This window comes from Triticum urartu, chromosome 2A (assembly GCF_056163025.1).
Source record: "Triticum urartu cultivar PI428250 chromosome 2A, HENAU_Tu73, whole genome shotgun sequence".
In the NCBI taxonomy this organism is placed as follows: Eukaryota; Viridiplantae; Streptophyta; class Magnoliopsida; order Poales; family Poaceae; genus Triticum; species Triticum urartu.
The window spans coordinates 482,557,070-482,628,930 of NC_141874.1; the positions used below are offsets into that span (position 1 = coordinate 482,557,070).

The following is a 71,861-nucleotide window of genomic DNA, read 5'->3' on the forward strand; positions in this document are numbered from 1 at the left end:
ACGTCTGCAAAATGACCTAAGTGCGGAATTTATCATCGCACATGCGGAATTTATCATTGCATCATAGAATAGCAAATAAGTAGCAGACGACCATCAAGTTTAAGTGTTACAACTCAAAGAACCAAATGTATCGAAAAGTAAGCAAGAGTTGTAAGCACTTGGCAAAAGTAGCAAAAGGTAAAGCAACCACCCATATGGACCCGCTTGAAGACTATCAACTCATATGCTTCTCCCCCTTCTGTCAGTAAGGACCAAAAAGGTTTTAAGACATAGAGCGCCTACTCATTCCCATGAGGTGCAGGCGAGGCAGCAGGGTCGTCGTTGAGGTCCGGTGGTGCAGAAGAGCTTGGTGCAGTGTTGACACGCGCTGAAGTTGGAGGAGGTGAAGTTGCATCATCTTGGTCATCAATGACTCTGGCATTCACTGTCGCAGCTGAGGACAAATAGTCAGAGTCTTCAAGTGAGGGAGTCCGACGCAAGTGAGCATTCCTGGGAGGAGTTGAGTCAAACTTGAATCGTTCGGTGAAGCCATCGTCTTGCAGATCAGCTTCAGCACTAAGCAATGTCAAACTCTTCCACGACCTCCGACAGGTTTCATGAGTGACAAAGGCATTCTTGGTGGCAAGATTGCGAATGCGGTTGACATCCACCAAGAGGCTTTGCATCTGATGCCTAAGCCAGTCATGATGTTTGTCCTGTTTCTGGTGTAGCACGACGAGAAGCTCTCGGTCATTTAGAACACGAGATCGCCTTCGAGGCATTTGTGCAATGGTGCTACCAGTGGCGTCAGTTTGAGCGCGAGGGGCACGTGTGTTGCCAGCCAAGGGATAAACGCGCGAGACTGCCTGAACTCCTTCAATGGGCTGGGTGAAGCTTTGGTGATCAACATTGTGAAGATAAATGGGATCCTTAGCAGGCTTTGGGTAAATAGCTTCAACAGACAGATCAACCTCTGGCAAGAAGACAAGATGATTGCGCGCAGACGGCTGATAGTTAATGGCAGAGTAAAGCTTGATAAGTCACATTACCCATGGAGCATAGAACTTCAGACCAAAAATTTCAGAGCCAGATGCAGCCAACTGTCTGATGAAGAAGTCTTGAGCATTGAAGCTGATGCCATTGAAGATATAGAAAACCTAAGTCTTCATTGCTCCTTCAAGCTTCACTGCAGATGAATGTCCTTTGATAGGCCATAGAGTCTTTCTGATGATATGGTAAATGGTGCGAGGCAGATACTCTAGGTCTTCAACAAAGAATTTAGACGGGTATTCAGCGTCGTGAGGCAAAGGCTTCATCATGCTCAGCATTTGACTCATGTTGGGTTCTGGCTTCTGAAAAATGCTCTCCAAAGCATTCTGGTGTTGTTGACAACCTAGCTCATAGTATTCACCAGGAGTGGGCAGGCTTGTGAGCTCAATGATATCAGGAGCTTTGGCTTCGTGACGGACATTGCCTGTCATCCACTCAAGGACCCAAGTCTTTGGATCCCTGTTGTAGCCTCGAATGTGAAGAGTTGCATAGAACTGTAGCAGAAGCTCTTCATTCCAATATTCCTTATCTGTGACAAACTACAGAAGTCCAGCGTCTCTGAAACAATCCAACGCTTCTTCAAGGCAGGGCAGGCCAGCTATGGCTTCAGTGTCGAGACGCATATGTGGAAATATGCGCCCTTGATTGTATAAGACGCAGGAATAGTAGCTGCGCTGCTGATAGCTCCAGAACCGATCTGATGAAATGCGAGGTTTGGTATAAGGGTTCTTGGCGCTGTTGAAGAAGGTGTTATGTGCCACGAAGCCATTCACATTGAAGACCCCAGGTGAAGCTGCAGTGCCTGGGAATCGTGGAAGTCTTGGCTTGGGCTTTTGTACGGGAGGTCTGTGCTCAACATGATAGTCAAATTATGGACCCGCCGCAGGTGGAGGAGTTAGAATGGGCCATCGGACCATAACAGGCTGACCACGATCAAATGCCAGCTCAATGGTGTGAGGTCTTGGAGGGGGAATAGGAGCATTGGCATTGTCGTTGACATGGGCTTCAGGGGCTACATTGGCTTCAGGTGCTTGCATCTCAGGTGCTTCAGCAGTGGCTTCAGGCACCACATTAGCTTCAGCCATGACAACGTCATTGGCTTCAGTGTTGATGTTGGTGGCTGCCTCAAGATTGTTAACCTCCAGTTCAGGAGCTGGAGGGTCGGACACGTTCTCCTCGAGAACAACATCTTGGTAAGACGGGGGTGTAGCAACGCTATCTGCTTCAACTCTTGGTTCTTCTCTTTCATCGGCTGATGCAGCCGGAATGTCTTCAGAGATTTTGGCTTCAGACTCTAACACGTGCACAGTGGGAGTGACTTGGGGCCTTGGTCCTTTGCGAAGCCTGCGTAATGCTGGCGATGGTTGCGGAGATGGAGTTTGCTGGGCCTCAAAGTCATCGTCATCTTGCACGGGTGAGGTGACTTGTGGTTGGGGAGAACTTGGGGTATCTTGTCATTGTGGGTGATCAGCCCACGATGCATCCTGAGCAGTTGGCGTTAGAGGACGACCAATGCTGATGAGTTTGTTGTGCGTGAGCACAGGCGATGATACCAACTGGTGCTCGATCTGAGGAAGGACTTCATCATCTTCAACATTGTCGTGAGGACTAATGTCTTCAGCTGCGGTGGGGTCAACAGCTGGATTGTCTTCAGCTTCATGAGCCTCTGTGGAAGCTGGCTCATGAACTACCACTTGGCGTTCTTGATTTTCAGACGCAGGACGAGCCACTGAGATTGGCTCGACCACAAGGGGCTCTGTGGGAGCAGCCCGATCTCTCTTCTTGGTTTTGCGTTTCTTAGTTGGAGGAGCATCATCAGTGGTGGCCTTGGTTTTGCGCTTTCTGGCTTCAGCTTTAGCTGCCCTTGTTTTCTTCAGTTCTGAAGCCACTGTGGGGACCTTAGGCTTCGAGCCTGTCATACTGGCTGGGAAGACAATTGGATGTACTTCCTGCCTTGGTGCTTCGGGTTCTGCCACAGCTGGCTTCTTCTTCTTCTTGGCCGCCATTCTGGGGTCGATGCCTGGTCGCCCCAAAGCCTTGCGCTTTTCAGCTTCATTGTATCCCTGAACACATTTAGCAGCAGATCCTTCATGCGCTCACGGGAACCTTTGGCTTCTTCATGTTTGGTTCGGAATGCTTCCTTGAGCTCATGCATCATGACCTGGAAGTTCTGAATATCTTCAACATTGAGCTTGGCCATATGCTTCTTGAACTGAGCCTTTTCATAAACTATCTTATGCTTCAGCTCAACAATTTTCTGAGCTAGAGCCAGCTCAGCAGCAATGGCTCCGTGGAAGGCGACGCTGAGGCCAATGGGAAGTTGAAGATCATCAAAGCTAACATTTGGGCTGTCAAACCACTCATCAATGAACGTGTTGATGATTTCAACATCAAAGAGAGGAAGGTCATTGAAGATTTCTGCCTCTTGCTTGCTCTTGATCAACTGCTCAAGAGCGTCATCGCCAAGGTCGTCGTCGCTAGACAGATCAATGGCGTCATTCTCGTTGCGCAGAACAGCAGCAGGGGTCAGTGCTTGTCTGGTGGGTTGCATGGGCATCGTCACTTTAGAGGGTTTGGAGATGTGTGACAAATCTTCAGACTGCACACTGTGTTCGGGAGGTGCAGTGGCCAGAGGCTTCGCCCGTGAAATCTTTGGTGCTGAGGAATGCTTCGAAGCTTTAGGTTTCTTTAGCTTCTTTGGCTTCGGTGGTGCATGCGCTTCGTCGGAATCAGCATCGTCTGCAGGTTCATCCACGGCGGTTCCTTGAACCATAATATGAGTGATGGGACCTTCTAGGTTGTAGAAGGGCCCAACAAGATTGGGTTCAGCTTCGCGTGAGCCATCGGCACGAGGAGCAGAGGGACCTGGATTGAAGTCTAATCCCCGTGACTTCTTGTTTTCTTTGGCCGAGTTCCTAGCAAACTGAAGGTTGCGCTTGAACAGATTGTCGTCACGACACCATAGCAATGACGATGGGTCTGCATCTACAGGCTGTGGTCCACGGACCATGCAAGGATAGAAGCCTTGTTCAATGGCTTTAGCTCTGGATCTGGGTTGAAGATTTCTTTATAGGATGTCTCCCCACGGTCGCTTGATGGCATTCTTATTAGCATACTCCTGGGTCACGAACCTGTACTTGAACCATTGTTCTGCCCAATATCTTCGAATCCATTGGATTCGGGTTTTCCGCTGATTGTAGTCCTCCCCTGGATATGTCTTGTACAGCTCATAGAGGTCAGGAGGCAAATCTCTTGAGGTGTTGCCACGACGCTGTCTGCCGCCCTTCCTTGAAGATTTCTCTGTGGCCATGAAGTTTAGACTGAAAGGCTTCAAAACTATCAAAGTCTTCCGTCTACTGGTCAGACAAGAACTAGCTTCAGGAGAATTTATATGATGTTGTAAGAACTCTGCAAATGAATGCAGACTATGAGAACCAAGGGATTCTCCCACGGACATGTACATGTGACAGCATTAGAGTGCGAGGGAAGGGGAAGAGGTCATATGCATTCTCAGAAGATTTTTGAAGATAAATCAGTTTAGAAGACATTGACCTCATAGTGCGAAGACATTCACTCATAGGTAGAGAGTTGGTTCCAGATTTGTACGAATCCACGAATAAGTACAAGTGAGGAATCTAACTACTTTGTGAAGCATAAGTGAATATACTAGGCATGTTATGAGATGCAGTATGAGATAGATCCAACTTGTGTGAACAAAAACTACTTGTGGTTGAAAAGGATGAATCTATCTAATCAAAAGGACTGTAAAAAGGAGGTTTTATTTACCACACGAGGAACTACTAGACGGAGTGGGAGAGGAGGTCGAGCAGTTCGATCATCCGTGCCCTAACCTGGCGACGGAGGACACCTACGGCGACGGCGGAGAAGACGATGTCCGCGGCCGGCGTGAGGACGGCGTCGGTGAGGTTGCAGCAGCTAAGCGCTTTGTCGTCGGCATCGTCGAGGGCTAGCGGTGGCGCTAGGGTTTGTGCGAGAGTGGAAGAAGAGATAATGACTGTGGTGAGGCGTGTATTTATAGGGACAGGGACGGCATAGTGTTATTACACAGGTGCCCCTGGCGGTTCACATCTGAATGACACGTGGCTATTATGCAACACATCAGAGGTTGTTCCACGTTCCCACGCATGCCTGGATTGTCGGGTGGTCGATCCCACTTCTCCGGGTTTCAGGTGGAAGGATTTAGCATTGAAAATGGATTAATGTTTGTCTCTGTGTCTTCTACTAACAAGGACGCAGAGAAGACATTTTGACAATGTCAATAGAATGCATATGATTTGGATAGATAGACTTAGGAAAGAAGCATAGAGGGGTTAGGGTCTGATCACATTCACTTAGTTCAAAAGATTCAGCAAGAAGTCATAGCTATAAGTGAATGTTGTAGAGGATAGAAACCAAATCAGTGTGTTGAAGATAAACATGAAGCCATGTTAACATTGAAGACAAACAGAAAGCGAAGACTTTGCAAATGTAAAACACTTCTTAGGGAAGAATTTGGTGGTGGCGTTACCTGATGAAGACATGTACCTAGGGTAGGGACACGGACCTGACCAAAAAGTCCTACCCTAGGACATCCCTAGGAGAAGTCACCTTTCAATCGACTTAAAGGTATCCCACTCGACGGTCTCAAGACACTCGACCAGAAAGCTATCACTCGACCATGAAGCCAACCACTCGACCGCCAGGAGACCCACAGTCACTCCGCAGGCAAACGGTCAGCTGTTAAGTAGTCTTTATGGTCATCATAGCACTTTATTAGGGGCGTTACCAGTAACGCCCAACCTTAAATGTACCTTAAACCCTGCATTACTGAGGGCAGGAGGGGGCCGGTGAACTCTATATAAGCCACCCCCCTCCTCAGTATGAAGGGTTCGCACCCCAGTTATTCACACGCCAGTAATCCAATCGACCGCCTCCGGGCACCGAGACGTAGGGTTGTTACTTCCTCCGCAAAGGGCCTGAACTCGTACATCTTGGTGTGTTTACAACTTCCCAATAGCTGAGATCTAGCCTCTCCATACTTACCCCCCTACATCACTGTCAGAGTTAGAACCACGATAGTTGGCGCCCACCGTGGGGCAGGAATCTTAGCGCCTGATTGGAGAAGTTGCGGTTTTTTCGATCCCGTTGATCATGGTTTCGTGCGGAGTTTTGGTGGAGAGCCGCGAGATCCGTCTCGGCGTGCTCACGTTCATCGCCGACGACTCCGCCTGGCTTCAAGAGGCGCCACTCGACGTCGACGCGCTCCCCGTCCGCGGTGCAACGCATTTCCGTGCATTCGTTCGTGGCGTCCTCCTGCGGCAGCCGTCGACCCAGTATCGGTCGGCCCCCGTATCGTCTCCCCGCTCTGTCTCCCACCGGCGCAAGCGCTCCGGTCGGTCGAGACTTCAGAGGTGGGTGAGGCATGCCGTGGCTCGCCAGTCGGCCACCCCGCAAGTCGCGGCAATCGAGCCCGACGAATCCCTCTACGGCCTGTTCGACCTGTCGACTGGCTCCGCGGAGACCGCATCCGAGTGCGACAGCAGCGACCCGGCGGCTGAGATCCTGGCGGTCGATGGAACGCACAGTCCTCCCGGTTTCCCTCGCGCTGATGGAGGCGCGGGTGGGGGCGGCCCGTCGCATCCCCACGATGAGTATCTCCCCGAACCTCTCACGTCATCACAGCGAGAGGAGCTTCGCTGCCGGAACACGGACGCCCTCCGCACCCCTATCGTCGGAGAGTCCCCCGAGGCCCGGGCCTTGGAGGACGCGCGTTTGGCTAATTTGGCCGAGCGCACTCGACTGGAGAATCTCCAGCGAGCGCGTCAGCGGGCTCCCGAGTCTAGTCGACGCCAGCTCTTCCCGCCGACGTAGGTATATCGAACCCCAGTTCAGAATTTGGCCGCTGCGGCCCGTATAGCAGAATCAATTCAGCCCTCCCAGTCGGAGGCTGGCAGGGGCTTGTTACAAATCAGAGCGTTGCTCCGGGCGGCGGGAAACCAGAATTCCGCTGTTTCTCAGTCGCGGAATAGGATCCACAGTCGATCCATTGCAACCGATACAGTCCAGTCGGCTCACAGCCCGCGGTCGCCCCCGAGGCGTGAGGGACGTGGCGACTGACATGATCAGTACAGAAGAAACGAGCAGTATGATCACCGATCCGATCGTGATGATCGACGTCGAGTGCCAACCCCTCCCCCAAGGAGTGGGTCATATGCGCCTCGACACCGAGATGACAGGCGCCCTCATAGCGTTGGGCAGAGGGTTCCCGTCGACCCCAGGGACCCAGGCTTTGACGCGAGATCTGTCCTCGTTCAAGGCTTGGTTGACAGGAACAGGGCTCATCGGGAAGGCCAGAACAGAGATGCGCCCGCCATCAGCAGAGCACATGCTTCAGGGCCAGAATGTTTCAGTTGAGCCATCAGAGCCGCAGTGATTCCTCCCAATTTCAGGCTGGCGACTGGAATCAGCAAGTTCACCGGTGAATCTAAGCCTGACACTTGGCTCGAAGATTACCGAGTGGCTGTACAGATTGGCGGTGGCAATGATGAGGTGGCCATGAAGCATTTACCTCTCATGTTAGAGGGCTCAGCCAGAGCGTGGCTAAATCAGTTGGCACCCAGCAGCATTTACACTTGGGAGGATCTCTCCCGAGTGTTTATCACAACCTTTGAAGGAACATGCAAGCGACCTGCAGACCTTATAGAGTTGTGGTCTTGCGTGCAGAAGCCGAATGAAACCCTGAGGGAATACATCCAGAGGTGGATCACACTGCATCACTCGGTTGAGAATGTGCCAGACCATCAAGCAGTTTTTGCCTTCAAGGAAGGCGTTAAATACAGAGAGTTGAATCTGAAGTTCGGTCGAACTGGAGAGATGTCCCTGAATCGGATGATGGAGATTGCCACCAAGTACGCTAATGGTGAAGACGAGGACCGACTCCGGAGTGGCAAGCACAAGGCAGTCGCCCAAGAAACCGGAGGAAATTCCAGTCGGAAACAGAAGCGGAAGGCCGAGCCAGGCGCTCCTAGGGAGGCCCTGGCCGTAGCCCAGGGAAACTTCAAGGGAAAACCCAAAGGCTCCTGGAAGCCCAAGAAAGTCAAGGATCAGGATGGAAACGATGTTTTGGATCTGCCATGTCACATCCACACCAAGAAAGATGAAGAGGGTAATTTTATTTACCCAAAGCATACCACTCGACAGTGCCGGCTCCTAATTCAGCAGTTTCAAGGCAAACAGTCCAAAGATAAGGAAAAAGAGTCGGACAGAGTCGAGGACAAGGAAGACAGTGACGATGGATACCCCCAGATCAATTCCACCCTAATGATTTTTGCTGATGTCGAAAGCAAAAGTCGACTGAAAGTCATTAACCGTGAGGTGAATATGGTTGCTCCGGCGACACCCAGTTATCTGAAGTGGTCTCAGACTGCCATCATGTTCGACCAGTCTGATCACCCTACGCACATTGCCACCCCTGGGAGGCAAGCGTTGGTGGTCGATCAATTGTCGAAGGCACTCGACTGACCAAAGTCTTGATGGATGGTGGCAGTGGCCTGAACATACTGTACGCCGAAACTTTGAAAGGGATGGGCATTCCGATGTCCAGACTGAGTACCAGTAACATGAGCTTCCACGGAGTCATTCCTGGCAAGAAAGCCGAATCACTCGGCCAGATTGCTCTTGATGTGGTTTCCGGTGATTCAAAGAATTACCGCAAGGAAAAGTTGACATTCGAGGTTGTGGACTTCCAAAGTGCTTATCATGCCATTTTGGGCAGGCCAGCTTATGCACGCTTCATGGCTCGACCATGTTACGTGTACCTCAAACTGAAGATGCCTGGCCCTAAAGGGGTAATCACTGTTACAGGCAATCGGAAGAAGGCAGAAGAGTGCTTTCAGAAAGGCTCAAAGATTGCGGATGCTCAGATGGCAGTGGTCGAGCTGCAAGAGTACCAAAAGACTGCCGATCCGAGTGAATTGCTACGGGCCTAGAAGCCTGCTTCAGAGTCAGCTTTTCAGTCGTCCAGTGAAACAAAGACAGCTCACATTCACCCGACCGACCCCGACGCTGCTCCGACTCACATCTCGACGACGCTCGACTCCAAATAGGAAGAAGCACTCATCCAGTTCCTCCGTGAGAACTAGGACGTCTTCGCATGGAAGCCTTCTGACATGCCTGGAGTTCCCAGGGGGCTGGCTGAGCACCGTCTACGAGTCGACCCGAAGTTCAAGCCTGTGAAAGAACATCTTCAGCGGTCCGCCGTCCATAAGAGGAAAGCCATTGGCGAGGAGGTGGCTCGGCTCTTAGCAGCGGAGTTCATCCGAGAGATTTACCACTCCGAGTGGCTCGCCAATGTCGTCATGGTCCCCAAGAAGGACAAGTCACTTTGCATGTGCATTGATTTCAAACATATCAATCGGGCCTGCCCGAAAGATCATTTCCCTCTCCCCCGCATCGACCAGATAGTGGACTCGACCGCGGGATATGAGCATTTGTCTTTTCTAGATGCCTATTCCGGGTACCATCAGATCCGTCTGTATGGGCCCGACGAGATCAAAACAGCTTTCATCACTCCATTCGGATGCTTCTGTTACGTCACCATGCCGTTCGGCCTCAAAAACTCCGGAGCCACGTTCATGAGAATGATTCAGAAGTGTCTACTCACTCAAATCAGTAGGAATGTGGAGGCATACATGGACGATATTGTGGTCAAGTCACGGAAAGGTTCCGACCTGCGGGCTGACCTTGCTGAAACCTTTGCCAACCTCAGGAGGTATGATATTAAGCTCAATCCGTCAAAGTGCGCGTTCGGAGTTCCAGGTGGAAAGTTACTTGGTTTTCTCGTTTCCGAACGGGGGATCGATGCCAATCCTGAAAAAGTTGGCACCATACTCCGGATGAAGCGTCCTGTACGCGTGCACGATGTCCAAAAGCTTACAGGCTGCTTGGCTGCTCTAAGTCGATTCATTTCTCGTCTCGATGAAAAGGCGTTGCCCCTTTACCAGCTGATGAAGAAGTCTGACAAGTTCGAGTGGACTCCAGAAGCTGACGCAGCATTTGCAGAGCTCAAAGCTCTGCTCTCCACCCAGCCGGTGCTTGCTGCCCCAATCAGCAAAGAGCCTCTGCTGCTTTACATTGCAGCCACAGGACAAGTTGTCAGCACAGTACTTACGGTCGAGCGGGAAGAAGAAGGAAAGGCCTTCAGAGTTCAGCGCCCAGTCTATTATCTGTCCGAAGTTTTGACCCCTTCAAAACAAAGATACCCTCACTACCAGAAGCTTGTATATGGGATTTACATGACCACGAAGAAGGTTGCACATTACTTCTCTGACCACTCCATTACAGTCGTCAGTGACGCCCCACTGTCAGAGATTCTGCATAACAGAGATGCAACTGGTCGAGTGGCCAAGTGGGTGATTGAACTCCTTCCCTTAGATATCAAGTTTGAAGCAAAGAAGGCTATCAAGTCCCAAGCAATCGCAGATTTCATCGCCGAGTGGATTGAACATCAACTTCCAACTCAAGTTCACTCGGAGCACTGGACCATGTTCTTCGATGGATCTAAGATGCTGAATGGTTCCGGTGCTGGGGTAGTTCTAGTCTCCCCCCGAGGAGATAAGCTCAGATATGTTCTCCATATTCACTTCGATTCCTCCAATAATGAAGCAGAGTATGAAGCACTTTTGTATGGGTTGCGCATGGCCATTTCACTCGGCGTCCGTCGCCTCATGGTCTATGGCGACTCAGATTTGGTGGTTAATCAGGTGATGAAGGAGTGGGACATCAGAAGTCCAGCCATGACTAGTTATTGCAATGCAGTGAGAAAGCTAGAAAAGAAATTCGAGGGGTTAGAGCTTCATCACATTCCCCGACTGAAAAATCAAGCAGCTGATGATCTGGCAAAGATAGGCTCCAAGAGAGAAGCCATTCCCAGCAATGTGTTTTTGGAGCACATCCGCTTGACGTCAGTCTAGGAGGATCCTTTCACAGAAGAAGCCCCACAACCGAAAAGTGCCACAGATCCGACGGAAGTCGAAGTTCCTGCTGTGGTCGACCTAATCATGGAAGTCTTGGCAATCACTCCCGACTGGACGATACCGTACATTGTGTATATCCTAAGGAAAGAGATCCCAGAAGACGAGGAAGAGGCTCGACAGATCGTCCGCCGATCCAAGGCCTTCACAGTCATAAAGGGGCAGTTGTATAGAGAAAGCGCGACTGGAATCGGTCAGAAGTGCATAACAGCAAAAGAAGGTCGGATAATCCTTGATGATATCCACTCGGGGACCTGTGGCCACCATGCGTCCTCTCGGACCATTGTGGCTAAAGCATACCGAGCGGGATTTTACTGGCCTAGAGCAAATGAGATGGCAAAAGAGATAGTCGACAAGTGTGGAGGCTGCCAGTTCTACTCCAACATGTCACACAAGCCTGCATCAGCCCTGAAGACCATTCCACTCGTCTGGCCCTTTGCTGTCTGGGGACTGGACATGGTTGGTCCACTGAGCACAGGCAGGAGCGGATTCACGCATGTGCTTGTGGCAGTCGACAAGTTCACCAAATGGATTGAAGCCAAGCCTATCAAAAATCTTGACGCTAGCACTGCTATCGGTTTCATCAAAGAGTTGATATTCAGGTATGGGGTCCCGCATAGCATCATCACTGACAATGGGTCAAACTTTGATTCAGACAAGTTCAGAGCTTTTTGCGCCTCTCAAGGCACGCGAGTCGACTACGCGTCGGTCACGCATCCTCAGTAGAATGGACAAGCTGAAAGAGCAAATGGTCTGATTCTCAAAGGACTGAAGCCTCGGCTGATGCGTGATCTCAAGCACGCGGCAGGTGCTTGGGTCGATGAGCTTCCGTCAGTTCTGTGGGGATTGAGGACCACCCCTAACCAGTCGACTGGAAGAACTCCATTCTTTCTGGTTTATGCAGCCGAAGCGGTTCTGCCAAGTGATCTTCTTCACAACGCGCCCCGAGTCGAGCTTTACACCGAAGATGAAGCAGAACAGGCCAGGCAAGACGTAGTTGACCTCCTAGAAGAAGAGAGGGAGATGGCAATGATCAGATCGAGCATTTATCAGCAAGACTTGCGTCGATTCCACGCCCGGAATGTGAAGAGTCGAGCCTTCCAAGAAGGAGATTTGGTCCTCCGAGTGGATCAACAGAAACCACACAAGCTTGCTCCTACTTGGGAAGGCCCCTTCATCATCACCAGAGTCCTCCACAATGGAGCGTATCACCTCTACAATGTTGATCGCCAGATCGACGAGCCACGAGCTTGGAATGCGGAACTACTCCGCCCCTTTTACACTTGAGCTCTCCCTTGGACGAGATGTAATAAGAAAAATTCCTGCAGTTCGTTTTTATCAAAGGCAAGAGTGTTCCATTAATTGTTGTCACTTTTGTTTACATACGAAATCCCCTAGTGGGTGACTTAGCTGCGAATTCGTTTCGCCTAAGTTTGAAAAAATCCTACCGAGTGGAGAGAAAACCTCCCACTTGGGGGCTTAGCTGCAGCCCAGTGCTCGCCTAAGTATTGAAAAAAATCCTACCGAGTGGAGAGCAAACCTCCCACTCGGGGGCTTAGCTGCAGCCCAGTGCTCGCCTAAGTGTTTAAAAATCCTACCGAGTGGAGAGCGATCCTCCCACTCGGGGGCTTAGCTGCAGTCCAGCACTCACCTAAGTTCTCTCACTTAGAGACTTAGCTGCGGTCCGGCACTCGCCTAAGTTTGAAAAAATCCTACCGAGTGGAGAGCGATCCTCCCACTCGGGGGCTTAGCTGCAGTCCAGCACTCGCCTAAGTTCTCTCACCTAGAGATTTAGCTGCAGTCCGGCACTCGCCTAAGTTTGAAAAAATCCTACCGAGTGGAGAGCAAACCTCCCACTCGGGGGCTTAGCTGCAGCCCAGTGCTTGCCTAAGTGTTTAAAAATCCTACCGAGTGGAGAGCAAACCTCCCACTCGGGGGCTTAGCTACAGTCCAGCACTCGCCTGAGTTCTCACACTTAGAGACTTAGCTGCTGTCCGGCACTCGCCTAAGTTTGAAAAAATCCTACCGAGTGGAGAGCAAACCTCCCACTCGGGGGCTTAGCTGCAGCCCAGTGCTCGCCTAAGTGTTTAAAAATCCTACCGAGTGGTGAGCGATCCTCCCACTCGGGGGCTTAGCTGCAGTCCAGCACTCGCCTAAGTTCTCTCACTTAGAGACTTAGCTGCAGTCCGGCACTCACCTAAGTTTGAGAAAATCCTACCGAGTGGAGAGCGATCCTCCCACTCGGAGGCTTAGCTGCAGTCCAGCACTCACCTAAGTTCTCTCACTTAGAGACTTAGCTGCGGTCCGGCACTCGCCTAAGTTTGAAAAAATCCTACCAAGTGGAGAGCGATCCTCCCACTCGGGGCTTAGCTGCAGTCCAGCACTCGCCTAAGTTCTCTCACCTAGAGACTTAGCTGCAGTCCGGCACTCGCCTAAGTATGAAAAAATCCTACCGAGTGGAGAGCAAACCTCCCACTCGGGGGCTTAGCTGCAGCCCAGTGCTCGCCTAAGTGTTTAAAAATCCTACCGAGTGGAGAGCAAACCTCTCACTCGGAGGCTTAGCTACAGCCCAGTGCTCGCCTAAGTACAAGACTCGACCCAATCCGCGAGTCGACCTCTACCTTCTCCCACGGAGCTGCGTCGCAAATACAAGATTATTCCGAGTGAAGATCAAGTTCCACTCGACGAATCAAACCGTGAAGATATCCAACGAGAAATCAAGTTCAGAAAAAGCCCAAAAGGTCCCAGACCTCAAAGTACTCGAGCCCTCGGCTCGGCGGAGTTTAAACGGTTACAAATCCACTCGGCATCCCGAGGTAAATTCAAAGTTTTTCACTCCTCGGGAGGAGGACTGGAAGGGGCGACGAACTCATCAAGGTCGATCCCGTCGGCAATGCGGGTGGCAGCAGCGATGAAGGTCTCCATGAAGTCTTCAAAGCTGTGCTTCCTAGTATTGGAAACTTGGATGGCCGCCAGCTTTTCTTCTCGCGCCTCCTTGAAATGGACGCGGACCAGAGACAGAGCGACATCAGCACCACATCAGACGGAGCACGTTCATTGCAGCCTCGTCCTTCACAAGAGAGTTAACAGGGTCCAAGCTTGGCTCCACTCGAATGGTCTCCTCTTCAAAATTCTGGCAAAGCTCTGCATACACGATCCAAGGATAAGTCAATTTTCATAGACTGAGTCGACACAAAAACCAGTCGGAACTGAATGTCCACCTTCAAGCTTAAGGTACAACTTCTTGGCGAGGCTCCCCATGTAGCTCTCCAGGTCGTCCCTCCTGCGAGCGATGCCTTCCAGCTTCTCGCTCAGGGTGAGGTTCTCCTTCTTCCAACGTGAACACTCCCTGTTGGCTTCATTCAGAGCGGTCTTCAACTTGGTATTCTCTTCTTCTAAGTGGTCGACCGAAGCCAGCTTCTGTGCGGCCAGAGCGGTCTTGTCATCAGCCTCCTTACGGGCAACAGCCAAGTCCTGATCCTTCTTCGCCAGAGCTTCGTTCAGTTTTTCTGCGAAGAAATGATGATTGAATCGGAAATAACAAAAGGGTACTCAAGCCCAAAGACTAACCAATCGACAAAGTCGTCTTACCTGCGGCGCTGTCTCTGACCTTCTACAGCTCTGTTCTGGCCAGCTCCAGATCAAGGTTCAGTTGAATCTTCTGCTTCTCCAACTCAGTATAGCGAGCTACGAGTTCGCAGGATTTCTGTAAAAGCAAAATCAGTCGACAGACGTCCAAGATAAGTTGCTTTCGAGTAACTAAGGGACAATGACGACGTTTCTAAGACCACAGCCGAATCAAAAACATTCGACAGTAGTCTCGGGGACTACACCCAGTGGGTGCACTCAGTGTGCCCCCACTGGTTTGACCAAAAAAAAGTTCCACTCGACCTGGCCCGACCAAACCGAGTGAAGAAATACAGCTACAGCAACACAATGTAAAGACTACAGTCGACTGCCAGCAGTCCACCGTAGTCTCGGGGACTACACCCAGCGGGTGCACTTAGCGTGCCCCCACTTGTCCAAGGATTGGCAGACACACCCACTGGGTGTACAGATACAAAGATCTTCGGAAAAGAGACTCTCCAAACAGCATATCATAACAGATCAAGTGTTGAGTCGACTGACCTGGACGTTGCTCTGAAGAGCCGAACTCGCATCATAGGCTGCTTGGCTGGCCTCCCGAGCCATCTTCACTTGCTCCATCATGATCCCCGCCTGGCGTATAGCCTCCTTTGCAGCAGCCACTTGGTCCTCAGGGACGGGGTATGTGGCAAAAAGCGAAGACGGATCCGCAGTCGACGACGAGGGCCGCGCACTCGCCAGAGGAACGGCGAAGGTCACTGAAGCCCGAGTGGTGTCACCACCATCCCGAGCCTCGGCCTCGGACGCCGGAGCGGATTGGGGGGTCTTGTCAGCCGACGCCCTCTTGTGCCTCCTCACTCTCAACGGACCGTTGTCATCGTCATCCGGGAGGTCGATAACATGAGGAGGGGCTACAAAGGAAAGGTTCAATCGACCAGGGTTGCAATAAATGATCAGTCGACTCAAAGAAGAACGTCAGTAACCGTACCAGGGTTGGAGGTAACAGCATCCTCCATCTCTTGGTCACCGTCCTTGGCGGAGACCTCAGAAGTAGCAGCGCTGCAAATCTCGAAAGTCAGTCAGTTGGCTCAATGAATTGACCAAGGATCTGTCCATGGTCGACGAAGGAAAGCAAGTTTTATTATTACCCGGAAATGGTAGGGACAGCTATCTTCATCTTGGGCAGAGCCTTGGGCGGCTTGGACAGCGTCGTGCGTGGGTGCTTGGGAACCTTCCCAATCGGCGTAGGAGAAGAGGTCCAAGGGCGTTTCGACGACTGCCCAACAGAATCAGTCGCCTTACCACGTTCCCACGCTGGGTCGTGTGCGTGCTTGGACCGCCCCTCTGGGCGAGGGGGCTCGACCTCCTCCTCCTCCTCTTCGCTGGAGTCGACGTTGTCGTCTCCCTCTCCTTCCCCGTTGGACTCCCACTCGCCTTGGTCATCCCCACTCTCACCTCCGCTCGCCTCCCCTTCCTCAGTTGGCTCCTGAGCCCCGTTGGGCGTCGAGTACATCTCGGTGGTCGCCTGGAAGACAATAGACAAGACGAAAGTCAATCGACCAACTCAAAGAAGACCAATGCAGAAAACAAGATTTCAGTCGTAAACATAAAGACATACCTGGTCCACCTCATATGAATTGTCGAGTGGAACCACCCTCCTGGCTCCTCGGGGGTTGTCTTTGTTCCCCGTAATGCTCGACAGCCACCCCTCCAGCATCTCGTCCGTGACCTCCTCCGGGTGGAACCGAGTGGTGTCGTCAAGGCCCGCGTACAGCCACATCGGGTGGTCGCGGGCCTGGAGCGGTTGGATACGCCTCCAGAGGAAGACCTCCAGCAGGTCCATGCCAGTCACACCCTCACGGACGAGCTCAACCACTCGACCTGCCAACACTTTGACCTGGGCCCTTTCCTCCGGCGACACTTTCAGAGAAGCAGGCTTTTCAGCTCGGTCGAGAGAGAATGGAGGAAGTCCAGTCGACTGCCCTGGGGTCGCCTGGTCTTGACAGTAGAACCAGGTTGCCTGCCAACCGCGGACCAACTCCGGGAAAGTGATGGAAGGAAAACAACTCTTCCCCCTCGCCTGGATCGCCAGACCCCCGCACAGCTGGATCACCTGCGTCCTCTCGTCACTCGACTTGGCCTTCTTGACCGATTGAGAGCGACAGGTAAAGATGTGCTTGAAGAGTCCCCAGTGGGGGCGGCAACCCAAGAAGGCCTCGCACATAGAAATGTAAGCGGCGAGGTAGACGATGGAGTTGGGAGTGAAGTGATGGAGCTGCGCTCCAAAGAAGTTCAGAAAACTCCGGAAAAAGGGATGGGGCGGCAGAGAAAACCCTCGGTCGATGTGGGTCTCTAGGAGCACGCACTCACCGTCACGGGGTTGAGGTTCGATCTCTCCCCCCGGAAGACGCGCGGCTTGGTGGGGGATGACTCCCCCTCGACCATGTCGTCGAGATCCTCTTGATGGAGCACCGACGGCATCCAGTCGCCCTGAATCCAACCTTTGGGCAGAGCGGTCCTAGAGGAGGATCCTCCCCGAGCCGATCTTCTTCCCTTCCCCTGCGTCACTGCCTTCTTCGCGTGCTCCAGAGCGGAGGTCTTGCCCTTCATCATCGTCGCCGGCGAGGTCTCGCACGAGCCTGCTGCGTTAGGGCGAGAACGGAGGTGGCGGAAGGACTTGCGAAGGGAGCGAGGAAGAAGAAAGGAGGAGAAGAGAGCGCACTGCTGGGAAACCCCGAGCCGGCGATTTATAAGGGACCGCTTCCGAGTGGCTGACTCGTAGGCCCAGGCCATCCAGTTAAATCCCGCAGCAGATGCGCGCAGTACGTGGCGAAAAAGGCGGCGCGGGGATCGAGGAGCTTCCGCTTTATCGCTTCCGATTACTGCGGCCGCTCCCGTCCCGCGCGCTTCCCAAAATCCGAACCCCGCGACATCCGCGGGCCACAAAACAACTTGTCAAAACAGAAGACCCTGATCGCGCCGGCGCTCGGTATGTCACAAGCAAAGAAATTCACTCGACGAAAGGCCTAGAATGGATCAAGGCGACTGAAAAAGGTTGGCAACGTCATCCGTGACGATTGACCCAAAACGAGGCGCTCACGTAGCCCGAAGAACCAGTCGGAAAGATCTCCAACTCTTTCCCCACTCTAACCTCGATCCATTCGGGGGCTAATGATGAAAACATGTACCTAGGGTAGGGACACGGACCTGACCAAAGAGTCCTACCCTAGGACATCCCTAGGAGAAGTCACCTTTCAATCGACTTAAAGGTATCCCACTCGACGGGCTCAAGACACTCGACCAGAAAGCTATCACTCGACCATGAAGCCAACCACTCGACCGCCAGGAGACCCACAGTCACTCCGCAGGCAAACGGTCAGCTGTTAAGTAGTCTTTATGGTCATCATAGCACTTTATTAGGGGCGTTACCAGTAACGCCCAACCTTAAATGTACCTTAAACCCTGCATTACTGAGGGCAGGAGGGGGCCGGCGAACTCTATATAAGCCACCCCCCTCCTCAGTATGAAGGGTTCGCACCCTAGTTATTCACACGCCAGTAATCCAATCGACCGCCTCCGGGCACCGAGACGTAGGGCTGTTACTTCCTCCGCGAAGGGCCTGAACTCGTACATCTTGGTGTGTTTACAACTTCCCAATAGCTGAGATCTAGCCTCTCCATACTTACCCCCCTACATCACTGTCAGAGTTAGAACCACGACATTACCCACCGTATAGGAAGTATTAGACCCAGACACGGCGCACAATTATCGTGGCACTCCGAAGTCAAATTCCACGTTAATGTATTCACACTCAGAATGCAAGCCTTCATTGATTGAAGACATACGTTACTTCATGTGTTGCACATCTAAGTCATCAACATGCACAAGTGTTAGGAAGTGTGCCTAATCACATGACATTTGAGGATTCCAAGATATTTAGCTCACACCATAACTTGCAAAACCTTTTCTCATCCAAGGGCTTTGTGAAGATATCTGCCAGTTGCTCTTCAGTGTTGACGTGTATGATATCAATATCTTCCTTCATGACATGATCTCTGAGAAAGTGATGACGAATTTCAATGTCGGGGGTTTGGTGCGACATATGCCAATGGAAGGCTTATCATGGTGGGGGCGAGTAGAACGTCGTCGGTGCCTGGAAACGGGATGAGGCGAAGACATGCACGCCGGCGAATCTTACCCAGCTTCGGGGCTCTCCGGGGAGATAATAACCCTACTGCTGCTCTGCGGGGTCTCCGCATGATCACTATGGCCAAGTGTTTACACGGTTGCTCCTTGAGCTGTTTCTGGTGGTAGAAGAGGGCAAGGCTAGCTCTCTCCTTCTATCTGGTATGGTCTAGAACTACTGGGATCCAACCCCTTGCATGGGTGCCCTGGGGGTTTATATAGGCCTACCCCCCAGGGGTACAATGGTAATTCGATTGGGCGCGGGCCCCGCCGTCAGTGCCTCTGACCTCTGACTTCTCCGCCGACTGCTGGGGCCCGCCGACTGGTGGGCCCCGCCGACTAGTCTGGTACGGAGCCGACAGGCCGCGTCCGTTGCGGGCGGGTCTTGCCGGCCGCTGATTACTGTAGCCATGCTTCTGATGATGCAGGCTTGGTGGTCGTGGCAACAGCCCCGCCGCCTGGCGGGCGATCACTGTGGCCACTCCCCATCTCATCTTGATTAATGGCGCGTGGGCCCCGGGGGAGGGCTCGGCCGTCTCTTGAGGTCTCGCTGACTGGTGGGCCCCGCTGCCTCCAGGCCGTACAGACAAGCCGTCATGGGCGCAGGACTTGGTACTGTGGTGCTGATGTCAGGGCCGGCCAGGCAACAGTGCCATGCCGCACGGAGATCTTCCCGGGTACGGCGTGCTGTGGCCATGCCTGCCCTTGGTAAGGGGCGGGAGTGGGCTTCACTGTAGCCATGCCTCTGCCCCATCCCCTTTGATGAGGTCATGGGTTTGCTGGAGTCGCCGACCGACTCCCCAAAGCCGGCCTCTCTGGAAGTCGTCCCTGGAACTCGGCCGTGAGCGGGTAGTCGGCCGCCCTGCCGTCGACTCCTCAGGGGACGGCTCTTCGCCCTGGGGTCTTGAGGGGCGCAGCCTATTCCGATGTCTTGAAAGGTCCTGGGACTTAGGTTGGCCAACCCGTGGCCCATTACTCCGACAGTAGTCCCCGAAGCTGGTGAGGCACCACGGACGATCGGCCGAGAAGCCTCAGCAGTTTCTCTTTCCGGGTGCTCAACACATGGTCTTGATTGACTTCTGCCGGGCCGTCTAGAAGGAGTCGGACTTGCTCAACTCGGACTTCACTCAATTTCGACTTGCTCAGTATTTCGAACGTCGCGGCAGGATTTTAAGTGGCGTGCTAGCTAAGCCTCCAGGCCACCGCCCGTTCTTGGCCTGTCACGCGAGGGCACGTGGCTAGGCCGTCCTGCCAGCCCACGCGGGCGACGGGACAGGCCCACAGGCGGGGCCCGCCACTACCGCGCCTCGGCGCCCGAGCGGATCCGCTGCGGCCCCGGTGGACGGTTGGGATTCCCGTGGAGTTACTACACGCAGTAACTTTACGTGGATCGTGGGGGTCGTGGGGTTGTGGGCGCAGTAAATCCCCACGTCCGCCCCCTCGGCTTCGCAGCCCACAGGGCTATAAGTAGGGGGAAGAGGGGGGCACCCGCGCCCCTCCTTCCCACTACTCCTTGTCTCTTCCTCCTTGCCGCTCCTCGCACTCCTCCTTCCTCTTCTCTTCTTCGCTCCGCTGCACGCCCAAGCTCCGGCGAACGCTGCGGCGACAGCTCGCGATGAGTTCTTCCTCCGCTGCCGCGCCTCCCCTAGTGCGTTCCGGCACCTGGGACGGTTCCGAGGTTCATGAAGACCACATTGAGTTCCTTCGCCGGACCCGTCAGCTTCCCGGTGAGGATCGCGTGCAGGTGCGTCTTGCGCCGGAGGGGGAGATTTCCCCCGCCCCGCAGGAGGGCGAGCGGGTCATCTTCCGCTCGCACTGCCTGTGCGGGCTGGGGCTGCCGGCGAGCAGCTTTTTCCGGTCTTTCTTGGAGTTCTATGGCCTCCAGCCGCACCACCTCACCCCCAACACAGTGGTGCTGTTGTCCGCCTTCGTGGCCTTGTGCGAAGGCTTCCTCGGAGTCCTCCCCACCCTCGAGCTCTGGGGGGAGTTCTTCTTCTCCAAGCTCGACACCCAGGCCGCGGGCATGCCGGCTCAATGCGGCGCCTTCATCGCCGTGCGAAGGTCAGGAGCCGACAACCCCTTCCCCTCCATCTTGCTGATAAAGTCGATGAAGATGTGGCAGAGATCCTACTTCTACATCAGGAACGTCGCCACGAGGGGCGACTGGGTCAATCTGCCGGCTTTCGAAGCCAGCCTGCCGGCTGGGAGACTGCCCAACTGGTCGTACCGGGCCAGGTCGCTGACGCCTGCGGGAGCCGGCGCCATCACGCGACTCTGAGTGCTGACATAGTCGGAGGGTTTGACTGGTCTGGACCTGCTGGCCGCCTTCGTTTCGCGCCGAGTTCTCCCACTCCAAGGCCGCCCTCACATGATATGCCAGATGAGTGGGCGCCGCGACCCGAGTCGGATGTGCACCAAGGACATGCCTCACGAAGAGGTGGCCCTCATGGTGAACTACCTCTCGGACAGCAGGCTCCCAGAGGACTGGCGATTCGGCAAGGAGCCGTACTCCCGCGCCAACCCCCCGCCCGTGGTGAGTCGCCTTTCTTTTCTTTCTTTAGATTGTCTTCTTATTGCCGGGTTTTGTTTTGACTAGTCGGCTTTGGTTAGAATCCCCTTCTTCATCCACCAGCCGGCACCTCGGGGTCGGCCCGTGAGTTTGTCGCCGACCGAGCGGAGAGCGACATCGACGACCCCGATCTGGGGGCGGCGTCTCTGGAAGACGACACCGAGGGAGGAGGAGGGACAGCAGGTGACTTCAGGCCTTCGGCTACCTTCGCCGACTGGCCTGAAGACAGCGCCGAGGGAGAAGTCACCCCTCGCCATCGGCCAGGAGCCAGCCAGCCTGGCGCGGGCTCTTCTGCCGCGCCGGACGCTCCAGGCGGCGGGAAGAAGCGCAGGGCCGTGCCGACCTTGTTCGGCAGTCGGCCGAAGAAGCCCAAGGGCTCGGCTGCGGCGACCCGGCGGGACGAGGCAGCCGCGAAGGCCATCCGCTTCCGTAAGGAAGTGAAGAAGCCGCCGTTGGTCTCCGCCGCCTCCGTCATGGGGTCAGCGGAGACGTCCGCCACCACTCGGCGGATTGACCCCGCTGCTGACCTCCGGGAGGCGACGGAGCGGAATGCGCAGGAGAGGCGCAACTAAGAAGAGGCCCTCCGCCTGGAGAAGGCGGAGGCCGACAGGGCGGAGGCCTCCGCTAAGAAGAAACTATTGGAGGCCGAAGCCGCCGCCGCGGCGAAGCAGCAGGCTGAGGAAGCCGCACGCCGCCAGTCGGCCTTGCTTGTCACCCCGCTGAACTCTGCGCCGCCGCCTCCGGAGCTCACGGGGCCAACAGGAGAAGCCGACGGGGAGAACCTCGTCGAGGAGAGGGAAGGCGGCGACCCCTCTACTCCGGACGCGCACGTTCCGCCACCGCCTCCGCCGCCGTCTGAAGGCGCGCAAGGCGAGCAGCCAGCGGACCCTCCGGTGCCGCCGACCAAAGACGAGGCCGTGGCGAGGCTACTCCTCCAAGTCGGCTCGCCAACGCGCCGTCGTCTGGAGAAGGCGACTTCGGTACCCCGCCCCCTGGAAGCCGGCACCGCCAGCTCGGCGGCCCCAGACGCCGAAGCGACGAGCGTCGCACCTGTTGGGTGGGTGCGAGGAGGCGGCACAGGGCCGCTGAACCGGGCGCTCCTGGACGTCCAGGCGAAGCTCCGCGCTGAGGGCGACGCTCTCCAGAGTTGCACCAAGGCGTTCCTAGCGTCGCGGGAAGCCGTTCGGGTATGTTTTTTTCCTTTGGTCTTTGTTTTCTTGCTCCTCTTCGTGGGGACGCGCCAGCGCACCCACTGGGTGTAGTCCCCGAGTTTCGGGCCGGCTGCTGAGCAGGTGGCCCGGAACTCCAGTTGATGAACTTCTAGGTACTAACTTTGTCTGAAATGCTTGTCGCAGGATTACCACAACCTCCACGTCACTGCCTTCAACCGTAACGTTGAAGAGCTGGGCAAGCGGACCGCCGACTTGGCGGAGAGCCGGAGTAAGTCCTTTTTTCTTCTCTGCGGGGGCGCACTGGCGCACCCGCGGGCTGTAGTCCCCGAGATTCGGGCCGACTGCTGAGCAATCGGGCCGGATCTCCCCGGCGACCTACTTTATTGACGACTGTTATCTTTCTTCCTTTTCTTCAGGAGCCAACGCTGCTCTTCAACAGCAGCTGAGTGAAGCCAACTCCGCCCTGCGCGCCAAAGGGCAGGAGTGCAGCAGGCTCGCCATAGAGCGCGATCTGCTGGCCACTCAGTTGGCAGAGCAGAAGGAGCTGCTTGTGAAGTCGCAGAGGGAGGCAGAGGAGACAAAAACCGCCCTCTTGGCCGAGTTCGCGAGCGAGCGCTCCTCCTGGTCTGACAAGGAGGCGCTGCTGTCCTCCGGCTTCCACGAGATTGAAGACATCGTTGATGGTGAGTCTCTTTATTTTCTTTCTTCGAGTTGCCGACTTAGATCGTGCCGACTCCTGGTTTTTGACTAGCTTCTTCGTTTCTTCGTGTCTGTGCAGACTTCTTCCCTGGGCAGTCGCAGGCCGCCATCCAAGCCATCGAGGCTGACCGTGAAGGTCGGAGGGCGGAGGGCGCAGAGATCGCCGCCGATGCCCCCCAAACTCTTGACGAGCACATCCTGAGCATCGAGGCTCGCCTCCGGCCGGCTCACCGGATGCTGCGCCAGCTCCAGCGCTTTGGTGCCCAGGCGATTGCCGCCCTTTGGCCGGATATGCAGGCTCCGCGCACCCCCAGCCTGACGGTCAACTGGCTGGAGGTCGCGGCTGGTCGTCTTGAGGCCTGGAAGGGCTCTTCGGCCCGGGCTGGAGCGCGCCGGGCCTTGGAGTTCGTCAAGGCGTGGTACCCGGGGCTGGATCTAGACTGGTTGGCCACGCTTCGGTCGGAGGCCCAGCCAGCGCTGGTGGCTGCAGAAGACACCCTCGTCAAACGTGTTGCGGCGATCGCCGAGTACACCGACACCAGCATCTTCGTCCCCGAGCGGTCTGAAGACGGCGAGGAGGTACCGCCGTAGTGGTTTGGGATGAACCCAAACTACGGCAAAGACTCGGCGGAGGTGATTGGCTCCAGCGTCGAGGAGGAGGACGAGGCGGAGGATGGGGGTGAGGCGGAGGCACCAGAAGGCGGAGCAGACGGCCAGCCTCAGCCCGACCGCGCCTCCAGCAACAAGCCGCGTGCGACCGAGTCGACTGCCACCGGAGGTGATCAAGCCGAGACTAGCCAGCCGGCTGCCCCGATGCCTGACGCTGGCGCCTCCTCCGACCCTCCGAATCCGTCTGCTGCCTCCTGAGCTGCCGCTGTATCTTTTATTTTATCTGCTTCAGTAGTCTTTGAAGAACTTGTTAATTCGCACAATTCCACCCGCGGGGTGTATTTTGAACCTCTACTCGACAATTCGGCCAAGGGCCTATGTTATGTAAATATATATATATATATATATCTTTTCTTGCTCATTGTTCTTTTGCTTTTTCCTTTGCCGCTTTCTCTTAGTTGCCTGCCTTGCCAATCGGACAGCCGCTCTGCAGACTGTTGCTGGATCAAGTGCTAGGCTACTTTGGGAAAGCAAGTACTTAGCCGATTTCAAGATTGTTTGAGCAAGTTGGATAGAAGACGACAATCCGACTGTCCGAGAGTCGGTTTGCGAGAAAGGCTGGAAGCCGTCTTGAGCTATGTTTTACGCTTTGAGTCCTTAGCCATTTTTCATGCGAACACCCATTCTACCTTACCTCTGCCCATCGTACAGTCACTCTGCGAGCTGTGGCTTCTGACAGAAGATGGTTTAGGTGTTACACACTACTTGTCCGGCTACAGGAAGCATTTCATAGTGCAAGGCGGCAAGTCCCCGGGCCGACTTGTCGAGCCCGGTGCCAAGCGGCATGACAAAGAGTAACATACTTGTAGGCATAATTTTTATCATACAGACAAAAGAGGGCAGTCCCCGAGCTCGTCTCGGGGGGCCTGAAGTCTTGGTACTTTAATACAAAAGGTAGCGTGGTACATACTGCATCAACTGTAAAATCTTCGGAGGAGATTTGCATTCCATGGCCGCTCTGTCTCCTTGCCGGAGTCGTCCCTCTTGCCTGCTCGGGGCTTCTGAGCGTCGATCAGGTAGTAGGAATCGTTGCCCAATACTTTGCTGATGATGAAAGGGCCTTCCCAAGGCGCCGACAGCTTGTGCTGGCCGGCTGTTCGCTGGATCAGCCAGAGCACAAGGTCGCTGAGGGAGTCCTGGATTAGGGGGTGTTCGGGTAGCCGGACTATACCTTCAGCCGGACTCTTGGACTATGAAGATACAAGATTGAAGACTTCGTCCCGTGTCTAGATGGGACTTTCCTTGGCGTGGAAGGCAAGCTTGGCGATGTGGATATTCAAGATCTCCTACCATTGTAACCGACTTTATGTAACCCTAACCCTATCTGGTGTCTATATAAACTGGAGGGTTGTAGTCCGTAGGCAATCAACTCCATACACAACAATCATACCATAGGCTAGCTTCTAGGGTTTAGCCTCCTTAATCTCGTGGTAGATCTACTCTTGTACTACCCATATCATCAATATAAATCAAGCAGGAGTAGGGTATTACCTCCATCGAGAGGGCCCGAACCTGGGTAAAACAAAGTGTCCTCTGCCTCCTGTTACCATTCGGCCTAGACGCACAGTTCAGGACCCCCTACCCGAGATCCGCCGGTTTTGACACCGACATTGGTGCTTTCATTGAGAGTTCCCCTGTGTCGTCGCCTTTAGGCCCGATGGCTCCTTTGATCATCAACAATGATACGGTCCAGGGTGAGACCTTTCTCCCCGGACAGATCTTCGTCTTCGGCGGCTTCGCTCTGCGGGCCAATTCGCTCGGCCATCTGGAGCAGATTGAAAGCTACGCCCCTGGCCATCAAGTCAGGTTTGGAAGTTTAAACTACACGGCTGACATCCGCAGAGACTTGATCTTCAACGGATTCGAGCCACAGCCAAGCGCGCCGCACTGTCTCGATGGGCATGATATAGCTCTGCCGCCGAACAGCGCCTTGGAGGCCGCACACGCATCGGTTTCGACCATTGATTCGGAGCCTACTGCGCCGATCGAGGATCAGTGGTTGGACGCTGCCTCAGGGGCTGCGATCTCAGAGGCGATCGAGCCGAACGCTAGCCCCGCACTCTGCACCACCCGTGACTCCGAGGATCTGAACTCCTCCCCGGACTCCGAACCCCTCGCGCCCCTGCCAATCGAATCCGATTGGGCGCCGATAATGGAGTTCACCACCGCAGGCATCTTTCAGCATTCGCCTTTTGGCGACATCCTGAATTCTCTTAAGTCTCTCCCTTTATCAGGAGAGCCCTGGCCGGACCACGGTCAGCGAGGGTGGGATACGGACGATAAGGAAATTCAAAGCCCACCCACCACCCACTTTGTAGCCACTGTCGACGATCTAACCGACATGCTTGACTTCAGCTCCGAAGACATCGACGGCATGGACGACGATGTAGGAGACGAACAGGAACCAGCACCTGTAGGGTGCTGGAAGGCCATCTCATCATATGACATATATATGATGGATACTCCAAAAGATGGAGATGGCGATGGAACAGTGGGGGATGACGCCCCCAAGAAACAGCCAAAGCGCCGGCGTCAGCGGCGCCGCTCTAAATCCCGCCAAAGCAAAAATGGTGATTCCGGCACGGGAGATAATACTACCCCGGATAACGCCGAAGAACACCCACCTCAGCAAGATTCGGCACAGGAAGATGGAGAAGCCAGCCCTCATGAGAGAGCGGCAGACCAAGAGGTCGAGGATGATAACTATACGCCTCCCTCCGAAGACGAGGCAAGCCTCGATGACGACGAATTCGTCATACCATCAGACCCCGCCGAACAAGAGAGTTTTAAACGCAGGCTTTTAGCCACAGCAAGCAGCCTCAAGAAAAAGCAGCAACAGCTTAGAGCTGCCCAAGATTTGCAAGCTGTCAGATGGACTGAAGTCCTTGCGGCCGAAGAGTATGAACTCGAACGCCCCTCCAAGAGTTACCCGAAGCGCAGGCCGCTACCCCGATCAGAGGAGGAAGCACCTACATCACCAGCGCATGACATGGCAGACCGGCCACCTCGCGGTCGCGACAGAGAGGCCTCCCGGCCCTCCACCCAAGCCATGCCCCGACGCCGCTCAACTAAGGCACGGGAAAATGCGCCCGACCTGCGAGACATACTGGAGGATAAAGCAAGACAAACAAGATCGATCTACGGATCGTGCAGGCGCCCTACGGCATGTGACAATGATCTTCACTCCGGATACAACAAATCCGGTCGGGCCGAACACAACAGACATAGCTCTTCCGAGCTGCGTCGTGATATAGCCCAGTACAGAGGCGTCGCACACCCGCTATGCTTCACGAATGAAGCAATGGATCATAAAATCCCAGAGGGTTTCAAACCCGTAAACATCGAATCATACGATGGCACAACAGACCCGGCGGTATGGATCGAGGATTATCTCCTTCACATCCACATGGCACGCGGAGATGATCTACACGCCATCAAATACCTCCCGCTCAAACTTAAAGGACCGGCCCGACATTGGCTTAATAGCTTGCCAGCAGACTCAATCGGTTCTTGGGAGGACCTGGAAGACACATTCCTCGACAACTTCCAGGGCACTTACGTGCGACCGCCGGATGCCGACGACTTAAGCCACATAATTCAGCAGCCAAAAGAATCGGCCAGACAATTCTGGACATGGTTCCTAACAAAGAAAAACTAGATAGTCGACTGTCCGGACACAGAGGCCCTAGCAGCCTTCAAGCATAACATCCGCGACGAGTGGCTTGCCCGGCACCTGGGACAGGAAAAGCCGAAATCCATGGCAGCCCTCACGACACTCATGACCCGCTTTTGCGCGGGAGAAGACAGCTGGCTAGCTCGCAGTAACAACTTATCAAAAAACCCTGGTAATTCCGATACCAAGGACAAAGGTGGCAAGACACGTCGGAATAAGCAAAAACGCCGCATTAACAGCGACAGAAATGAAGACACAGCAGTCAATGCCAGATTCAAAGGCTATAAATCTGGTCAGCGGAAAAAGCCATTCAAAAAGAATACTCAGGGCCCGTCCAGTTTGGACCGAATACTCGATCGCTTGTGCCAGATACATGGCACCCTCGAAAGGCCAGCCAATCACACTAACAGGGATTGTTGGGTGTTCAAGCAGGCAGGCAAGTTAAGGGCCGAAAACAGAGACAAGGGGCTGCACAGCGACGACGAGGAGCCCAAGCTGCCGAACAGCAATGGACAGAAGGGCTTTCCCCCACAAGTGCGGACGGTGAACATGATATACGCAACCCACATTCCCAAGCGGGAGCGGAAGCGTGTGCTACGGGACGTATACGCAATAGAGCCAGTCGCCCCAAAGTTCAACCCATGGTCCTCCTGCCCCAAAGTTCAACCCATGGTCCTCCGCCCCAAAGAGCCAGTCATGACGGCTTCGCCGCATTGGTTCTCGACCCAATCATCGACGGATTTCACCTCACAAGAGTCCTCATGGACGGCGGCAGTAGCCTGGACCTGCTTTATCAGGATACAGTGCGGAAAATGGGCATAGATCCCTCAAGGATTAAGCCCACAAGAACGACCTTTAAAGGCGTTATACCAGGTGTAGAAGCCAACTGTACAGGCTCAGTAACACTTGACGTGGTCTTCGGATCCCCGGACAATTTCCGAAGCGAAGAGTTAATCTTCGATATAGTCCCGTTTCGCAGTGGCTATCACGCCCTGCTCGGACGAACCGCATTCGCAAAGTTCAATGCGGTGCCGCACTACGCATATCTCAAGCTCAAGATGCCGGGCCCTCGAGGAGTAATTACGGTCAACGAAAACACCGAACGCTCCCTCCGTACGGAGGAGCATACGGCGGCTCTCGTAGCGGAGGTACAAAGTAGCCTTCTCAGGCAATTCTCCAGTCCGGCCATTAAAAAGCCAGACACTGCCAAGCGCGCCCGGAGTAACCCACAGCAGGACCACCTGGCACACTCTGAGCAAGCGTAGCAATGCGGCCCCAACCCCAGCTTTCACGACATAGCAAAACCAGTACCTCGCGTACATAACTACACCCTTGAAATACCATGGGCACAGGGGAAGGGGCACAATAACGGCACGCCCAAAATACGGCTTAAAACGTACTAGGGGCTGCCGGATTCTTTTTTTAATTTAATTTTTTACTTTCAGGACTCCATACTTCGGACGACCTGTTCGGCAATTCGACTGCCGCACAAACGATGCAAAATCCGGGGAGGCAGACAAGCCATGCCGCATTATGGAACTCCCAGGTGGTCTCTGTTACGAGCGGTATACCTGTTTTAAATACAATTCCGCGGCCTGCCCCTGGTCAGGACATACTGAATAGTCCAATATCTTTTGCTTACCGCACTATTTGTATCGCTCGGCTTTGATAAATAGCCTCTATATAAACAATGCATAGCTTTTGTCTATTTTCTGCATTACTCTCTTTTATATATGTTCATTAATGACATGTTGCACCCGTACACTGTGGTACGGCAAGTACGCCAGGGGCTTCAGTACCCTTTAATATGGTGTGAGAAGTCCGTACACTTTCACAAGTGCGGCACCCCGAACTTATAGCACTATATGCATCGGCTCCGAATCATGATTTGGGTCAATAGTTGGGTTTGCCTGGCTCCTATGTTTTGGTGCCTTACGTTCCGCTATATCAGCTAAGGTAGCACTAGGAGAACCATTGCGATTGTGCCCCGGTTGAGCTGGGTTAAGCACCTCAGTGGAGAAAGCTAAAACTGACTGTCATGATGAGGCGAGAGACCAGTCGCTGTTCGAGAGGTTTTTCGAGTCCCTAAAGACTTACGCCGCTTCGAGCGAGGAGCCGGATTTGTCCGGCCAAGGTGTGGATAGCGCCCCGAACTCAGTCTTCCGAACTAGGGGCTTCGCCGAAATTTAAAATTATAAAGTTCTATGGCTAAGTGAGAGTGTTCAAGCATTATAGTCCGATTGCCTGGTTCATTGTGCTGAGCGCCTCCCTCGAAGGACCCAACTATGGGAAAAAGAGCGCTCAGGTTTATCCCGAACACCCCAGCACTAGTGGCATGGGGGCAGAAGCCGACGACTGGCCATCTCTCAATTTTTTGATAAACGGCCGCACAGAAAATAATATTTTAAATTCAACAAGCATTGCGTAAGCGCCTATGAACAAGTTTTTAGCGCACAGGATAAAAACGAGCGAGTTTATTCAAAAATTACATCCTTGGTACATTCATCCGCCACAAGGCGGGCACCCGCAAGAACATCCTTGTAATAGTTCTCGGGCTTGCGATGCTCCTTCCCCGACGGCGGCCCGTCCTTCACAAGCTTCTCACCGTCAAGCTTACCCCAGTGCACCTTTGCATGGGCAAGGGCCCGACGGGCACCTTCGATGCAGACGGAGCGCTTGATGACCTCGAGCCTTGGACAGGCCTCCACCAGCCGCCGCACCAGCCCGAAGTAGCTCCCAGGCAGGGCCTCTCCGGGCCACAGCCGAACTATGAAGCCCTTCAGGGCCTGTTCGGCCGCCTTGTGGAGCTCGACCAGCTGTTTCAGCTGGTCGCTCAAGGGCACAGGGTGTCCGGCCTCAGCATACTGAGACCAGAACACCTCCGTCGAGCTACCCTCTTCAGCTTGGTAGAATGCGGCAGCGTCGGATATGCTGCGGGGAAGATCTGTGAATGCCCCTGGAGAACTCTAGATTCGGGTAAGTAACAAGTAGTTTACTTTTATATTTCTGCTTTGCATAAAGAATGCCTTACCCGCCGCTATCTTCTTCACCTCCTCCAACTCTTCGAGGGCCTTTTGGGCTTCGGCCTTGGCAGACTTGGCAGTCTCAAGGGCCGCCGCGAGCTCGGACGCTTGGGTCTTTGACTCAAGCTCCAAACTCCCATGTTTTTTCATGAGAGCCTGAAGCTCTTGCTGCACCTCGCCGACCTGAGCCCCAAGTTTCTCTTGCTCGGTCCGCTCCGCGGCCGTTTTCTTTTCGGCCTCGGACAGTGCCTGCTTGAGGGTCGCCACCTCAGTCGTGGCCCCTATAATAAGCAGTGCAATCATGTTATTTTTTGCAATCACGCCTCTCTATAGGCACTTTTTCTGTAAGGTATTTCCTACCTTCTTTTTCCTCGAGCTGCCGCTTGGCAAGGCCGAGCTCTTGCTCGGTCCGCTTGAGGTCCTGTTTCAGGACACCCACCTCCGTAGTCAGTGCGGCGGTGGATAGCAGCGAAGCCTGCATACGCATATTGACTCTTTTTGTTAGACTCCTGCGAAATTTAATAGATCCTCTATTCGTCTTTTCTTTCTGAACGCCAAACAGAGCATCAGGGGCTACTGTCTATGCGGTTATATTTTTACATATTTTTACTTACCTCGAAGCCTGTTAGAAGGCTAGTGCAAGCTTCAGTCAGTCCGCTCTTGGCGGACTGAACCTTCTGGATCACCGTACTCATAATAGTACGGTGCTCCTCGTCGATGGAGGCGCCGTCAAGCACCTCAAGCAGATTGTCCGGCACCTCCGGTTGGACGGAGGCCGCCGGCTCAGAAGGCTTGCTCCTCTTGGAAGGAGTTCGCCTACCGCGGTCAGGAACTGTTGAAGATTCCGGTGCGGGGTCCGGCACAAAGCCGGACTTGGAGCCCTGGGGGGTCTTGTCCCCTTTACTCCTGGGGTCCGGGAGGTCGCCTTGCGGCTCCTCCAGGACCACCTCCTCCTGCCCCGGAGCTCGTCGCGACGCCACTTCGGCGTCGTCCGCAGTGCGGGGGGAGACAGCGGGCGGAACTGAGTTCACGTCCGACGAATCCAGGGAGCCGCTCGATGACTCGTTGAGTTTGGCCCGGGGCGGGCTGCATAATTACATTCGACATTAGGGAAAGCTATGCAACAAAGGAACATCATGAGTCATTCTGATATCCGAACTTACGATTTCGCCGGATGATTGGCCCTGTTTGGCCACTCCTCTTTGCCCTCTTCGGCGTTGGGGGCGTAGTCCGGCGGAGGGGTCTTCCTTTTCCTAGACCCCTCGGCCTCCCCCGTTGGGGCAGCCTTCCTCTTCTCTCCTCCCTCCGCTGGGGGGAGAGTTTTCTTCTTCCTCCTCCTCGTTTTCACGAGAAGAGGGCGTCTCGGACTCATCGGACGACGAGTCCGACACCACCATATGCCGGGAACTCTTTCGAGTCCCCGTGGCCTTCTTCTTCTTGGCCTTCTTCTCCGGCACCACATAAGGTGCCGGAACCAGCAGCTTCGCTAGTAGAGCGGGGGCTGGGTCTTCGGGCAAGGGAGCCGGACAGTTAATCGATCCGGACTTCGCCCGCCAAGCCTGTCAAAGGTAAGGGAGTTTAGATCCCGCCTAGAATCAAACTATGAAAAAACTTAACATCCTGTAAAAGGTGAAAATAGCTTACCTCGCTAGCGTGACGCTGCGAGCTGTATCCGCGGTCCTCGGAAGCGGATGTGGGAGCCTCGGCGCCTTTGGTTAGCACCTTCCAGACATCTTCATACGTCATGTCGAAGAGCCTGTTAAGGGTTTGGTGCTGCGCCGGGTTGAACTCCCACAGATTAAAGCCCCGTTGTTGACACGGGAGGATCCGGTGGACGAGCATAACCTGGACTACATTGACAAGCTTGATCGGCTTGTTCACCAGGGACTGGATGCATGTTTGCAATCCGGTCACCTCTTTTTCGTCACCCCATGACAGGCCCGTCTCTTTCCAGGACATAAGCCGCGTGGGGGGTCCGGATCGGAATTCAGGGGTTGCAATCCATTTCGGATCGCGCGGCTCGGTGATGTAAAACCACCACGATTGCCACCCCTTCAGGGTCTCCATGAAGGAGCCCTCGAGCCATAGGACGTTGGCCATCTTGCCCGCCATGGCGCCTCCGCACTCCGCCTGGCTGCCGCGCACCACCTTGGGCTTGACGTTAAAGGTCTTGAGCCAGAGGCCAAAATGGGGGCGGATGCGAAGGAAAGCCTCACACACGACGATAAACGCTGAGATGTTGAGGACGAAGTTCGGGGCCAGATCGTGGAAATCCAGGCCGTAGTAAAACATGAGCCCCCGGACAAATGGGTGGAGTGGAAAACCCAGTCCGTGGAGGAAGTGGGGAAGGAATACTACCCTCTCATGGGGCCTTGGGGTGGGGAGAAGCTTCCCCTCCTCGGGAAGCCGGTGTGCGATGTCTTTGGACAAGTATCCGGCCTTTCTTAGCTTTTTGACATGGCCCTCCTTGACGGAGGATACCATCCACTTGCCTCCCACTCCGGACATTGCTGGAGAAGGTTGAGGTGGGAAGTGCGGGCTTGGGCGCTGGAGCTCGAGTGCGCAGGAGATGGATAGGCAAAGGAGGAAGAAGGCGTAGGTAAAAAGGTGGATCCTTATCCCCTTATATGGGTGGATGCGGTTGTGCGTCTCCACCAGCCTAGTAAAACTCGCTTGCCTCCCAAGCGCCGTGATAAATGGCGCGGTTAGGGTTACCCACGTCCGTATTGATGAGAATCCCGTAAAGGGGGTACACGATCTCTGCTTTGACAAGACGTGCCAAGGAAACTGCCTCGCAAAACATGCTGAGGTGGAAAAGTAAAAGATGATTCAAGTGAAGGACTTGGCCGTAGTGTGATGACGCACTGCGGAATACGTCAGCAGATTTGATTTGTGTTAATATTATTCTCTCTATGGAAATATGTGGAAACTTATTTTGCAGAGCCGGACACTACTCTTGGTGTTTACAATCTTCTACGAAGGACTTGGAGGAGGAACCCGCCTTGCAATGCCGAAGACAATTTGCGCGCCGGACTCGTCATCATTGAAGCCTGGTTCAGGGGCTACTGAGGGAGTCCTGGATTTGGGGGTGTTCGGGTAGCCGGACTATACCTTCAGCCGGACTCCTGGACTATGAAGATACAAGATTGAAGACTTCGTCCCGTGTCCAGATGGGACTTTCCTTGGCGTGGAAGGCAAGCTTGGCGATGCGGATATTCAAGATCTCCTACCATTGTAACCGACTTTATGTAACCCTAACCCTATCCGGTGTCTATATAGACCGGAGGGTTGTCGTCCGTAGGCAATCAACTCCATACACAACAATCATACCATAGGCTAGCTTCTAGGGTTTAGCCTCCTTGATCTCGTGGTAGATCTACTCTTGTACTACCCATATCATCAATATTAATCAAGCAGGAGTAGGGTATTACCTCCATCGAGAGGGCCCGAACCTGGGTAAAACAAAGTGTCCCCTGCCTCATGTTACCATTCTGCCTAGACGCATAGTTCGGGACCCCCTACCCGAGATCCGCCGGTTTTGACACCGACAGTCGCCCTCTTGGAAAGATCTTGGCCTGACCTTCCTGTTGTGGTATCGGCGCAGGCTCTGCTAGTAGATGCTGGACCGGCTGAGTGCCAACAGCCGGCCCTCTTCCAGCAGATCGACGTCGTCTTGTCATGCTTCTTCTGCTTCCTCCTTGGTGTACATGGTGACTCGTGGGGAGTCAAACTCTATGTCCGTTGGGATGACGGCTTCGGCACCGTAGACCAGGAAGAAGGGCGTGAAGCCGGTTGACTTGTTTGGAGTCGTGCGCAGACTCCAGAGGACGGCTGGCAGCTCGCCGAGCCAGCAGCCAGCCGAGCGCACCAGAGGCTCGATCAACCAAGGCTTGATGCCGGACAGGATGAGGCCGTTTGCTCGCTCCACTTGGCCGTTTGACTGCGGATGGGCGACGGACGCTAGGTCCAGTCGGATGCCCTGTGTTGCGCAGAAACGGGCCAAGGCGCCTTTGGCAAAATTTGTGCCGTTGTCGATGATGATGCTGTGTGGTATGCCGTACCGAATTGTGATATCGGTGATGAAGGTCATGGCAGTCGGACCATTCAGTTTCTTAATTGGCTTCGCTTCCACCCACTTGGTGAACTTGTCCACTGCGACAAGTAGCTGAGTTAAACCACCTCGTGCTGTCTTGAATGGTCCCACCATGTCTAGACCCCAAACTGTGAAAGGCCAGGCAATGGGGATGGTCTTGAGCGCAGAAGTCGGCTGGTGCGGCTTGGAGCTGAACTTCTGGCACCCTTTGCATTTTTGGACCAACTCCTTGGCCTCTTCCAAGGCAGTCGGCCAGAAGAAACCGTGCCGAAAGGCTTTGGCGACGAGGGCTCTTGAAGCCTCATGGTGGCTGCATTCGCCTTGATGGATGTCTTTGAGAATCGCCTGGCCTTGCTCTGGCTCTACACTGCGCTGGTAGACACCAGTGACGCTGCGCCTGACCAGCTCTCTGTTGACTATGGTATAGGCTGCCGCCCGGCATTGTACTTGCCGAGCTGAGGTCTCATCAGTTGGTAGCTCTTTGTTCACCAGGAATTTGAGGATGGGATGGGCCCATGAGGGAGCTGCTATTTCTTCGACTACTAGAACTGCGACTTGGATGAGGGCGGCCGGGCTGGGAGGCGGCGGGTTGGAGTCAACAGCCGCTTGCTGGGTTGATGAAGTCCCCAAGCCGACTGGCATGGTCCTTGGGCCGAGTTCTGGAATCTTCGAGTCCGCCACCGTAGTCCCCGGGCCGGGCTCGACTGTGGCGGCTTTGGAGTCATCCGCCAAAGTCCCTGTTCCGTCTGCTGGAGCTCTGGAGTCGGATCCGCGGTCTTCGGTAGGGGCCGGCACAAAAATGGAGTCTGATTCTGGTGAAGGCTTGACAGACGGCTTGAGGAGGCGTTGAAGGGCGACGCCAGATGGTATCGCTTGGCGGGTAGAGCCGATTCGTGCCAAGGCGTCTGCTTGGTCGTTGTCGTTTCTTGGCACATGGAGGAACTCGCACCCTTCGAAATACCCGCTGAGTTGATGCACGAGGAAACGGTAGCTCGCCATGTTTGCGTCTTTCGCGTCCCAGTCGCCAGATGACTGCTGGACCACTAAATCCGAGTCGCCATAACACAAGATCCGGAGGATGCCAAGTTCTTTGGCAAGCCGGAGCCCGTGAATGAGCGCCTCGTACTCGGCAACGTTGTTGGAGGCGGCAAAATGGATTTGCAGTGCATATTTGAGCTTGTCGCCTTTAGGAGAGGTGAGGACGACGCCGGCTCCCAAGCTGGTGCGCATCTTGGAGCCGTCAAAGTGCATCCGCCAATGGGTGGAGTCAGGCGCTGGAGGCAGGTACTGGGTCTCGGCCCAGTCGATGAGGAAGTCGGCCAGTGATTGTGATTTGATAGCGGTGTGGGGCTGGTAGTAGATGGTGTAAGGAGCTAGCTCTATGGCCCACTTGGCCACTCGACCAGAAGCATCTCGGCTACCGATGATCTCAGCAAGTGGAGCCGTGCAGACCACCGTGATTGGATGCTCTTGAAAATAAGGCTTCAATTTCTTGGAAGCAAAGTGTACGCCATAGCACATCTTCTAGTAGTGGGGGTAGTTCTGCTTGGAGGTCGACAGTACCTCGCTCAGGTAATATACTGGTCTCTGGACAGGCAGCGCCTTGCCTTCCTCCTTGCGCTCCACTACCATGATTGTGCTGACTACCCGGCTGGTGGCAGCGATGTACAGGAGCATAGGTTCCTTAGGAGTCGGAGCCGCCAGGACGGGTGGAGTAGTCAGCATCTTCTTCAACTGGTGAAAACCTTCGTCGGACTTATGGTTCCACTCGAAAAACGTGGTCTTCTTCATGAGTTTGTATAAGGGGAGAGCTTTCTCGCCCAGCCGACTGATGAATCGGCTGATGGATGCTAAGCAGCCGGTGAACTTCTGCACATCCAGCAGTCGGCTGGGTACCTCCATTCTCTCGATGGCCTTGATTCTTACTGGGTTGCATTCTATGCCGCGTTCAGAGACCAGGAAACCTAGCAGCTGGCCGGTTGGTACTCCGAAGACACACTTCTCGGGGTTGAGCTTGATCTGGAACCGGCGTAGGTTCTCAAAGGTCTCCTTGAGGTCTTCCAACAGTGTTCCATGCTTTTTCGTCTTCACCACCACATCATCTACGTAGACGTGGGCGTTCCTACCGAGCTGCTTGAGGAGGCACTTCTGCATGCAACGCTGAAAGGTGGCGCCAGCATTCCTTAAGCCAAACGTCATGGTGAGGTAGCAGAATGCTCCAAACGGCGTGATGAAGGCGGTCTTCAATCTGTCAGCCGGGTTCAGCTTGATCTGGTGATATCCTGAGTATGCATCCAAGAAACTCAACAACTCACATCCGGCTGTGGAGTCTATCACCTGGTCAATTCTTGATAGAGCAAATGGGTCCTTGGGGCAGGCCTTGTTGAGGCTCGTGTAGTCAATACACATTCGCCATTTCTTGTTCTTCTTCAGCACCAGGACCGGATTTGCCAGCCACTTCGGGAAGAAAACTTCCATAATGAAGCCGGCTGCTAGGAGTCGGGCTATCTCTTCTCCGATAACTCTTCTCTTTTCTTCTGATAAGCGGCGCAAGGGCTGCCTGACCGGCTTTGCATCAGATCGGACATGTAACTTGTGCTCGGCGAAATCCGTTGGTACACCTGGCATGTCTTTGGGAGACCATGCGAAGATGTCCCGATTCTCACGGGGGAAATCGACGAGCTCGCCTTCCTATTTGTTGTCGAGGTTTGCACCTACGACGGCGTACCTCTCTGGGTGCTCCGGATCCAAGGGTATCTTCTTTGTCTCTTTGGCCGGCTTGAACGAACCTTCGGCTTCCGACTCCTTTGGGTCGGGCGATATCTCCGGCTGCTTGCCGGCCATCGCCACAACCCGTTCAAGGAGTCGCTTCTCGGCTGCGATCACCAGGGACTCAGCCAGCCGACTGCTCTCGGCCGCGCAAGCGGACGACTTCCGGTAGTCGCCGGCCACAGTCAGAATTCCCCTGGAACTGGGCATCTTCATCTTGAGGTAGGCGTAGTGGGGGACCGCCTTGAACTTGGCCAAGGCGGGTCGGCCAAGTAGCGCATGGTATGGGCTCTCAAGGTCCACCACCTCAAACCAAACAGACTCTCTTCGGAAGTGATCTTTGTCCCCAAAGAGGACGTCAATCAGGATCTTGCCGATTGGTGAGCAGGAAAGCCCAGGAACAATGTCGTGGAACACAGTCCAGCTATTCTGAAGCTGTCTTTGCTTGATTCCTAACTTCTCCATGGTGTCCTTGTACAGGATATTGATGTTGCTGCCCCCGTCTATCAGAACTCGCGAGAAACGCGCGGCCTGTTAGTCCGTGGCAAAGGTGGCGTCCAGGACCAAGGCGTAGGAGCCCGGACTCGGCATCACTTCTGGGTGGTCAGCCCTGCTCCAGCTGATGGGCTTCTCAGACCAGTGCATGAACTCTGGCGTCTCTGAGGCTACTGCGTTCACCTCTTGTCGCTGCAGCCGCCTGCTGCGTCGATCATCAGCCACACTGGTGAACACCACATAGGCTCCATGCTCTTCAGGGTATTCGTCTTGTACTGCGCCGACTGGCCTGACTGCCGGCTGCTGGGGCGGAGGCGGAGGCGGTTGCCCAGTAGGCGGGGGTGGCAGGAGGCCGTCTCCCTTGGCGATCCTGGTGAGCCAGTGGCACTTCCGGGTGGTGTGATTCGACGGCTTCGTGCTGCTGTGGAACTTGCAAGGTCCATCCAAGGTCTGCTCATAGGAGAAGGCCGGCAACCAGTTCTGCTTGCCGCCTTTCTGTCGCTTGGGCGGAGGCTGCTCTTCTGGCTGCTGGGCTTCAACGGTCGCGACCTGCCGGCTGCCGGAAGCCGGCTGCGGGGCCTTGCGCTTGTTGTCACCCTGATGTTGTCGCCGGCCGGCGTCTGCTGCCGGAGTTCTTGGAGCCTGAGGAGCTACTTTACCAGTCATGCTGATTTGAATTTCCGCCTTCATGGAGGAGTCGGCTGTGGCGTACTTGTCCGCTATGATCAGCAGCTCGTCAAGGGTTTCTGGCTCGTCGCAGAGGAGCTTGTGCTTGAGGAGGGTGCCTTCTCGGCACCCGGCTGTGAAGTACTCGATGGCCTGAACCTCGTGCACGCCCTCGCAGGAGTTCCGGAGCTTAGCCCAACGCGTGAGGTAGTCGCGAGTCGACTCGTCAGGACCTTGCATGAACAAGGAGAGCTGACGAGGCTTGGGAGGACGCTTGTACATGCTGGTGAAAGTTGCGGACGAATGCTTCAGTGAAGTCGACCCAGCTGTTGATGCTACGGGGCTTTAGGCTGTTCAGCCATGTCCGGGCCATGCCCTGGAGCATGAGCGGAACGTACTTTACGGCGACACGCTTGTTGTCGTTTGCTATGCTGACAGCCGTGGAGTAGTCGACTAGCCAGTCTTCCGGCTTCACGGAGCCGGTATACTTGGGCGTGTCTCTTGGGAGCGTGAACCCTCTGGGAAAGGGCTCATCCCGAATGCGGGGCCCGAAACAAGGCGGACCCAGCTCATCTTCTTCTTCCAGCGCCAGGGACCGGTGAAGTCGGTCGATCCGGTGGCGGGCGTCATTCTCTCCAACTCCCTCTCAGAGGCCAAGGCGGTCACCAAGAGTCAGATGGTCAACAGGCGGCGGGGAGACTCGCCTCTCCTTGCGGGGAGGGGGAGGCGGACAGTCGTCCCGTCGTTCCACTGCTCTCAGGCGGCCATCTCGGTCGCGCTCTATGGTAATGCGAGTCTGACTGTGGCTGACAGCCGTCTCCTTGTCCTTTCTTCCTCAGGCGCCGCCAGTTGGCGTCCGAGACATCGCGCCTTGATCTCGGTGCGGGTCGTCGTTTGGCCGCTGCGGCGCCTCCGTGCGGCAGCCGGCCTCGTTCTGCGCGGCGGCCGCGTCGAGGAGCCACTGGACTCGCTCCATCATGAGGCGGCGTTCTTCGCCCTCGAAATTGTTTAGCTCATCCGCCGCTGCCTGGGCGGATCGGATGTTCTCCGCCGGTGTAGCGTACACGGGGCGGCTAGCCCCAAATAGGCTGGCGATGGCTACGCCGCGCTGCTGGACCGCGCCAAGACGGCTGGGCCCTGCCGGGGCCGGCGAGCCGCCAACGATGCGATCCATCTCCCGCTGGTAAGCTTCTGACAAGCGTCTCATGCTGGCCAGCTTCTTCGCGCCTTCAACGAGCTGAAGGCGGCGCACTTCTAACGTCTCCGCGTCAGCATCTTCCGGAATGGGCGCAGTCAGGTCTTGCAGCGCTGCGCCGAGTGAGTCGGGCGCTCCTCCGCCAGGGAACTCGTCATGACTGATGACTAGCACCACAGTGACGGTGCTTCCATCGCTCTCTGCGTGGGGTAGAGGTTCGTCGTAGACCACCACGTTGGTGGGGAACGCGTCGATCAACGCGGTGTCGAAGTCGACCAGCATCGGGTCGGTGGAGCCTACGGACTCCAAGTCTACGGCAGGCTCGCCGGAAACGTGGAGTTGATCGAGGAGGCCCGCGAGGAGGTTTTCGGGGCCGCACACGCCTGCGTCGAACGCAGGTTCGTCGGAGAGGCGGACCTCGCCAACAAGTTCGGCCAAGGAGCTGGCTACGCAGGCGATCTCAACGTCGCGCAGCGCGTCGATGCAAACTTCACCTGGCGTGCCTGGCTGGCTGCGCTCGCCAGGGAGGAAAAGGGTTCCTGTCCAGAATAGATCTCCGGACGGCAGTGCACCAGGCCCCACGGTGGGCGCCAAATGTCGGGGGTTTGGTGCGACATATGCCAACGGATGGCTTATCATGGTGGGGGCGAGTAGAACATCGCCGGTGCCTGGAAACGGGATGAGGCGAAGACATGCACGCCGGCGAATCTTACCCAGCTTCGGGCTCTCCGGGGAGATAATACCCCTACTGCTGCTTTGCGGGGTCTCCGCATGATCACTATGGCCAAGTGTTTACACGGTTGCTCCTTGAGCTGTTTCTGGTGGTAGAAGAGGGCAAGGCTAGCTCTCTCCTTCTATCTGGTATGGTCTAGAACTACTGGGATCCAACCCCTTGCATGGGTGCCCTGGGGGGTTTATATAGGCCTACCCCCCAGGGGTACAATGGTAATTCGACTGGGCGCAGGCCCCGCCGTTAGTGCCTCCGACCTCCGACTTCTCCGCCAACTGCTGGGGCCGCCGACTGGTGGGCCCCGCCAACTGGTCTGGTATGGAGCCGACAGGCCGTGTCCGCCGCGGGCGGGTCTTGCCGGCCGCTGATTACTGTAGCCGTGCTTCTGATGACGCAGGCTTGGTCATGGGGTCGTGGCAACAGCCCTGTCGCCTGGCGGGCGATCACTGTGGCCACTCCCCATCTCATCATGATTAGTGGCGTGTGGGCCCCAGGGGAGGGCTCGGCCGACTCCCCCGGGCCGACTCCCAACGGGTCCGACTGGCGGTTCTCCCGCCATCTCCCGAGGTCTCGCTGACTGGTGGGCCCCGCTGCCTCCAGGCCGTACAGACAAGCCGTCGTGGGCGCAGGACTTGGTACTGTGGTGCTGATGTCAGGGCCGACTGGGCAACAGTGCCATGCCGCACAGAGATCTTCCCGGGTACGGCGTGCTGTGGCCATGCCTGCCCTTGGTAAGGGGCGGGAGTGGGCTTCACTGTAGCCACGCCTCTACCCCGTCCCCTTTGATGAGGCCATGGGTTTGCTGGAGTCGCCGGCCGACTCCCCAAAGCCGGCTTCTCTGGAAGTCGTCCCTGGAACTCGGCCGTGAGCGGGCAGTCGGCCGCCCTGCCGTCGACTCCTCAGGGGATGGCTCTTCACCCTGGGGTCTTGAGGGGCGCAGCCTGCCCTGATGTCTTGAAAGGTCATGGGACTCGGGTTGGCCTACCCGTGGCCCATTACTCCGACATTCAATGTGCTTTGTCTTCGAGTGCTGAACTGGCTTGTTAGCAATCTTGATGGCGCTCTCGTTGTCGCAGTAGAGTGGCACTTGCTTCAGATGAATGCCATAGTCCTTGAGTGTTTGCTTCATCCATAGAAGCTGAGCGTAGCAAGATCGAGTAGCAATGTATTCAGATTCAGCAGTGGAGAGAGATACACAGTTCTGCTTCTTTGAAGACCAACAAACAAGTGATCGTCCCAGAAAGTGACATGTGCCTGATGTAGACTTGTGATCCACCTTGTCACTAGCATAATCAGCATCTGAGAATCCAACTAGATCAAACTCTGAGCCCTTTGGATACCATAGTCCTAGTGTTGGGGTGTGAGCCAAATATCAAAGAATTCGCTTCACAGCTAAGTGATGTGATTCCTTTGGTGCCGCTTGGAATCGGGCACACATGCAAACACTAAGCATGATATCTGGCCTAGATGCACATAAATAAAGCAAGGAACCAATCATGGAGCGGTATACCTTTTGATCGAACTCTTTACCATTGTCGTCGGGACCCAGATGATGTTTAGCTGGCATTGGCGTCGTGTACCCTTTGCATTCTTGCATTCCAAACTTCTTCAGGCAATCTTTGAGGTATTTCTCTTGAGATATGAAGATGTCGTTGCGTTGCTGTCGTATTTGAAGACCAAAGAAGAACTTCAGCTCACCCATCATGGACATCTGATATTGCTCTTGCATCATATATCCAAACTCTTCACTGTATTTCTGGTTAGTGCAGCCGAAGATAATGTCATCCACATATATTTGGCACACAAACAGTTCACCATCATATGTCTTCGTGAAGAGAGTGGGATCCAGGGAACCAGGTTTGAAGCCTTTGCTCTTCAGGAAGTCTTTGAGTGTGTCATACCAAGCTCAAGGGGCTTGTTTAAGGCCATACAGTGCCTTGTTGAGCTTGTAAACCATGTCAGGATGTTTTGGATCTTCAAAGCCAGGCGGTTGTGCAACATACACTTCTTCTTCAATCTTGCCATTGAGAAAGGTGCTCTTCACATCCATTTGATACAGAAGAATGTTATGATGATCTACATAGGCCAGCAGTATGCATATAGCTTCAAGCCTAGCCACAGGAGCAAATGTTTCATCGAAGTCAATTCCTTCAACTTGAGTGTATCCTTGAGCAAAGAGACGAGCTTTGTTTCTGACAACTTGACCATGCTCATCTTGCTTGTTGCGATATATCCATTTAGTGCCTATGATATTGTGCTTACGAGGATCAGGACGCTTGACCAGTTCCCATACATTATTCAACTCAAACTGTTGAAGCTCTTCTTGCATAGCTTGAATCCATTCAGGTTCCATGAAGGCTTCATCAACTTTCTTGGGTTCAAATATTGAGACGAATGCAAAGTGCCCACAGAAATTTGCTAGCCGTGTTGCCCTTGAACGAGTGAGTGGACCTGGTGCATTGATGCTATCAATTATTCTCTCAATCTTTACTTCATTTGCAACACGAGGATGAACAGGACGAAGATTTTGTTCTTGCTGATCATTGTCATCGTTAGAAGGATTGTCTTCAGGCTAAGCATTGTCTTTAGGTTGATCAGGTGTAGAGATGATGAGTTCCTCTTCAGGCTGAGCTTCAGATGGTATGATTTCTCCAGTTCCCATGAGCTTGATGGTTTCACTGGATGGAACTTCATCTGGCACATTTGGCAGGTGCTCTCTTTGCGAGCCGTTAGTCTCATTGAACCGCACATCCACAGTTTCAACCACTTTATAGTGAAATAGGTTGAAGACTCTGTAGGAGTGCGAGTCCTTTCCGTATCCAAGCATAAAACCTTCATGTGCTTTCGATGCAAATTTTGAAGTGTGATGTGGATCCTTGATCCAGCACCTGGCACCAAATACTCTGAAGTAACTGACATTTGGCTTCTTACCAGTGAGGAGCTCATAGGATGTTTTGTTCAGAAGCTTGTGAAGATAAACACGGTTGATGATATGGCATGTAGTATCAATGCCTTCAGGCCAGAACTTTCTTGGAGTCTTGTATTCATCGAGCATCGTCCGAGCCATCTCAATAAGTGTTCTGTTCTTGCGTTCCATGATGCCATTCTGCTGCGGCGTGTACAGAGCTGAGAATTCATGAGTGATGCCCAAAGTATCAAGATAAGTGTCGAGGCCAGTGTTCTTGAATTCAGTGCCATTGTCACTTTTGATGTGCTCGATCTTGACGCCATAGTTGTTCATGGCTCGATTGGCGAAGCGTCTGAAGACATCCTGCACTTCAGTCTTGTAGAGGATTATATGCACCCCAAGTATATCTTGAATAATCATCAACAATGACAAAGCCATAGACACAAGCAATAGTAGTAAGAGTTGAGTAGTGAGTGGGACCGAAGAGGTCCATGTGGAGTAGTTCGAAGGGTTGAGTCGTTGTCATTAGGGGTGGGCATCTAAACCGAAAACCGAACGACCGAACCGATTTAACCTGAACCGAAGCCGAAGTGACCGAAACCGAATTGTTCGGTACTATGCTAGGTTAGCAATTCTGAGAAACCGAATTTTGTTCGGTGAAATCGGTCTACACAGTCTGTCAACCGAATTGACTGAAGCACCGAGGCCTACCACTAACTGTCTGGCGCGTCTCCATAAATTAGTTCCCATTTATACACTTTGTGCTACTAGCCAACGAACATCAATTATCCTTGCAAAAAAATCAAATGAATTGATGGCGCGTTAATGTGATTTAGTGGCGAACAGTGCCATAGGCTGGCCGGCTGGCCCGAGATTCCCTCCATGCTTCTCGTCACATGTACTGGACGCCCGCCTGCCTTTCTTTTTTTATTGAACCTAGCCTAGGTGTTGTTTGTTGTTGCGTGCTGTCTCGCTCACAGCCTGTTTTTTTTTCTTTGAGCATAACACGTGTTGTTATCTAGCCCACACAAACCATATCTCTTAGCCTAGCCGAGAAAATGAGTACAGCAGCCATCCCATCCGGCTAGCCCAACCCGCCAGCTGTCTGTTCGGTGCAAAACCGAGTACCGAACCGATCGATGAGGGAACCGAAGCCTCAGTTTCGTTTATTGGTAGAGACCGATCGGTCCACGTTTTCAAGGAACCGAGAAAATTGAAACACTGAAGTACCGAACCGTTCGGTTCGGGGGAACTGAACGCCCAGGCCTAGTTGTCATGATTGTCTTCGAGGGATGCTTGGCCCTCGTCATCTTTCCTGCTTCACATGCACCGCATAAGTGATCCTTCTTGAACTTGACGTCCTCGATGCCTATAACATGTTTCCTCTTTGCAAGAGTGTGTAAGTTCCTCATGCCAGCATGCCCTAGCCTCCGATGCCAGAGCCAGCATCCTGAAGCTTTTGCTAGAAGACATATGGCAAGCTGTGGTCCTACTGAGAAATCTACCACATACAAATCATCTTTCCGATACCCTTCAAAGACTAGAGACTTGTCAGATTCCATTAGAACAAGGCAAACATATTTTCCAAATATCACAATCATGTTTAAATCGCAAAGCATTGAGACAGACATTAAGTTGAAACCAAGAGATTCAATAAGCATCACTTTATCCATGTGTTGATCCCTTGAGATTGCAACTCTACCTAGACCCAATACCTTGCTTTTACCAGTATCAGCAAATGTGATGTGACTCTTGTCAGATGGATGTGAAGTTGAGTCCATGAGAAGACTTCGCTTGCCAGTCATGTGACTAGTACACCCACTATCAATAATCCATTCTGAAGCAGCTGGTGTCATACCCTACAGTGCAGTTAGGGGGATAGGCTTCACGGAGAGAATTGTGAAGCATAAACATTTGACGAGCAAGTGGATTATGAAAGCTTAGATCTAGGTTAGGACTGATAGGGCAAGTAGCAAGCAAGTCAGGAATAAAATACATAATAAGACCATTTGGGCATTTGATCTTGCGCCCTACAAGATGTTTAAGGTCCCCAGCAATAGCTTCAGACGAATTTGATTTTCGGCTGGAGACCCTACCCTGCAAAAGAGAGTTAAGCTTTCTTAGCCACCCACATCTTCAAGGGTGGCTTCGAAGTCTTAGTGCAGCATCTGAGAACTTTGGCTTTGGAGCCCTAGCAAATAGTCTTGCAGGTGGACAATAGTACTCATAAGAATAAGCAGAGTAGTTCTTGGTCTTATGAACATGGCGGTTTGATGAAACGCGCTCATATTCATAGGCCTGAGTATGGTTTCCCGGCAAAACATTTGCATTAGTGCGACTCAGGTGAGTCCTTTGTCTGTATGAAGCCTTTGGACCATATGAAGCCTGTGGTCTGGGGTTTGTCTTCTTCACTTGTGGTGTCATGATGACATTCACAGGAAGATTCTCCAACCACTTTTTCGACACACAGACTTTCTTCATAGATGGCCCATTCCTGCAGTTAGTACCAATATACCTGGCAAACACTTCACCATTCTGATTCTTAAACAGTTTATAGTTTGCATCAAAGGATTCATCAATAACAATGGGATTAGCACAAGTGAAGCCAGACAGGGTGGATGGATCCACTGAAGGTTCCTTTGCAGCAACCCATGTGGTTTGGGGGTACTGCTCATGTTTCCAGTAAGAGCCATCAGCATTCATTTTTCTTTCAAACCCAAGACCCTCTTTCCTAGGGTTTCGGTTCAGGATCTGCCTTTTGAGGACATCACATAGTGTCTGATGCCCTTTGAGACTTTTGTACATCCCTGTTTCAAGCAATGTCTTCAACCTAGCATTTTTCATCAGCAATAGCAGTGGTATCCTCAACAGAGGGGATAGTTACCACATCAACAGTTGAAGATATCGCAATAGTAGCAGCAGTAGAACATCCAGCAACAGAAGTAGCATTGTCACGCTTAGTGCATTTAAGACATGGTGGTTCAAATCCTTCCTGAGCGGAACTGATCTGTTTGGCGCAAAGTGACTCGTTATCCTTTTGAAGATCTTCATGAGCCGCTCTCAATTTCTCAAGATCTTGATTCCTTTGAAGATAATCATAGAAAAGCTTTTCATGAGTTGTTGAGAGCATTTCATGACGACTTTCAAGTTCCTCATACTTAACATGAAGATTTTTTATGTCTTCAATTAAGGATTGAGTTCGAGTCATTTCAGCGTCTAACAGGTCATCGCTTTTATCTAACAGTTTTGAATATGTTCCATAGCTTTCTGTTGTTCAGTTGCAATTTTAGCAAGTGTTTTGTAGCTGGGTTTGGAACCACAATCAGAGTCATCTTCACTGGATGTTTGATAGTGAGTAGTGTGTGTGTTTACCTTGGCACCGCGTGCCATGAAGCAGTAGGTGGGAGCGGAGTAGTCCTTGTCATTTGCATCGGCGTCGGTGATGAAGCCATTGTCTTCAGTGTTGAAGATGGACTTGGCAACGTATGCTGTAGCCAGACTTGCAACGCCAGAATCGGACTCCTCCTCAGACTCCACCTCCGCCTCCTCAGAAGCGGACTCCTCCTTTGAATCCATTTCCTTGCCAACGAACGCACGAGCCTTGCCAGATGAGCTCTTCTTGTGTGATGAAGACTTTGAGGAAGACTTGGAAGAAGACTTTGAGTATTTCTTCTTCTTCTTGTCGTCACAATCATACTCCTTGCTCTTCTTCTTCTTGTTGTTCTCATTGTCCCACTGCAGACACTCAGAGATGTAGTGGCCAGGTTTCTTGCACTTGTGGCATGTTCTCTTCTTGTAGTCATGAGCAGAAGCTTCATCATTCCTTGAGCTTGATCGTGAAGACTTTCTGAAGCCTTTCTTCTTGGTAAATTTTTGGAACTTCTTCACAAGCATAGCAAGCTCCTTTCCAATGTCTTCAGGATCATCAGAACTACTGTCAGATTCTTCTTCAGATGGGAGACAGCTTTTGCCTTCAGGGCACGAGTTCGCCCATAGTTGGGACCGTAGATGTCTCTTTTCTCAGAAAGCTGAAACTCATGTGTGTTGAGCCTTTCAAGTATGTCAGACGGATCGAGTGTCTTGAAGTCAGGACGTTCTTGAATCATCAGGGCTAGGGTGTCAAACGAGCTATCAAGTGATCTCAGGAGTGTCTTGACGACTTCATGCTTGGTGATCTCAGTAGCGCCAAGGGCTTGAAGTTCATTTGTGATGTCAGTGAGTCGATCAAAAGTGAGCTGAACATTCTCATTGTCGTTTCTCTTGAAGCGGGTGAAGAGGTTGCGAATGACACTGATTCTTTGATCTCTTTGAGTTGAGACGCCTTCGTTGACCTTGGAGAGCCAGTCCCAGACTACCTTAGATGTTTCCAGAGCACTCACATGGCCATACTGTCCTTTGGTCAGATGACCACAGATGATGTTCTTGGCAGTGGAGTCTAGTTGAATGAACTTCTTGACATCAGCAGCAGTGACACCTTCACTAGCCTTGGGAACGCCATTCTTGACGACATACCAGAGGTCGACATCAATGGATTCAAGATGCATGCGCATCTTATTCTTCCAGTAGGGATATTCAGTTCCATCGAAGACTGGGCACCCAGCAGAGACTTTGATTATCCCTGCAGTCGACATAGCTAAAACTCCAGGTGGTTAAACCGAACCACACAGACCAAGGGAGTACCTCGCTCTGATACCAATTGAAAGTGCTAGTGATCGACTAGAGGGGGGGTGAATAGGCGATTTTTAAGAAAGTCTTCAAAACATGGGAGTTTCGAAGACAAACGATAGAAATAAACCTATTACCGTGCAGTGGAAGGTAGACTACACTAAGCAAGCCATAGTCAAGTATTCAATGAAGTGAAAGCACAACGACTAATGGCAGCTAGGCAGTATAGATCAGATAGGAAGATAGTATGAAGCCAATCAGAACAAGCAGTCACTCAGTGAAGACAAAAGATAATGCAAACAGACAATGACTTCACAAGGACCAACTATAAATAAAGAGATGGGAAGGATAGAACCAGTGACTCGTTGAAGACAATGATTTGTTGGACCAGTTCCAGTTGCTGTGACAATTGTACGTCTGGTTAGGGAGGCTGAGATTCAACTCAGAAGACCGTGTCTTCACCATATTCCCCTTGAGCTAAGGACACCCAGTCCTCGCCCAATCACTCTGGTAAGTCTTCAAGGCAGACTTCCATACCTTCACAGACTTCGTTCACCGGCGATCCACAATGACTCTTGGATGCTCAGAACGCGACGCCTAACCGGCTGGAGGATTCACAGTCCTCAAGTGTAATAAGTCTTCAGATCACACAGACAGGAAGACTTAAGTGATGCCTAACACTCTTTGGCTCTGGGTGTTTAGGGCTTTATCCTTGCAAGGAATTCTCTCTCAAAGGCTTCGAGGTGGGTTGCTCTCAAACGACAAAAGCCGTACACTAACTCTGAGCAGCCAACCATTTATGGTTGTAGGGGGTGGGCTATTTATAGCCACTAGGAAACCCGACCTAATTTGTCCGAAATGACCCTGGGTCACTAAGGAACTGACACGTGTTCCAACGGTCAGATTTCAAACACACACGGCAACTTTACTTGGGCTACAAGCAAAGCTGACTTATCCAGCTCTGGATAAGATTTGCCCTCATTGTCTTCGCTCGAAGACATAGGATTTTGGTTAAGCATCACTTCAGTCATTCTGACTGGTTCTCTTGGACCCCACTTAATAGTACGGTGGTTCCTATGACTCAACGAAGAAGAAAAAAAGAACGACGAAACAACTAAGTCTTCGCGCTCCATAGTCTTCACACGATGTCTTCTCTTGTCATAGTCTTCAATGTGAATGTCTTCACATCCCACCTTTGACTTCAATGTCTTCATACATTTTTAGGGTCATCTCTGGTAGGAAAACCGAATCAATGAGGGACTTCTACCTGTGTTATCCTGCAATTCTCACAAACACATTAGTCCCTCAACCAGGTTTGTCGTCAATACTCCAAAACCAACTAGGGGTGGCACTAGATGCGCTTACAATAAATATAAAGTTTGGCATGCAACTAGTCCCTATTATGGCATTTCCATAGCCATTCCGAGATATATTGCCATGCAACTTTCCATCATTCCGTTCATCATGACACATTCATCATTGTCATATTGCTTAGCATGATCATGTAGTTGACATAGTAATTGTGGAAAGGCCACCGTTCATAATTCTTTCATACATGTCACTCATGGTTCATTGCATATCCCGGTACACCGCCGGAGGAATTCATATAGAGTCATCTTTGTTCTAGTATTGAGTTGTAATCATTGAGTTGTAAATAAATAGAAGTGTGATGATCATCATTATTAGAGCATTGTCCCAAGTGAGGGATAAAAAAGAGGCCATAAAAAAAGAGAAGGCCCAAAAAAAGAGAAAGGCCATAAAAAAGCAAAAGGCCCAAAAAATGAGAGAAAAAGAGAGAAGGGATAATGTTACTATCCTTTTACCACAATTATGCTTCAAAGTAGCACCATGATCTTCATAGTAGAGAGTCTCTCATGTTATCACTTTCATACACTAGTGGGAATATTTCATTATAGAACTTGGCTTGTATATTCCAACAATGGGCCTCCTCAAGTGCCCTAGGTCTTCGTGAGCAAGCAAGTTGGATGCACACCCACTAGTTTCTTTTGTTGAGCTTTCATACATTTATAGCTCTAGTGCATCTGTTGCATGGCAATCCCTACTCCTTGCATTAACATCAATCGGCGGGCATCTCCATAGCCCATTGATTAGCCTCGTTGATGTGAGACTTTCTCCTTTTTTCTCCACATAACCCCCCTCATTATATTCTATTCCACCCATAGTGCTATGTCCATGGCTCGCGCTCATATATTGCGTGAAAGTTTATAGGTTTGAGATTACTAAAGTATGAAACAATTGCTTGGCTTGTCATCGGGGTTGTGCATGATGAGAGCATTCTTGTGTGACGAAAATGAAACATGACTAAACTATATGATTTTGTAGGGATGAACTTTCTTTGGCCATGTCATTTTGAGAAGACATAATTGCTTAGTTAGTATGCTTGAAGTATTATCATTTTTATGTCAATATGAACTTTTGTCTTGAATCTTTCGGATCTGAATATTCATACCACAATTAAGAAGAATTACACTAAAATTATGCCAAGTAGCACTCCGCATCAAAAATTCTCTTTTTATCATTTACCTACTCGAGGACGAGCAGGAATTAAGCTTGGGGATGCTTGATACGTCTCCAACGTATCTATAATTTTTTATTGCTCCATGCTATATTATCTACTGTTTTGGACTATATTGGGCTTTATTTTCCACTTTTATATTATTTTTGGGACTAACCTATTAACCGGAGGCCCAGCCCAGAATTGTTGTTTTTTTGCCTATTTCAGTGTTTCGGAGAAACAGAATATCAAACGGAGTCCAAACGGAATGAAACCTTCGGAAACGTGATTTTCTCATCAGATAAGATCCAGGAGACTTGGACCCTCCGTCAAGAAAGCCACGAGGCGGTCACGAGGGTGGAGGGCGCCCCCCCTAGGGCGCGCCCCCCTGCCTCGTGGGCCCCTTGAAGCTCCACTAACGTACTTCTTCCTCCTATATATACCTACGTACCCCCAAACGATCGGGGACGGAGCCAAAAACCTAATTCCACCGCCGCAACTTTCTGTATCCATGAGATCCCATCTTGGGGCCTGTTCCGGAGCTCCGCCGGAAGGGGCATCGATCACGGAGGGCTTCTACATCATCATCCAAGCCCCTCCGATGAAGTGTGAGTAGTTTACTTCAGACCTACGGGTCCATATTTAGTAGCTAGATGGCTTATTCTCTCTTTTTGGATCTCAATACAATGTTCTCCCCCTCTCTTGTGGAGATCTATTCGATGTAATCTTCTTTTTGCGGTGTGTTTGTTGAGAACGATGAATTGTGGGTTTATGATCAAGTCTATCTACGAATAATATTTGAATCTTCTCTGAATTCTTTTATGTATGATTGGTTATCTTTGCAAGTCTCTTCGAATTATCAGTTTGGTTTGGCCTACTAGATTGGTTGTTCTTGCCATGGGAGAAGTGCTTAGCTTTGGGTTCGATCTTGTGGTGTCCTTTCCCAGTGACAGAAGGGGCAGCAAGGCATGTATTGTATTGTTGCCATCGAGGATAACAAGATGGGTTTTTTTATCATATTGCATGAAACTATCCCTCTACATCATGTCATCTTGCTGAAGGCGTTACTCTGTTTTTAACTTAATACTCTAGATGCATGCTGGATAGTGGTCGATGAGTGGAGTAATAGTAGTAGATGCTGGCAGGAGTCGGTCTACTTGTCTCGGACGTGATGCCTATATACATGATCATACCTAGATATTCTCATAACTATGCTCAATTCTGTCAATTGCTCAACAGTAATTTGTTCACCCACCGTAGAATACTTATGCTCTTGAGAGAAGCCACTAGTGAAACCTATGGCCCCCGGGTCTCTTTCTCAGCATATCAATCTCCATCACTTTATTATTGCTTTGCTTTTTACTTTGCATCTCTATACCAAAAATATTATTTATCATCTCTATCAGATCTCACTTTCGTAAGTGACCGTGAAGGGATTGACAACCCCTAAGCGCGTTGGTTGCGTTGAGCTACTGTTTTTGTGTAGGTACAAGGGACTCGCGCGTAGCCTCCTACTGGATTGATACCTTGGTTCTCAAAAACTGAGGGAAATACTTACGCTACTTTGCTGCACCATCCTCTCCTCTTCGGGGAAATCCAACGCAGTGCTCAAGAGGTAGCATTCTCCCTTCGCACACCTAGCTGAACAAAGCGAAGCGTAGGAGGCAAGAACAGGAGCCGGGTAACCCAACTATTGACCAAAGACACAATTTGAAACCGATGCATATATAGCAATATCCTAGAGTGTTTTTGCCGAATCTCTAAAGGTGTCCGGCGTTGCATTGCAAGACTTATGCTGGAAACACACAAATAGTTTAAAAGTGCCATAGGCTTGGAAAACCAAAAACTTCAGTAAAAGCATTACGCCCGAACTACGCCCGAACTAAATCAAGTCATTTGGTGCCAATCCGAAAATTGTTCTTATTTTTGTGCTTATGTCGTGCATTAATATGACACATCCGATCTCAATACTTCAAGCGGGTCAGCCTATGGCTGCAACCTCCTATCCCGAAGGCGGAGTACTGCTTGCTAGGCTAGTTTAGCGAACTAAACTCGAGCGGCATTACAGATAAAATAGGCTATCCGGCTATTGACCACACACTCGAATCGAGAAAGGAGTGGTAGAAAAAGACTTTGCAACGACTAGGAAGAAAACAATTATTATAGAACGGCTCGTACAAATTTAAGAGCCCCCAGTTTACTTGGGTAAAGGAAGTGCTTTAACAAATAAAGTTTTTAACAAACTGAGTTTTTTGTTTAACATAAATGAAAGTGCTAGTGATCGACTAGAGGGGGGTGAGTAGGCGATTTTTAAGAAAGTCTTCAAAACATGGGAGTTTCGAAGACAAACGATAGAAATAAACCTATTACCATGCAGCGGAAGGTAGACTACACTAAGCAAGCCATAGTCAAGTATTCAATGAAGTGAAAGCACAACGACTAATGGCAGCTAGGCAGTATAGATCAGATAGGAAGATAGTATGAAGCCAATCAGAACAAGCAGTCACTCAGTGAAGACAAAAGATAATGCAAACAGACAATGACTTCACAAGGACCAACTGTAAATAAAGAGATGGGAAGGATAGAACCAGTGACTCGTTGAAGACAATGATTTGTTGGACCAGTTCCAGTTGCTGTGACAACTGTACGTCTGGTTAGGGAGGCTGAGATTCAACTCAGAAGACCGTGTCTTCACCTTATTCCCCTTGAGCTAAGGACACCCAGTCCTCGCCCAATCACTCTGGTAAGTCTTCAAGGAAGACTTCCAAACCTTCACAGACTTCGTTCACTGGCGATCCACAATGTCTCTTGGATGCTCAGAACGCGACGCCTAACCGGCTGGAGGATTCACAGTCCTCAAGTGTAATAAGTCTTCAGATCACACAGACAGGGAGACTTAAGTGATGCCTAACACTCTTTGGCTCTGGGTGTTTAGGGCTTTATCCTCGCAAGGAATTCTCTCTTAAAGGCTTCGAGGTGGGTTGCTCTCAAACGACAAAAGCCGTACACTAACTCTGAGCAGCCAACCGTTTATGGTTGTAGGGGGTGGGCTATTTATAGCCACTAGGCAACCCGACCTGATTTGTCCGAAATGACCCTGGGTCACTAAGGAACTGACACGTGTTCCAACGGTCAGATTTCAAACACACACGTCAACTTTACTTGGGCTACAAGCAAAGCTGAGTTATCCAGCTCTGGATAAGATTTGCTCTCATTGTCTTCGCTCGAAGACATGGGATTTTGGTTAAGCATCACTTCAGTCATTCTGACTGGTTCTCTTGGACCCCACTTAACAGTACGGTGGTTCCTATGACTCAACGAAGAAGAAAAAAAGAACGACGAAACAACTAAGTCTTCGCGCTCCATAGTCTTCACACAATGTCTTCTCTTGTCATAGTCTTCAATGTGAATGTCTTCACATCCCACCTTTGACTTCAATGTCTTCATACATTTTTAGGGGTCATCTCTGGTAGGAAAACCGAATCAATGAGGGACTTCTACCTGTGTTATCCTGCAATTCTCACAAACACATTAGTCCCTCAACCAGGTTTGTCGTCAATACTCCAAAACCAACTAGGGGTGGCACTAGATGCACTTACAATAAATATAAAGTTTGGTCGAACCGAACGAGAATTAAAAAAACTGAGCGTGGAAGTGACTTAGCTGGTTAATGAGCTCAGTGTCTATGCGCAGGCCGAGCTTACGGCAGGACGAGGTCCCGGCCCCCAAGCCGGTCCCAAGGTGGCGGAGCAAAGAGCTCGGCATTCCAAAGTGGTGACATGGCACGACCAATGTGGCGAGGTGGAACCCCTAGTCCAACCGAGGTGACGGAGCTGGCCGGTAGTATGACGTTGAAGTCCCCGGCGTGGTTTAATGAAATGATGACGAAGCCATCGGTCCAGCCGAGGTGGCGGGGTATGTCGGTACGCCGAGGTGACAGCGCTGCCCAACACAGATCATTTACCTGTGCATAGAAAATAGTGCAAGCCAAAGATAATAGTAATAATAATAATAATAAATTTAAAAAAATGGTTGCATAATTAATAATTTATGCAAAGCGAGTAATAAAAGAAATATGGCTCGTGTGCCGAACACTCGATGAGGTAGAGCTCTCTCAGTGATGCTGAAATCCCCGAGGCAACCGAACATGTCGATACGGCAATTCGACCAACAAGGTGATCACGCGAGCCGATTTATGCCGATTGGGACGACGACATCGCCTTGTCGAAGTGACCTCGACGCAGTCAAAGTCGATTTACCTACACATGTAAAATAGTGCAGTCCAAAAAAATAATAATATAAATATATAAAAAAATCCTCGCATAATTAATTTACGCAAATTAATTTTTAAAGAGATGTGGCCTGGCGTCGAAGCCAATGTCTATGCGGGGTGTTGACGTGGCAAAGCCTGAATTCGCAGGGCGGTCCTAGTTCCCAATGTGGCATTTGCCGAATTGCAGACAGGAAAATGACCGAACCATCACCCAACCATCGTTAATGCAGCCAGCATTTGACAGTCCTGTGGACAGAGGTAGAACAAACCAGAGTAATATTCCTCAAGAAAAATAAGCCCATTCAAACAAAAAATTAGTAGGAATAATAGCACCTGGTTTATTTGTTGTAGCAATCCAACGAGACACACGCGGGCATTCATGGATTTGCATCTAGTAATAGTACTAGTGCCAGCTCTAGCTTCATGTTGTGTGCACGTGCTCGGCCGAGACGCGGCGAAGCGAAGCCCCCGGTCTAGCTAACGTGACGAAGCTGGTCGGCTGGTGACGCCGAAGTCTCCGGAGTAGGTTGATGAAGAGATGGCGAAGCTCCCGGTCCGGCCGAGGTGACGGAGCAGGTCGGTAAGGTGACGTTGCAGCCGTCGTGCCAGCCGAGGTGTTGAAGCGGTTCGGCATGGCAGACATCGGTTTGAAAAAGCTACGGCTCGGCCATGCCGACGCTGGTCATTACTTGTGACGCGGTCAATGCCGGATTGATGAAGTGACCGAGCGGCGATGTCGACACGCCTGACCCGTGCAATCCATGGGGCGATGGTGTTGGTGATGATTTAGCCTTCGCGATGCCAAACTCATGTCCTGCTTGCCGAGCTGATGATCCGATAAGGTTAGGCTCGGCTCAATGAAGCGACGATCTGTCTACTGCAGGTCGGCAGACGTGGAGCAAGGGCTAGTTTGACACTGGCACGACAGTGAAGATTACCTCCAAAAAGGAGCAAAATTTGTGAGCATGTATTCGGACACCACAATACCCTAGAAAGAGATTCTTCCAAAAAGGTTGTCTAATATCCCGTTCATGAAAAAATATGAACTCAGGTCGAATTCGTATTCGCGCAGAAAACAGATCCAAAAAGTGATGCACTAATCGAAAGTTTCCCGGAGTTTGAACGGTCAGATCAAGCTGAAATTTTGAGAGGTGGTAGATATGGAAATTCCGCAGAAGATGAATGGTTGGATTGTCCAAATAACCTTCAATCTATGCTCTAGAGACCACGCCCTAAACTCATCCAGATTCCTGTCTAGACTCGATAGGCCACCGGTATATCGTAGATTGCCGGAGATTCCTCCATCAGAAGGCGGCAAAATTTTACAGGGTCGTTGTATACTCAATTCCGCACAATTCCACTAAAGGGTTTGTCAAATCGACTCCCGAGGAGGTGGTGGCAGCGAAAACAAGTCTGGTGTACAGAAAAACTGTGCGATTGCATGAGGGCAATGTTGATGATGAGCCCCCGGGCTCCATGGACGACTTTTCCATGGTCTCGGTTGAGATTTGAGCTGATGATGATGAAAGTATCCGTCTGATCTTGATGATCTAACATGGAGCGCGGCCCTCGGTCCAGCCGAGCCGGTGAAAAAGATGCCGACATTGACCATAAAGCTCGGCTCCGATGCGTAGATCGTGTCGGAGACGATCCGAATTCTCATCACACCGTGGAGACTGCCAGTAGGCTCTCAATGAAAGAACCAATGTTGTTTCTATATCCGGCATATCTCGTGGTAGGGGTCCTAAGCTAGGCGTCTTGGAGCGGTGGTAACATGGACACAGGATTTTACCTAGGTTCGGGCCCTCTTGATGGAGGTAAAACCCTACGTCCTGCTTTTGATTGTATTCATATGGGGTATAGTACAGAGTAGATGTATCTACCACGAGATTGTTCTAATGAATATTAGATTATCTATTGACTAGGCTAGCCTCGGTTTATACAACACATCGGAGGCCTAGGGTTTAGAGGAGTCCTTGTCTTGGGCGCCAAGTCTTGTGGAATCCTCCTTGTATGCGACATGGGCTGCTCGAAGTGGCCCATAAGTGAACCGCCATGGGGGTCCTCGGCCCGATCCAGCTGGTCGGGAGACGACATGGTGAGTACCCCCTAGTCCAGGATACCGTCACTCGCCACTCCTGGTGGGGGCCGTGGTCGTCCCAGCGTCCTCCACTTTGACCTCCTCCGTGACCGTAGCCTCGATCCTTGCGCTCGGGGCGTTGACCGAGGAGCTCGTCGCAGATGGCCCTGAGCTCCTGACAATAATTGGTGTTGTGGCTGTGTACGTTGTGGAAGACGCAAAACGTCCGGCCGGCCTGGGATGACTCTAAGTGGTCGCAGCCACGCTTCATTTCTGGTTCAGCCGCGAACACGTCCGCCCCCTTGCGCTTCACATCCTTGGTCTTCACCTTCTTGTCCTCTAGGTCGGCCGCTGGGAGCTCGAGGAGGGAGAGGCGCCCTTCCTTAGCTCTCGCGCACTTGGTTGCCATGTTGAACATCTCCAGAGCCGTGCACATGTCCTCATGGATAGCGAGCTCCTCCTTCATCTTGACATCGCGGACACCATCGGAGAACGCCGAGACGATGGCCTCATCCGAGACCTTGGAGATCTTAAGGCGAATGTTGTTAAAGCGCTGGATATACTTCTACAGGGTTTCCCCTGGCTGTTGTTTGATGCGCCGCAGGTCACCCGAGGCAGGCGGGCGGTCGCGAGTGCCCTGGAAGTTGGCAACGAAACGCTCGCCGCATCTTGTCAAAGGAGGAGATCGATCCCGCAGGTATCTTCAAGAGCCACAAGCGCGCGCCATCCTTGAGGGCCATGGGAAACCAGTTCGCCATGACCTTCTCGAAGCTATTGGCCGCCTCGATGCTCAGCTCGTAGAGCTGTAGGAACTCAGCAGGGGCGGGGGTGCCGTCGTAGCGCGGAGGCAAGTTGGGCTTGAACTTGCCGGCCCTGACGATGCTGCGTAGCTTGGGAGTGAAGGCTCGGCAGCTCGCGTTGGTCACAAGAGCCCGTCGTGGAGGTGGCACCTGGTCTTGGCGTTCACGCGCCGCCACCGCGGGCGGCACGCGGTCTTGACGCGGTGGTGCAGGTGGCGCTGGAGCACCTTCTTGCGGCCGCGCGTCTTGGGCCGAGGGCGACATACTGACGAGGAGGTGGCGGAGGCGCTCCATGGGCTCTGTCGCCCGTAGCGGGCAGCGGGCGAGGCAGCAGAGGGACGGTGCAGGCGAGCCCCCATCCCGCTGACAAGCTCGGCAATGTGGTCCAGCCAGTCCTCATAGAAGTCATCGACGAGGCGGTAACGCAGGAGCTCGCGCGCCATGAGCAGCATAGCCTGCGCGTCAGCCGGCCCGCGACGAGCATGAGACGACGAGCCAGCCGGAGTCAGCGACGGGGTGGCGGTGCGTCCATCTCGCCGCACGGAGGGGTGCTATGATGAAGCTTGTTACTCGTGTCCCGCCGGGCCGGTGGCGGCGTTGGCGGCAGGTGATGGAGAACGACGGGGAGGCCCGCCGACAGGCGCCGTCTGGGTGACGCGAGCGGCGAGAGCGGATCGTCACTCGGCACGGGCTCGACAAGTATCAGCCATGGATGCGGTGGAGCGGCGGCAGGTCGACTAACGAAAGAGAGGCTCCGACGCACCCCTACCTGGCGTGCCAAATGTCGGATTTAGGGTTCCGCAGACCCTTGAGAGGTTCAAACACTGGGATGCATGCGAAGAACTCCCTCTTCCCAGCCTGCCTACTCGATGATTCCATGGCCTAGTGATGACCCACAAGTATAGGGGATCTATCATAGTCCTTTCGATAAGTAAGAGTGTCGAACCCAACGAGGAGCAGAAGGAAATGATAAGCGGTTTTCAGCAAGGTATTCTATGCAAGTACTGAAATAAGTGGTAACAGATAGTTTTGTGATAAGATAGGTTGTAACGAGCAACAAGTAACAAAAGTAAATAAAGTGCAGCAAGGTGGTCCAATCCTTTTGTAGCAAAGGACAAGCCGGAACAAACTCTTATAATAGGAAAAGCGCTCCCGAGGACACATGGGAATATCGTCAAGCTAGTTTTCATCATGTTCATATGATTCGCGTTCGATACTTTGATAATTTGATATGTGGGTGGACCGGTGCTTGGGTGCTGTTATTACTTGAACAAGCATCCCACTTATGATTAACCTCTATTGCAAGCATCCGCAACTACAACAAAAGTATTAAGGTAAACCTAACCATAGCATGAAACATATGGATCCAAATCAGCCCCTTATGAAGCAACGCATAAACTAGGGTTTAAGCTTCCGTCACTCTAGCAACCCATCATCTACTTATTACTTCCCAATGCCTTCCTCTAGGCCCAAATAATGGTGAAGTGTTATGTAGTCGACGTTCACATAACACCACTAGAGGCTAGACAACATACATCTTATCAAAATATCAAACGAATACCAAATTCACATGACTACTCATAGCAAGACTTCTCCCTTGTCCTCAGGAACGAACGTAATTACTCACAAAGCATATTCATGTTCATAATCAGAGGGGTAATAATATGCATATAGGATCTGAACATATGATCTTCCACCAAATAAACCAACTAGCATCAACTATAAGGAGTAATCAACACTACTAGCAACCTACTAGCACCAATCCCGGACTTTGAGACAAGAATTGGATACAAGAGATGAACTAGGGTTTGGAGATGAGATGGTGCTGCTGAAGATGTTGATGGAGATTGCCCTCTCCCGATGAGAGGAGCGTTGGTGATGACGATGGTGATGATTTCCCCCTCCCGGAGGGAAGTTTCCCCGGTAGAACAGCTCTGCCGGAGCTCTAGATTGGATCCGCCAAGGTTCCGCTTCGTGGCGGCGGAGTCTCGTCCCGAAAAGTTCCTCCTTATTTTTTTCTCATCGAAAGACCTCATATAGGAGAAGATGGGCGTCGGAGAGCCACCAGGGGGCCCACGAGGTAGGGGACTTTTGCAGTTGCGCAGAATAGGTCTCTAATATTTGCTCCTTTTCCAGACCAGAATTCCAGCTGCCGGCATTCTCCCTCCTTATGTAAACCTTGTAAAATAAGAGAGAATAGCCATAAGTATTGTGACATAAAGTGAAATAACAGTCCATAATGCGATAAATATCGATATAAAAGCATGATGCAAAATGGATGTATCACCTAGCTCGACGAACCCAAGAGACAAGAGACACAACCGTTTATCCTAGTTCGGGCCACCTTGCGGTGTAATACCCTACTCCAGCTTTGTGGTGGATTGCCTCAAGGGGCTGAGGATGAACTAGTACAGTGGTTGAACAGCCTCAGGAGGTGAGGTGTTCTTGAGCTCGATGAGCTGGTGGGTGAGAGGATGATCTGAATCTCATACCCGTCTATGATGGTGGCTAAGTCCTATTTATAGTGGCCTTGGTCCTCTTCCCAAATGTAAGGCGAGAAGGGATCCCACAACTGCCAAATTTGAAGCGAGACAACTAGTACAAGCTATCCTGACAAAAGTAGTCTTCGCCTGCAAAAGGCTCTGGTGGTGACGCTGTGGTGGGCTCCGCGATGACCTCCGTCATGCCGTCCTGGCGGTCTTGGTCTTGTTGCACCGATGAGGAAACCTTTGCTTGATTCCTCGCAACCGCGCGCCTGTGCTTGCCTCCTTAGCACCAAAGAGGAAACTGGTACACTGTGCCCATTGGCGCCCTCCTGGCCTTGGTCCTCATGCCTCACTTCATGTGAACCTCGCGAGGTGCTCCTTGCCATGATATCTCCGCTCCTCGGGAGCCAGCCTGGTGAGGCCGCCCCCAGGGAGGTCTTGGTGTCGTCCGCCTCGCGAGGGTTAGCTCCTCGCGAGGGTCTTGAATTGTTGTTGCTGAAGCTGGGACATACCAGGCCGCTGTTGGAGCCACGTCATGGGCCGCAGGCAGGCAAGTCTGGGTACCCCCGTTCCAAGGACGCCGACAATTTGAGCCATTTCTTCCTCTTGTAGCTCCCTCGGACCATCACTTGCAACGAATGGAGAGGGGTGGCTGAAGATCTGCCTACTCGTTGTCACCATCAATCTCCATGCATGAAGTTAGTTGCTTTTGAATTTGTGGACAGTGGAAGGAAGTTTCTGGCTGTGTAGAGAAAGTTAGCCCCACTTTCGTTGTTACAAATCATTTGTTAGATGTGATTCAGACACTATCATTGTGCTATGTTATTCTGAATGTGATTAAGACATTGTCACGGTTTCTACCTAGTATATAAAAATGTTGCCATCTCATCAGCGGTGCCCTGAGAGATTGTTTGGCACCGCTTCAGCAGTTTGTGCAACCAACTTTGCTCAACACATCCAAGCAACCAAGCAGTAAAATACTAATACTTTATGGCATGAAGGAACTGGGCATCGGAGCAAGGTGTTCCAGAGTTCGGTTTCCTGAATTTTTGCTCTGCCATCAGCTCGGCAGTGCAGGGCACCGGTGCCAAATGTAGCAACAGTTGTTTTGACACCGGTTTTGGCCTACATAGTGGAGGGCCTTAGTGCTATTAGTTCTATGTTACTAAATTTGTGCATGTACATACCTATTAGTATTAATTTGATGACATCCAAACATTGTTGTTGTGTTGTTGCAGTTATATTTAGCTTCCTCATAAAATGTACAATTTGTTACTTATAATACATGACTAATAACTTGTAGCGTTGTTGAAGTGAATTATAGCTTGTGATCTTCCTGAATTTGGTTGTTGTCTTAAGTAGCAATTAATTCATTTGCATATTGATCTTTTTGAGAAGATATGTCATAATTAACGTGTTTCTTCAATTTTTCAAAATATGTACATGGTGATTTTCTATGTTGCTAGAAACCCATTTTCCCTATGATTATAACTGATTTAGTTTTAAATATGATAGGATGAACGGAAGTGTTCTTGCCTGGAATGGGTTGATCAAGAGTGGCCACAGTCCTTGAAGATGTGCCTAGCAAATCTCTGGAGCATGTATGCAGAAGAGAACAGAGATAAGCTTAGAGAAAATGTCGTCAACGCTGAAGAATATTTTAAGATATGGAAAAAGAGGAAGATGAAGAATGAGCTCAGATATTATTAATTAGACTTTGCTAAGATGGTGTTTGCGAAGGAGGAGACACTTTCCTAGTTGGTCAAGACAAAACATGTTCTTATTGAACTGAAAACAGAGTTGGAGAAGACAAATTGGCTGATCATGCATCAGTCGATTAGGGAAATTAATATATTGTTCTAATATTGTGCTCAACATATTTTGTGCTTATGAAGGTGAACTAGCTATATGTTGTACTGTGCTGTTTTCACTTAGCTATCGTATTGTGATGTTAAAGTATATTTGTGTACCTGATATGAAAATGGCAAACAGCTGTTCGGTATGAAATGTGAATTTGCTTAATACTGGAAGTATTAATAGTAAATCTGCTAAATGAGTCATGGAACTTTACAAACGTTTCTAGCAGTAAAAGTGTGTGTGATGGATAGCCAATGTCAATCATCGAAAGGTGTGTGATATACTTGAATAACGCATACGGTTAACGGAGGCAGAGTATCTGTGATCATTACACGTGTCACATACTACGCTATACAGAAAACTGTGTGAGATGGCAAGACGATCTCCCACGACCTGTCCTATGAAAGCGTCTGCATTATCTCTCCCGATTGCACACGAACGAAAAATTATGTGTGATGTATATACGAGTGGAAACATTTTGTCTGCGATTCACTATGTGGGATGTACATACGGACATAAACGTTGTCTAGGATTCACTATGTGGGACGCACATACGAATGGAAATGTTTGTCTGTGATTCACCATGTGGGATGTACATATGATGGAAACGATTGGGCATGTATAATTGTATGTGATGGCTCGTCCGATCGCACACGAGCTCATTTTGCTACGCGCGTGTGACCAGAGGACCTATCGCCGACAGTTTCTGATTCGTGTAGGAAGTATCCCACATTGCACACGCACACAAGGCGACGGTTTAAAACTCTGTCGTGGAAAGGGGATAAAAACCGTTTGTATAGCACGTCTCTGCATCAGTGTAAATTTTATTACGAGATACGTTAACATGTGAGCTAAAAAATTGTGGACCTATTGATGATTTTTTCCTAGCTCACCTATGCTGCTTGGTCCAGGTCATTCAGCAATACACTAGACATAGCCAATCGGATGTGCTACATGTTGGATCGACGAATAGCTCATGTTGTGTTGCGTGTTTAGATGGAGACATATAAAATACATGTACATGTGGATTTTTCATATTTTGTTTGAAACTTTATAATCCAATTTATATTTTTACTTTTTCGTAAAAGGCCCATTTGGGTCCTGAGGTCCCAAACGCCTCTCTCATGGGTAAGCATTGAGAAAGTTAGGGACATTGGATTCCCAAGATTCGGACTTATAAATACTAAAACAGTGTTTTGTCAAGCAATTAATTAGACAACTACCATATTTGCTTCTCTACTGCAATGGACAAAACGATGCTAGCAAACTGCATGGCCATGAGAGAACACTCTGCAATGATTGGAACATTAGTTCTCATATAAGCATTTGAGTCAGAGATAGCCGCCAACGTCACCATACTGTCAGGCTCGATAATAAGTTTGACCCCTATGTAAACGACCTTGATATTATTTGATGAGTAAAGCTGTTATGATAATAAAAGAATTGAGAAATTGTTCCTTCTTTTGCTTACTTTAGATCTTCTCTCATCCTAGCTAAAAGGCTCTATGGAGTCATCTAAGATACTGTATCTATCACTTGAAATCACTGACACACATACACCATTATATAGTGTTGCTATTCATCATCCAAGATGCAGAATAAGTTATTCTTCACCCGAGGTAATCTTACCATCACTTCATAATTAAATTACATTTAAAATTCAAGTAGTTACATTCCTATTGATTCACTATGTAAAATTTTGCATAAGCAAAAAAATATAGGTCATAAGACAAGAAAATTTGTAGTTTATGTACATTGTACACTATATTTTTATGTATAATCCAAGAAAATTTGTAGTTTGCATAATGCAACCCACCCACCCCACTACCGTATCTTTCCCCAACTCCCCCGATCCACCTGCTGCCCACCACATCCTCCCGATCCACCGCCGCCACCTGCCCCGCCTCCTTCAGGCGCGCTGACGCCCCCGCCTTCTCCTAGCACCGCCGACCGCCTCCTCCCGGCGCGCCACCACCCGCCCCACCTTCTCCGGGCGCGCCTCCGCCCCTCCTCCCCCCGACGCACCGCCCACGCCTCCTCCTGGCGCCGCCACCCCTGCCTCCTCCTGGCCCGCCACTGATCTGGCCTCTTTCTAGCAAGAGTCCGACCAGCAGCCTCTTTCCAGCGAGGGCCCTACCTTTTCTACGGCGGCCGCCTCCTTCTCCCTCCTCCACTACGTGCCACCGTCTCCGCCCAGGCACAGCCTTGATCCGGCGGCGCCGCCGCCCACCACTACCAAGACCCCAGCCCACCGCCACCCACTAGCATGATGCCCCTCTGCGCGTGGATCTGACCTTCCCTCTACTCCGGTCTGGCCTTCCGTCCCCTCCGGTGCGACGTTCCATTCCCTCCGGTGCTGGACTTCAGAATCATAGTATTTTAATAAATTCTGAACTTCCTTTCGTCCACAAACAGAGGAGCATTCAGAATCCTAATGTGCGGTTGTTCTTGTGTGTGTTTTTTGTCCTTCAGAGCAGTTTTATTTTGGTGTTCACGACACCTATTCCCATCTTCATCTAACTACTTAAGTTGTTTGATGAATAACTGAATCGACAAATCAACCAACTATTCTTGAGCTACAACTATTCCTGAACTGCAGGGGCTGTGGAGCAAGCACTATATGGGCAGCACACAAAATGGAAATAATGCGGGCATGTGTGTCTGCGGATTCAGAAAATTTGATGGAAAAGTTAAATTTGATGAAATAATGCGGGCATGTGAGCCACTCTACCGTCATGCAAGCATAGACCCTCCATGTCTTTCTTTGAACTCTCTCTTCAGGACTTGTGGTCGTGCGTGGACTGCAGCGACGGCCGAATCCGACCTTCCCAGGCATCACCTTTCTTCCTTTTCTCATTTTCATGTTCTTGCAAACTAAGCTCCACTCTTGTCTACTATTTCAATTTGTATTCTCAGTAGTACCAGAGATTCCAAATAAAAACATGGCCTTTATATATTCAGACTCATTCATCTCGCTCGTTCCATTCATTCTTCAGGAGGGGACATCCTTTGAGCGTTTGAATCTGCAGTGCAACAAAAAGTTGCTGCTCCTCTTTGAAACCAATTCAAGAACATCTATCTGAAAAGCAGACGACCCGCCTTCGGCTACTACCACCGACCGATGCCCACTGCACAATGCGTCGACTAGCACCTGCACCATGTTGCCATTTCAAAAAGTGGATACATAGAATGCTCTATTTTTCTTGTATTACTATGCTTAAATTTTTATTTGTGAAGGTCAAACTGTTGTGTTTGAGAAGGTCAAATGAGTTATGTGTATCTCAGCAAAGTTCAAACTACTTAAACATGTAAGGAAAAACATGGGAGATTTGCGATTTTTTAGAACTTGAAGTGACAAATAAATTTAAAAGAGCACAAAAAAATAAGTCTAGAAAAATCACTTCAAAACAAAATTATAACATGTGAGCATCAGTGTGTGGGTGTTTGTTCTATTATGTGTGTCTGTAACTTTGCACAAAATTAAACTCTAGAAGTTCACGAAACCCCAAAAGCCTATAAGTTATAAGAAAAAAACAGTAGACAATTTTTCCGTCTGTGAAACTAAACCAAGAAGTTCAAATTTAAGATACATAGCAGGACAAAGTTTATAAAAAATCAGAATTTTTTGTATCTAAAGAATAGCAAGTTCAAATTAACATAACACATGACTTTGATGTTTTCTATAAAAAGAACATTGGTTTATGGTTTCAAAAAAATTGAAAAATAAAATATTTCAAATAAACCAAGAAGTCCAAATTGTAATAATAGAGAAGTTCGATATTTATAAAAAACATAGGTTTTCTTTTGTTACTAAAGTATAAATTTAAAGAAGTTCAAATTAAAATAAAATGAGTAGTTTGATATTTATGGGAAACTCAAATTCTTTCCATTTCTACGAAAACTAAAAGTATGTTGTTCAATTTAAAAAAATGTTTAATGCTTATTTAAAATATATAATTTTTCTAAGAATAAGACTAAGAAGTTCAATTTAAAAAAACTTAGAAGTTCGAAATATATAAAAAACTCAGATTTTTTCTCGTTACTAAAGTATGAAATTAAGAAGTTCAAATTTAAAATATGAGAGCGGTTCAATATTTATTACAAAACTAGTATATTTTCGTCACTAAAAAACCAAGAAGTCCAAATTATAAAAATAGAGGAATTCAATATTTATAAAAAAAAACCAAGTTTTCCTTGTTACTAAAGAATAAAATGAAGAAGTTCAAATTAAAATAAGCTAGTAGTTTGATGTATACAGAAAACTCAAATGCTTCCCATTTCTAGAAGAAAGAAAATGAAGTTCAATTCAGAAAAAAAATGTTTGATGCTTATTTAAAAACAATTTTTTTCGAAGAATACGTGGCCGAAGTTCCACATGAAAACAACAAGCAGTTCAAGTACTATACAGAATGCGTTTCGATGAGAATAAAATAATCCAAAACTAAAAGCCTAAAATGTTTGTTGCAAAAAGTTCACGTGCTCCGCTCTACATGGTTCAAAAATTATATTATGAGACGTCCGACCTTCAGTTAGATGTTAAAAAAAGAGAGGAAAAACAATAACATTTTTCCCATTTTTAAAACTGATCTCAAACGGCAACGAATTTGTAACACATGTCTACATGAAAAAGTTGCTCCTATTCATAAGCTTTTCCAACGCTATATTATATGCTACATTCTGATGTACTGTTTAAAAGTATCATGTATACTAATTAAAACATTTTTATATATTGAAAAAAATTCTTTGAAACGTCACGAGTATGAAAAATGATCAACACGGGAAAGTTGCATGTTTTCGACAGCTTTCCATCGGTATATCATTTACTCAAAAAACAGTAAGTGCTTGTTGAGTTACGGGCAAAAAACAACACATGAAAAACAGAGTGAAGTTCAAACAGAACGGCTCCAGAAGTTCAACCTCTTCACGCGTTGCATTTTCGGAGACCATGTTTTCGCGATGAAGGCGGAAGTCATGATCACAAAAGTTCAGATTCATGACTGCCAGAAGTTCATGTACTATAACGTGTGCATTTTGTATTAAAAAGAATGAATAAGCAAAGGCTAAAAGTTTTGTTGCTAAATGTCCAAGTAATCGGCCCAAGAAAGTTCAAAAATTCTTGTGAGAGAGGTTGAACAAAAATACGTGACAGAAGTTCATAGTGAAAACAACAAGAAGTTCAAGTACTGCAAGGAATGCATTTCAGGCGAGAATAAAAGTATAGAAAAATAAAAGCTTAAAATGATTGTTGAAAGAAGTTCAAGTGCACTGTCCGGGGAAGTTTAAAAATTCTTGCAAAAGAGGTTCACCATGCATTTCCATGTTCAAAAACACAAAAAGAAATTGTTTTTGTGTTTTAAAATAATTCTCTCAATCCACAAAGAAGTTCGGTTTTTATTTGGGAGCAACTTAATTTTAAAAGAAAATAAAAAATACAAATTATAAAAATGGAAAAGTTCATGTACTACATGGTGTGTGTTTAATATTAGAAAAATGTATTAAAAGGCAAGGTCTAATTTTGTTGTTGTTATAAGTTCAAGTCCTTGGTCGGAGAAAGTTAAAAAAATTATTGTGAGGGAGGTTTGTACAAAAGGAATATCATTTGTGTAACACTGACGAATGGATGAGAAAATTACAAATGAAAATACGTCATAGAAGTTCAACGTGAAAACAGCAGGAAGTTCAACTACTACAAAAAATGAATTTCAAATGAAAAACTTTTAAAATCGTCGCGAGTATGAAAAAACGATTAACACGGGAAAGTTGCATGTTTACGGCACACTTGCTCAATTCCGGGTGAGTGGATGGAGAGGTACAAGCAGAGGATGGAGAGCTACGAGCAAAAAAATTCACGTGAAAAACAGAGTGAAGTTCAGGTACACGCGCCGAGAAGTTCAGGTTCTTCACGCAGTGCATTTTTGAAGAATCTATTTCGCGATAAAGGCAGAATGCACGTTCTCGCCGTTTTCGAAATTACTTGAAAACGGCCAGGATTCAGAGAAAACCATCAACATGAAAAAGTTTTGAATTTTCCGTAGCTTTTCAGCAGTATATTATTTGCCCCATTGCAATAAAGTTTGTAGAAATTACGGACAAAAAATACGTTTTTATCTATTTTCAAAACTGACATAAAACCGTAATGAATTAGGAGAAACAATAGATACAAAAAAGTTTCGCATTTCTTCAAGCTTTCCAACGCCATATCATTTGCTGCATTCGGACGCACGGTTAAATAATTAGCTCGAAAATACGAACTCAGTATGACTTGGACCATTTTCTAAATTACTCTTAAACCATTCAAAATTAGAAAAAAAAAACTTTCAAGATGAAAAAGTAGCGCATTTTCATAATCTTTCCAACGCCGTATCATATGCCTCCATTGAATTAGCCGTTTAGAAATGACATCGAAAAAACGAACTCAGCTGTTCGGTTTACGAAATTTTACGTTTTTTCAAATTACTCTTTAACCATAGGGAATTAGAGAAAACTTTCAACATGTGTAAGGAGCGGTTTTGCAGTATCTTTCCAACGCCATATTATATGCCTCATTCCGATAAACGGTTTAGAAATGCGATCGAAAATACGATTCACGTTTTTTGTGCGAAGAAAAAACGGTTTTCAAAACTGCTCTTAAACCGCTTATATTTTGCCAAAAATTTAAGTTGGGTCATGATATTGGTGTCCATTGCTTTCCAACGGTATATCGCAAGCCCCATTTGGGCAATGTTGGCGGAAGTTCAACCTAGTTCACAGGGAAGTTCAACGTACTACTAGCGGGGCAGGTCAGGTTGTGATCAGAATATTATTCTGATCCCGTGATCAAAATAGTGTTTATGTATATATATAGGGTCGCGCTATTCGTCACCCTGGGTGAGAAATTGTTATTCCTCACCCCAGTCCATCCCTAGGCCTCAACGTCGTAAGAAAACTTGCATGTGTTGTAAAAAAGTGTGCATGCAAGGGTAAGATTACCATCGCACCTCCCATGCTAATATGCGTGTCCAAGCCCACTACCCATGATGCTTTTCTGAGAACCACCGGTGTAAGAAAAGTGCATGCCAACGTAAGAAGATTACGTTCTCTAAATAAGGCAAACAAAAAAGTAAGTTCCAGTAAATGAGCTCCGATAATCAGGATTACGTTCCATTAAATCAGCTCCAATAGTGAAGATTACATTCCACTAATTCATCTCCGATAACCACTCACGTTATTTTTAAGAGGTTGATAATTACTCACGGTAGAAACTGGCTACCCATGAAAGAAAATTTAAGCCCCAGATAATTCCCTAAAAACAATTTAAGGCCCAGATAAAGTAGGAACACGTTTGACTTATTAACCCTTTTGTATACCAGTGGCTTAAGAAATTACGAAGTTTTCTCTCAATTTTTTTACAAAGTATAGGAATGCTGACGTGAAACAAGAATATCAGTTACTTCAGCGCTGTTGCTTGCAATTGACTTGAACAAAACTGGGACTTGATGTAAAGTTAAAATGCCGGCGTATACGATTATCATCAATACATGGTCTAGTAATTTGAATGTAAAATACAACTCAAAAAATAAATGGAATGTAAAATACATTATGCCAGATAAAAATTCTAGGTGACAAATACATTGTGTCACAGAAGAAATCTAGGCGCCATCATAAAATACGAATCCTGACACAAAAGGCATGTCCTGGTGACTCCAAAAAGCTGGAAACACGAAGTCATCTAAAATAGATGCTGCCACACACACATTTGTCCATAAGAACTACCAGCATGGCCTCATTTGCAAAAAAGAAATTGAGTTAATTTGTGTAACAAACTACATGTGGCAGTCTGAACTATTTCCATTGCACAACGCTTCGGTGATAGATTGTTGATTCCTTTCAAAATGCCTTAGCCAGATAGAACTGCAGAAGCTATGGATTTCTCATCCCAATGGTGAATAGTTCATATCTGAAATGGTAGCTGTATTCCGTAAGAAGCATCCAAAATAGGATATGGAAAAAATTGATAAGGAGAAAGGCAAATCATTAGTTAGAAGTTCCGGCTATGTCGCATTGCTTTGTTGTGCATCTTCCCAAAGAAACTTCTTCGGTTTCCTTGCAATGTGCACATCAACAAGTTATGTACGATGATTGTCCGCATAATAATTCGCACCACATGTCGTAAATCAATGTCAGAAAACTAGAAACAGATTAACAAAGCCATGGATGGTAGAGAGAGGAAAAATTATATGCAGCTTACACAAAGGCATGAGTAAGAAAATACACAATATGAAGAAACATTCGAAATTTGTTACTACAACGAAATGACCTAGTTCTTCCTTTTGACACCAGCTTCAGTTCAGAAAAGAATGACCATGCCACCCACCAAAGCGGGCCATGTTCTACCCAAACTGGGCCTGGAAAAGTATTTGAAATTATAAGTCAATTAGGAAAAAAGTTATGTTGTGTCCAAACATGTAAAAGGGTGAATTTTCTTGTGCAAAGTTCAGTATTTTGTGAACTTCCTTCCTTTCCTAAATTGTGAATTTCTGTTACTTTGTTACCTTTGTGAACAAGAAGCAACACGTACATAGGCATTTGGAGTATTTGCTCATTCATTGACCTGTTCTAGATAGGCATACATCAGTGCAAGCATACATCCATGTGCTACTCATTCTTACCACAAATAAGGATACCTCTGCAGCTTCAGAATTAGTTAGTATCTATGTGTCACCTCAGCAGCCTGGATATCAAATGAGGACAGAAAGGAATCATCAGGCAATCAAAACAAAAGAATGACACCTCTGCAGCTTCAGAATTAATTAGTATCAATTATAGAAAGACACTGAGCATCATGCCTACCTTTTGTTCTAGATGATATGACCCTTTTTGACTATATATATGCTAGCTAGCTTTTGCCAGTCTCAAACAGCATTAAGCATTCAGGCAGTCACATGCATATTTTCTCTAGAAGTTGTGGAGCATTAATGTTTCTTTATCTTTTGATACATATACTTGTAGTTTAATTTTCTCCTATTACCAAATGAGCAATGAAAAACTAGCAAAGTACAACAACTAATTATATGAGTAAATCATCATCCAACCTAATAGCTACAAATTACATGTAAGCAACCCATCATGTTTAATTAAATATAGGTAGACATGTCATCATGCTTAATTAGTCCTACTTAATTTGTTTCTCTCCAATAGCAAGTAGAGATCCTACACTGGAATAGGGGTTCTCTCCTCAAAAAAATGATGCAGCCCCCATTAGAAAAGAGAAACAACTAATTAAGCACCCTCCAATTAAACTTCACTTTACCTTCTTTCCATGAGAATTTGATTGATTAAAGAGGGGCTAGTCCAGTTCATCCAAAAACAGTGGAGCTCAAAGAAAGGAAGGCACGAATAATCTAAAACAGAGAAGAGATAGAGCTACCATCTTTGGCTGGATCGAAGAAGATAACCTTGTGTTTTCTCCTCAGGAGCCTTGTGCTACTTCTCTTCTTCTTTGATAGAAAGCCCATTCCCATCCAGCTTCTTCTAATCTCCTTCATCAGCAGTTCCTTTCCAGCATCCCATTGTCCAGAGTTGAGCTAATTAAATTTCTGTCAATCTCAGAGCTTAGAAAGCATAAGCGTGCAGGCGTCTAAATAGACGGATCAGGAGGAACTTTTACAATCCAATTTTTACTCACCAATCTCCAAGAAGAAGAAATCACGGGAGA

At 50.1% G+C, this 71,861-nt stretch overlaps 1 protein-coding gene across 1 annotated transcript; it reads right to left on the reverse strand.

Annotated features, from left to right (window-relative positions):
- Positions 1 to 14,132: 14,132 nt before the first annotated feature.
- On the reverse strand, positions 14,133 to 40,135 carry LOC147985545 (uncharacterized). Its single transcript, XM_087541632.1, has 5 exons — positions 40,028 to 40,135; positions 15,794 to 15,921; positions 15,634 to 15,704; positions 15,189 to 15,556; positions 14,133 to 14,204 (listed from the first exon to the last, which is right to left on the reverse strand). Exons 1-5 carry the CDS (start codon positions 40,133 to 40,135, stop codon positions 14,133 to 14,135), a joined length of 747 nt encoding a protein of 248 aa, XP_087397758.1.
- Positions 40,136 to 71,861: the final 31,726 nt, after the last annotated feature.

Bases quoted from the DNA above. Each gene is read 5' to 3' on its own strand.
- LOC147985545 (XM_087541632.1), bottom strand. From the start codon at position 40,135: ATGCTGGTCGACTTCGACACCGCGTTGATCGACGCGTTCCCCACCAAC. The intron at 15,922-40,027 runs GTGCTAGTCATC...TCTGTTGGGCAG, and splicing joins ATGGAAGCACCGTCACTGTG to TCGTCGAAACGCCCTTGGAC. The intron at 15,705-15,793 runs GTAATAATAAAA...CGAGATTTGCAG, and splicing joins GCTGTCCCTACCATTTCCGG to CGCTGCTACTTCTGAGGTCT.